At 41.7% G+C, this 51,889-nt stretch overlaps 1 protein-coding gene across 1 annotated transcript; it reads left to right on the plus strand.

Moving 5' to 3' along the window:
- Window positions 1-622: 622 nt before the first annotated feature.
- Window positions 623-25,358, plus strand: LOC149467193 (hyaluronidase Ccc Hy-1-like). Its single transcript, XM_089672148.1, has 4 exons — window positions 623-740; window positions 15,710-16,675; window positions 19,789-19,878; window positions 21,950-25,358. The coding sequence occupies exons 2-4, from the start codon at window positions 15,734-15,736 to the stop codon at window positions 22,379-22,381; spliced, it is 1,464 nt and encodes a 487-aa protein (XP_089528274.1). The 5' UTR covers window positions 623-740; window positions 15,710-15,733; the 3' UTR covers window positions 22,382-25,358.
- Window positions 25,359-51,889: the final 26,531 nt, after the last annotated feature.

Below are 51,889 nucleotides of genomic sequence, written 5' to 3' on the forward strand. Positions count from 1 at the left end.
GTGCAACATAAAAAGTTACTACTACCATCTTTTTATTTTGCAAGACCTCTGCATGCAGAAAACGTACAGTATAATATTCTGGGAGTTTTTAGAAAATTTAAAACCAAAAAATGCTGATTTTTAACATGTGTGAAAAAATTGCTCTAAAGGGGAACTGGTTAAAGAGGAAATAAGGGGAAAGACCAGCAAATGGTGACACAAGCAGAAGAAAAAAAATGTTCTATACATTTTTGTTATATACTGAAGACATCCCCTTAGTATAACATTGCTAGTTGTTCATGGAAAATAGAAATAACATGGTTTATATCCACCACAAACTACAAAAGCTGCTTACATTTCTGAAATGTGGATATTATTACTTTACATGCAACAAGACATAGGACAAGATGGTCTGGCATTCTAAACAGAATCTTCCAGCTACGTTTTTCTACAAAAAGCCTAATTTATTCATAGCTTTAATAACAATTATGGTCATTAAAACTGTGCACACCAAGAAAAGTGTAAATAGGGTTAGAAAGAATCACTTTTATCAATGGGTAAAGTCCAAGTGTTTAGCACAAGAAGAATGGAGCAGCAAACTTCTGTTAGTCACAGAATGTCTCTTTGAAATCTGATCTTCTCAAGTGGGCTTTTTTTCTACAGTTGGATTTCATTAAAGCACTCTCTTATGACAAGGCGTGAAGCACTGTAGGCTCAGAGAGCACAATTCCTGCCAACTCTTTCTTCATCCTTCGCTAAAGGTGAGTTTCTGAGATATAATCTGTTTAAAAATTGAGGGACATCTCACATCTATTTCTTCAATCTTTTGTTACCGTAGGCAGAAAATCTGGGATGCATGCAGTTTTTTAAGAGACTCTGGAACTATATACTGAGTTGAAAGTTTTTGAAAATCACACCAATAATAAAAACTCAATTCACAAAGCTTTACAACAGGGATAATGCTCTCTAATTTAGCCACTGTTATTTTAAAATCTAATTGGACTCAGCTGAAAATAATTGGTCATTTTGTTTAATAAATATACTTAGCCTAGTATATTCATTCTGTGAATTGAGCCTATAATGTTATACTGTTGATGAATGTTATACTGTTGATGTGCACGATTGTTGCTTTGTCTAATTAGCGAATTGCTGGGTTTCCAAATGCTATTTTGTAGACAACAGAATGGACTGACTTAATCAAAGTTTTTCTCTATGTTCAAAGTGTTTTGTTGCATGCACATTTTTTAAAATATTCTTTAATAACAATTTTACTCTGCCAGTGACTTTTTGTCTATATCATGTATTATGGTAAGTGTAGAAGTTGTACATTTTTCTTTCTAAGAATCCACTGTGTGTTTTTGTTGTTGCGATAGTTGGCAGTACATGTTGCAATACATAGGCAACTTCTTGGTCCCATTAGTGTTACCACTAATGACTTCAACATGGCCATAGCCTAAGGGGTCATTGTTTCTTGGAATTCTTACCTCTTGCTGTTAACAGCCATGTGTTATATATAAAGTGATCTTTTCCTTTTTAAATTATTGACGTGATAAAGCAAAATACAATTTAAAATTTAGAAATAAGGCATGGAAGGAATATCAACCTATTTTTAACAACATTCCTGAATTAAAATATATTTTCAGTAGATACTGACAGAGGTTCTTATTTATTGTATATTAGCCACTTGGACTATAGGATTTTGTTTAGTTTATGATGACATGAAGATTATATAGTGAGTTTATCAACATTTGTTTAATCAAATTCACTTTAATAATTACAGTGTAGTTCTAACAATTCATCATTAATTGCATTGCATTGGTTTAGTTAAAATCATTGGTTTTCATACCCCTCCTGCTTTTTTTTGTTAACTGGAGTGGCTTCAGTGTCCTTGGTGTGTATTAGCTTGATCAGAAAGTTAGATTACGATTCAGGATAAGATACAGGGGATTAGGGTGGAAAAAAAGCATGTAATAGGTATTCAAATGGATGTGGAATTTTCCATAGGTGAATTTTTTTTTTCATTCAACCAGTGGCCGTGCTATTGTATTCTGACACCAGGGAAACTTCCTCTCCATCAACGCTGATCTAGCAGCTAAAATATGACTGGGCAGTTGTACACAAGTCGATTGGTAGATCGACTTCTGTACAACCTCCTTGCCCGGACATGGATCGAAATACAGTGATCCCTGCTGAACCGGCTGAATTACATTCCATGTTTGGCCGGCTTAGTTATGTTATTGTATACACTGTCTTTTATTCTGTTTGGTAGCTTGCACTGTAAAAGAATAAAGTGTCAATGGTGATGCAGCAGTAAACATTTCTGCAATAGCTGTTTACAACATCAGATGCATTCTTTTAAGCTTGTTGTCTAGGGATTTGTGCATGCAAAGGCATTAAATAACCTGAAATATTCTCACTGACTCAAATAATTTTATATCACACTGTCATCTAGGTAGAACGATTTTTGCTGCATACTCTTTTATAATTAAAAATCTACATTTTAAATAATCTGTTTAACAGCTTTATAAACAAATGTAATTACAGTGACTTATATTACATGAATGACAGGTATCTTCAAGCTTGATGGAGATATTTATTTTAGTCATTTGTTAAGTGCTTGCTTGTAAACATTCTTTACCTAATACTTAAGATGTGCTTTAAGCCCTGGTTCACACCAGATCCAATTTTGAAATTGTGAGACTTCACTTGAAGTCGCAGGTTTTCAAAGTCGCATGTCAGTGTGACTTCAGGTGCGACTTGCCAGACATCTGTGTGACATCATGCACAGTTGTCAAGCAGAAATCGGCAAAAGTAGTGCAGGAACTACTTTTCAAATCAGTGCAAACCACTTAGAATGGCTCCAGTGCTGATCATAGAGTGCAACTTGTTGTGCGATTTTACAAACAAACAAAGGATTTCCCAGCAACACTTACCGGCTACCAAATACCAGCTACTTCCAAAATATTTTATATAACAAAGCACCTTAGCGCTTTACATTGAACATTTTTCATTGTGTATTTAACATAAATATTTTCGAAATGTTACAGTGGTGAAGGTGGCAATATCTGGACAGCAATTGGATGCGAGGCTGAGAGGACAGAGGTCAGAATCCAGTATTACACCTAGCACTCTGGAATGAAGGAAAGGACAGAGAGTTGTGCTACTGATCTCAGTATAAAAGTTGGAGAAAGGGGAACAAGGAAGGAGGAGAGGGAGGGTGTTGGAAATATTATGAGCTCAGTTTTGGAAAGATTGAGTGTTAGGATATGGTGTGAAATCCATACTAATGTCAGTTTGTAGGCAGGTGCAGTCTCTTTTCTCCACTGCAGGTGGCGCTCAAAGCAAAGCGGCATTGCAGGGGGAGAGGAAGTCAGGGGAAGGTACTCCTCTATTGTTTCCTGGATCACTGGAAAGTGATCAGGTTGGATGTCACTGTCCCATGTGACTCTGGTGGCCATCTTGGGTCAGGCAGAGTCTATTTAAGATTATACTACTACCAGAGGTGGACTGACCATTTAGCCACTCAGGCACTGCCTGAAGGCCCGGGATCAGTAGGGGGCTCAATGAGATGCCCCTGGTACCTTTCATAGGCTTTTTGGGTTGGTTTGAGTGTGGGCAAGGACACAGGGGCCCCATGATTTCCTATTGCCCGGGGGCCCCATGAGTTGTCAGTCTGCCCCTGACTACTACAATACTACTTTAAGACTATTTAAAGGATAGAGTGGGAGGTGAAGGAAGAACGTGAAACATGCTTGGTGGGGACTGAAGGAATATAGCTCCACCTTCTTTTCCTCCACTGGGTCTGGATGAATCCATTGAAGGATACCATGGGCAAGGGCAGAAGGAGAGGCATAGTCAGATATAGGGATACCCCCTATATAACCACTCCCATTCCCAGCAACCCACAGTTTTGTAATAAACAATGGAAAGATCATAACGAACAGAGTGGAGAGACCTCTGTCCTGTACTGTAAGTACAAGTAAGTACTTGTAAGTACGGCGAGTCAAAAATCCTACTTTTCTAACTGGACAGCACAGGACCCATGATCTTTAATCTCAGTCAGGAGACAAACAAAAACAGTCAAACTGAGGGGTGGACAAGAAAGCAAACACTTACAGGCCCACGTAACAACAGAAGGGCTTGACAGAACCCAGAGAGCAGCTTGAAACATGTTACTTCTGAAACTGGTAAAAAAAATTACAAACATGTGAACAGAAGATCAGATGGTAGTCTTACAACCCCGAGAAATGATTTCCTGATGCTGAAAAGCCCAACAGGCACTTAAAGATCTGGTAGAGTGCCCCATACAAGGGTTCACTGGTTGACCACGGCCCGAAACCTGTGCGGCAGCTTTTGGCTAATGTAACATGATGCACTACATATCAAGGTGAGCACCCATGCAGGATTCAGTAGCCAAAGCAACATTACAGGTCAGCCCTGCATCTTCTGCTAGGTGGCATTCAGGTACAGTTTTCCAAGGCTTAGTCCAGAAGTCCACAGTTTAGGAATGTTGGGCAACTAGGAAAAAGCTGAGAATTGCTGGGGGTGAGAAGGGTTTTATGGGGATGGCCTTCCAGCTTTTTTAGCAAGTGTCTAATTACCTGAGGTTAGCTGCCTAGAATCCATGGTTAAGACTAAAGATTCTGTATCCTGTTCTGTAAGAAAATGGGTCTTGCTCTTGCAATACCTGCACTTCCTCAAGGAATGATAATTTGTGCAGTTACTCAACACACTTGAAATGTGCTGCAGAATTTTGCACCAGTTGTGACACACAACAATTAAGGTGTACCAGAAAAGGAGTAGAGCTGTGCGTAACTGAGACATTACTTTAATGTATTGCTATTAAAAAAGTTATTATTGCTGGGATTCGTACTTTAGTGCAACAGCTAGATGATCACATTATCTGTTACACAGTGACCAATGAAAGTCCAAGTTGAAAGACCTAGCAATTTTAAAAATAAACCTATTTGTGTTATATATACAGTATTATGCTGGGAATTTACTAAAACTGGAGCAGCCAGAATCTGGAGAAGCTAGGGATGGCAACCAATTAGCTTCTATTTTTCATTTTTGTTAGAGATTTTGTATTTAGCCCTACAGAGCTGACAGTGCACACTCAACATATTGGTGTGGATGTCACTCCACTTCCTCAAACTCAATCTTTTAAAAACGGAGCTCATACTATTCCCTGCAGCCCGTGCCCCTCCCCTGACGTCTCCATCAAGATCAATAATACAACCATCAGCCCTCCCCTCATGCCAGGGTACTAGGTGTACTCCTAGACTCCCATTTGTCTTTTCAGCCCCAAATCCAATCACTGTCCAAATCTTGTAGACTTCACCTCCGCAACATCTCCAAGATACGCCCGTTCCTAACCTCGGAATCTACTAAGCAACTTATTCACTCCCTTGTTATCTCTCGCCTGGACTGTTGTAACTCCCTCCTCATTGGCCTACCTCATCGCAGGCTATCCCTTCTTCAGTCTATCATGAATGCTGCTGCCAGACTCATCCACCTTACTAACCATTTCATATCTGCCACCCCTCTCTGCCAATCCCTCCACTGGCTTCCCATTGCCCAACAAATAAAATTCAAAACATTAACAATAACATATAAAGCCATTTAAAACTCTGCCCCTAATTACCAAACTTGTCTCCAAATATCACCCAAACCATCCTCTCCGCTCCTCGCATGACCTCCTGCTCCCTAGCTCCCTTGTCTTCTCCTCCCATGCTCATCTCCAGGACTTCTCCAGAGCCACCCCCATCCTCTGGAACTCTCTACCCCAATCTATCAGACTATCGCCTACTTTGCCCACTTTTAAGCGATCTTTGAAAACCTATCTCTTCAGGGAAGCCTATCCTGCCTTCAGCTAATGACGGAATCTTCTATTCCCTCTACCAGTCCATCCCCCACAGTTAATACCTTTTATACCACCAGCCCCTCCCTCTTAGATTGTAAGCTCCAAGGAGCAGGGCCTTCCTAACCCTCTTGTATTGAACTGTATTGTTGCTGTATTGTCTCCCTTTATATTGTAAAGCGCTGAGCAAACTGTTGGGGCTATAAAACTCCTGTATAATAATAATGTGCATTTCTGCTTCACTGCAACAAGGAAGTGGGAAACTTTATTCAGAGAAAAGACATAGAGTTTACCATAGACACAGCTACAAACGTAACACTGCCATCTACTGGTTGAAGAATATATCTATACTGAATACTGATATATTTGTTGCACAAAATACATGAACACTGTAATCCAACAATTGTCAAAGCTTAACTGAGCAAGTTGAAAATAAAAGCTGATTGGCTGCCATGCACAGCTGCTCCAGATTCTGCCTGTTCCAGTTTTAATAAATTCACCACTATGAATTTTGGAGAAACAAGAATAGGTTTATTTTCTTAAGCCTCAAGCCTTTCAAATTCTGAAACTTTCACCTAATTAATGAAGTAATTAATTCTGCAAGCAAATTGATCAATATAGATATAAAACCATTATAGAATGCTGCAAGCAGAATAACAACTAAAAACATTAAAATATTTTGAAACAGCAAGTTTTCTATTATATATCACAATATATTCATTCTACGAAGGATTGAGAATAGGAATTCTCTTACTACCAACCAATGTATTAAACATCTGTGGTTCCCCTGCAGAGATGTATAATGTTCTTAACACTAAATGCTGGTCATTGGTAGGATACAGCTTTACAGTTCTTTCCTTTATTGTCTGCTCGCATATTTCCCCAGAAACACATCTGTAGGTCTCATTGACTGTTGTAAAGCAGAAAAAGTCTAAAATATGTACCACAAGAACATGAACTAACGCTAAAAAAAAACAACAGACATATCTAGCCCTTTTTTTTGAGAGGTTATGAGAAATGGCATTCCCCAAATAGGATACTGCACAAACAGGGCCGTAGATAATTTTTCTTCCGGGAAGTGGGGGATGGTTCAGCCCTCTCAAATCGCAATTGTGACACAAGATTTTGCCCCATAACTGCTGATCTGATCCAGCGGACAAGAGTAGAGTGAGGTGGGCAGGACTTACTCTGCACTACAGATTCTGGCTTGGCTATAGTATATTTATTTATTTCAGGAATCCTATATAGCACCATCAATTTATGCAGTGCTTTACATATATATTGTACATTCACATCAGTCCCTAACCCTCAAGGAGTGTACAATCTAAGGTCCCTAACTCACCTATGTACATATACATACTAGGGACAATTTAGACAGAAGCCAATTCACCTACCAGCATGTCTATGGAGTGTGGGAGGAAACTGGAGTACCCAGAGGAAACCCACAAAGGCACAGGGAGAACATGCAAACTCCAGGCAGTGGGGATTCAAACCTGCAACCCTAGTACTGCCAGACAGAAGTGCTAACCACCAAGCCACTGTGCTACCCAGTATATCACAGTCATTGCACAGTGCACATGGGCCAGCTGCAGTGCCAATCACTCCTTTTGTCAGTTTTATTTTACTGACTCTGGCGCTGTTCCTGAGCGGCATGGCAGCACTGACAGGGTTACCAACTCCTCAGAACATTTTTTACTGACAAAACATGAAAAATTTACTGATGGAGCATATTTTTCCCGACAACCTCAAATAGGCCAAAAACTCATATTTGCGAATGAAAACGATCAATATTTCAAACAGTGTGAACATGTTCAACATGGCACCTCATGGCAAAGAACTCTCTGAGGATCTAAAAAAGGAATTGTTGCTCTACATAAAGATGGCCTAAGCTATAAGAAGATTGCCAAAACCTTGAAACTGGGCTGCAGCACGGTGGCCAAGACCATACAGCGGTTTAACAGGACAGGTTCCACTCAGAACAGGCCTCGCCATGGTCGACCAAAGGAGTTGAGTGCACGTACTCAGCATCATATCCAGAGGTTATCTATGGGAAATAGATGTATGAGTGCTGCCAGCATTGCTGCAGAGGTTGAAGGGGTGGGGGGTCAGCCTGTCAGTACCATACGCCGCACACTGCATGAATGGGTTTGCATGGCTGTCGTACCAGAAGGAAGCCTCTTCTAAAGCTGATGCACAAGAAAGCCTGCAAACAGTTTGCTGAAGACAAGCAGACTAAGGACATGGATTACTGGAACCATGTCCTGTGGTCTGATGAGACCAAGATAAACTTATTTGGTTCAGATGGTGTCAAGCGTATGTGGTGGCAACCAGGTGAGGAGCACAAAGACAAGTGTGTCTTGCCTACAATCAAGCATGGTGGTGGGAGTGTCATGGTTTGGGGCTGCATGAGTGCTGTCGGCACTGGGGAGCAACAGTTCATTGAGGGAACCATGAATGCTAACATGAACTGTGACATACTGAAGCAGAGCATGATCCCCTCCCTTCGGAGACTGGGCCGCAGGGCAGTATTCCAACATAACAACCCCAAACACACCTCCAAGACGACCACTGTTTTGCTAAAGAAGCTGACAGTAAAAGTGATGGACTGGCCAAGCATGTGTCCAGACCTAAACCCTATTGAGCATCTGTGGGGCATCCTCAAATGGAAGGTGGAGCACCGCAAGGTCTCTGACATCAACCAGCTCCGTGATGTCATCATGGAGGAGTGGAAGAGGACTCCAGTGGCAACCGGTGATGCTCTGCTGAACTCTATGCCCAAGGGGGTTAAGGTAGTGCTGGAAAATAATGGTGGCCGCACAAAATATTGACACTTTGGGCCCAATTTGGACATTTTCACTTAGGGGTGTACTCACTTTTGTTGCCAGCAGTTTAGACATTAATTGCTGTGTGTTGAGTTATTTTGAGGGGACAGCAAATTTACACTGTTATACAAGCTGTACACTCACTACTTTATATTGTAGCAAAGTGTCATTTCATCAGTGTTGTCACATGACAAGATATAATAAAATATTTGCAAAAATGTGAGGGGTGTGCTCACTTCTGTGAGATACTATATATATATATATATATATATATATATATATATATATATGTATATATATGTATTTATATATACTGCATGTCGAAGTATGTGTTTTTATTACAAAACATATGAAAAATATTTTTAAAAATACATTTCAAATATACTGTTTGTCTTTAAAAATACAAATCTATATTTTTGGAATGCATTTACAAATATATGTAAAAATATATGTTAAAATTACTTTTTATATGTTGAAAAAAATCTGAAGAATATATTTAAAAAATATATTTTTTAAAAAATATATATTTTTAAAATATATTCTTCAGATTTTTTCAACATATAAAAAAGTCATTTTAACATATACTTTACTCAAATAGAGGGGATGAATCTCTCTAACAGAAGTACAGACAGCAATAGAAACCTGACAGGGGTTCTAATCCTTCTCTACTGTATCCGAAACTAGAAAATAAATGTTTTGCCTTTAGGTTATACTTTAAGGATTGTGGCTCATACTAAGTAATCTAATTATTATTAATCTCGCAGCTACAAATTACAGAAAGTGAGAGCATCCATTATACATCAAGCTGGATTTATGCCAGGTAAATCCACTTCATTAAACATCAGTAAAACTGTAGTCGGTGTATTGATAGGTCATGATAACAAATGAGACAGTGCCATGGAATTTTTAGACTGTCCTAAACAATTTAACTGTTATGTAGAATTTATGGTCACGTGGCTCAATTTAGATTTGGTGCAAAATTTCTTCTTTGAATCCAGACTGTCTATAACACTTCAATAGCTTCCATGTCAGTAGACTATGTTGTTTATCCTCTTTTGAAACTACACATGGGACTCTAAGATGTCCTTTATCCCCTATTATTAATTTGTTTGGCTGGTTATCAGGCTATAGAAAAAGTCTATGTGCTATGTGTAGCAAGCTAAAATTGGACTGCTGCTGTGTTAAAGAAGTGACATCTTTTACAAACTAGAACAATAAATCACAGCGCTATCCAATTGTTTCTTTGTATAAATACATAAAACTTAAACAAAGCTTAAATAAATATATGAATGTACATAAACTTTGTTTCAATAATAGATTGCTAAAATATCAAGTGCTATGTGCTCAAACAAAATGTCCTTGACGGATCAACTCCATCCACTTTGTGAACCTTCACCAAACACAAACTTAATATACATACAAAATGTCCAATCCTTTGTGAAAGGAATCAAGATCATTATTATACTGTAAGTGAAAAAATTATGCTCTGAGCTTCAATCGTGTATCTTGTGGATCCACCGCTTCCTCTTTATATCAACTTTAGTAGTGCAGATTGGTGCCCCCCTGCAGTGCCTCCCCACTAACCAGAAGGTTTTGACTCTTTACCGTACAGCTATAAGAGTCTCAACAGTTTTGTATTTTCCACATTATTCTAGGTCACAAGGAATGGTCCTCTCAGAGCTCCTTGCCGCTACTCCTGGCATCCCACCATTAATACGGCATGCTACCATCAGAGACTTCCTTGCTCAATATCAAGAACAGGGGAACCCCAACATAGCATTATACCATTTTCTCATGGAAACAAAGTACAACAGGAATAATTCTTACCTTATGTAGCGCTCACTCCCCCCCCCCCCCAAGGGCCACTTGAAATGCTTGTCCCAGTGTTTGCCCTGACCCTTATAAGCCTCATGACACCTCTTATACTCTGAGTTCAGACATATTTTAACAGTAGAGGATAATAATGCAAGAGACACAATTCTTCAGTAACAGTAACACAGTAATAAAATTAGTCCTGTTCAAAAGGATAGACCACAAGAATAGGATATACAACCCCAGTTAACACATAAAAAGAGAACACCGGTAAAATAGAAATTATTAATTAGCAACATTTACCAAATTATATAGTCATGAGTAGTAAGCTTCAACTATTAAACTGCAACAAAAGCAGTAAGAGGGGGAAGAAAAGGCTTGTTGACTTATTAGCTCCCTCTAGGCCTCCGGTGACACAACAGGGCAGGCAGATGTAGTGCTATCCTCTTGAGGGCTGCTGTGTTTCTAGGTTTCCCTAATATCTGCACAGCCAGGTAACATGCATTTTCTACACTAGCATCCACAGTCAGAGAATAGTCCATGAGCTTGGTTTTTGTTTTGTTTTATTAGGGGAAATAACATGGATAGGGTAATAGGGTTTATGGGATACCCAGCTTGACTGAATCAATACACGGGGACAACTTCCTTCCTATTTACAGAAACAGATCCTGGGCTGTTCTTTTCCTTGAAAGCAGTCAGCCATTGCAAATCAGTAGCAACAGCCCATTGTAGGCTAGGGGCTCGCAGCCCCTTTGAAATTTAGTTTAGCGTGTTGCAAACTACATCTACCCTGTAGAACTGCCCCCAGCTCCACAGCCTGCAGATACAACCAGCCCTCCTGGCTGCTCTGAAGATCTCCCAGGACAAGGATAAAGGATAAAGCACAGTGCTGTCCTTTGCGAGCTTGCTACATATGGCAGTCTCTCCCCATGTACTCACTCTGTCCTTCTTGCTCCCACTGCTCCCAGGCCTTGGTCCTGTTCATGCTGCAATGCTGAATGGACCCTTCTGAGCCAGCCCAAGAGCAGCCTGGAGGCCAGCCCCCCTTGACTTAGGAGACTCCTCTCAAGCCACCAACAGTCTCCTCAGCACCCCATCTTTCACCAGACTCCCCTGCCAGCCTGACTCTCCAATATTTATGTGTTAGTCTCACCCCTCTACCAGGGCCTCCAAACCTGGGATTTGTTAAACTCCTATAAATATGCAGATTAGGCCTCCACCCCTTCCACCCACTGGTTCCTGGAAGGTTCCATGGTCCTCCAAAACCAGGTGGAGGTGACAGAGTCCCAACCTGTTAAGCCATCCAGCCTGACTGCAGTAATCCAACCTAATTACAGACTCACACAGTTACCATAAGTCATACACAATAAATATGCCTACACTACCCTAGTAGCAGACTAGAGGGGGGTGCTACACAGACAATTATGTAAATGTATACCAGACAATGATAGACCGGACAGTGCCAGTCCAAATGCAGAGAAGCTTATGCGATCTTGGTGTGGTCAACGGTGTCACCGGTGTGCTGAACTAATGTGCAGAGTCTCGCAGTAGTAGGCCAACAGTCTGTCTCTGGACAGTGCCCCTGTGTTCAGCTCTGAATCCCGTGCTAAGACAGCAAGCCAGTCCCTTGCTGTAGAATATATCTCCTCTCCCAGCATCCCTCTCATTCGCCAGCTCTCTGATAGTTGAAGTTCAATCAGCACTCAGGAATACAGTATCAGGGCTCTGTCCACAGCAGAGGTACTCAGAGACCTGACATTCCTGCCAGTACCTTGCATGGCCACAGAAATGCACACTGGCACAAATCTATGCGCATTGGTGCACGGATGCGAGCCAGAACACGCATGTGCACTGGCGCATACTTATGCACGCGTTAGCTCAGTTTGGCACCAGATGGCCTTTATAAGGGAGCCCATCACTCCCTGAAATTGCTGGTTGATCTCTGGCTCCCCAGTACCTCTGTCCGTGTTCCCTTGCTACTCTGATCTGCTGTTATCTATTTGGCTTGTTCCTGGACCTGTCTTCTCTGCCTGACTCCTGATCTGACCCTGGGTTAGCTAATGTATATTCTCACCTGCTCTCCTGATCTGACCCTGGCTTAGCTAACGGATATTCTCAATTGCTCTCCTGTGTATGACCCTGGCTATCCTATTGACTACATCTGCTCTAATCTCCACCCGGCATCTGACCTTGGCTTTGAATCGACTACTCTGTGGTCCTCTGCTACTCTAAAGGACTGCGTACCTCTCAGGGGTGCCAACTGTCTGCTGACACCATTCCAGTGCATCAGCTGTGCTCCTTGGTGTACCTCTGACAAGCACTCCTACGGGAGACCCGTGCTACTTTGAGCCTGACTTCTTCTGTCCCATATCCAGGGGAGTCTGGAACTTAGCCACAAGGGAAGCCCTCTCTCCATTGGCCTCCAACACCAGGTACATGATATACAGTATGTATTGGCTATAGGACTACAGGTCCCAAGATCCTCAGTTGTCATAAAAACTGAATGCACTCTGCTAACAGGAAGTGATGTAGCAGTCCCAGTACTGAGCACTAGGGGAAAAAGGAATAATCATAGTCTCATTTGTAAATGTCCCTGAAGGGCATAATGATATAGTCGGCACCTGGCTACACAAACAACGAAAACAACCCCTGTACTGCCATTCTTACTTTAGCCCGGAGAGTGTGACATTACAGAAGAATTCCAGGTATGAATACAGTAGTTTATACCTAGTTACATTGGTCTAGCTTGGACCAAAGTAACTATGTATATGCCATATCTGGAAATCACTGAAGTAGACACCGCTACTCCAGTGATCTTCATATTCTTCCAGGCCCTGTGCTGAGCGGCTGCCATGCTGCATTCTGAACATAGAAGGTTGGCCACTCACCATGGATGCCACTTATAAAATGCTTTGCATTTCTGAATGAATACAAAGCTTTTTCTGATTGGACCAGGCGAAAAGCATGATGGCATCATCCTGCTTCTCCACTTTGTCCAATCAGAGTGGCAGATCCAAGCTGGACCAGCATAAATACAGTCAAGGCCAAAAATATTGGCACCCCTGCATGTCAGATAATGCACCACTTCACCCAGAAAATTATTGTAATTACAAACATTTAGGCATTCTCATGTTTATTTCTTTTGTTTGTATTGGTATGACACAAAAAAGTGGAGAAACGAAAAGCCAAATCTGACACATTCCATTCAAAACCCCAAAAGTGGATTGGAGAAAATTATTGGCATCCTCAATTTAATATTTACTAGCACTTCCCTTGGAAAACATACAGTATGTATGAAATATCCATATGTGGTATTCCTGGAGTTCCTTCCTTCGAACAGGTTATGCAGTGAAGAGGATTTACCTGACTCTATAACTCTTTGGGGGATTCTTCTGATTAAAGTGTATATATGCTCAAAATGTAAAATTATTTATTAATTTCCACATTGATTTTTTATTATTTCTAGCCTACTTCTGTTAGTGTGGATGATGTTTAAGTTTGTAAACTTATTTTCAAAAAATCCTCCACATTTACATACTTCAATTCTGTGGCACATATTCACAATGACCTGGGAATAGGTACTGCTGTGTCACACATTTCACAGGGCCTGCCTTTAGAAATACAAATGTGCTGAGAGGAGGAGTTTCAGGAGGCGGAGTCAGTAAAGAGATTTCTGCTTGCAGGCAGAAAGATGCCATGGGACAGGCATTTGCCTGGTGGGCCTGCCCTATCTGGATAGGAGGGGCAGTGGGGGCAGAATATAGAGGAACCAATCAGTCCATTTCCCTCCTGCCACTGCTGAATGCTCACTTCTCCTCCTCCTGCAGGCATTCAGTAGCTGCAGGAGAGAAATGGATCGGTTCCTCTATATGCCGCCCTGACGCCCCTCCTATCCATCTTCTTTTTGCTGCGCCCATGTCCTCTCTCCTGGTTCCCCTGTGCTCTCTCACGGCTCCCCTCCTTCCCTGCAGCGCTGCCGGGTTCCCCCGCTCCCCTCTCCCACCAGCCACTGCGGGGGATCTGTCAAGATAGATAGCAGGGAAGGGACTGATAAATATATCATTTACCGACCCTTTTCTTGTCTGAATGGACAGTCAGTGATTGGCACCGATCACTGACTTTGTCCATTCATAACTGAGGCATAGTAAACTGTGTTTACTATAATTTAGTTTATGAATGAATGGGAAGCTCTGTAAAAAGCTATTCCTGTCCATTAATTCTGTGCTGCCGAGGCTGCAGAGATGGAGATTGAGGGCTGTTTCCTCAATCTCCTTTCTCTGTCTCAAAGATAAGATGTCAAGGATCTGTTTAGACCCCTGATATGTTACCAAAACCCCCAACGAGGCTCCTAAAAAAATTGTAAACAATGATTAAAAAATAGAATTGTGAAAATAAATAAGCAAATAAAATAGAATGGTAAAAAATAATTAAAAAAATAAAATAAAAATAAAAAACTTCTGACACCAGTGGCAAAACTACCAAGGTTGCAAAAGTCACCCTTGTGACTGGGCCCTGGCGTCCGCCACAGGGCTCCAAGGGAAGGGCCCCCCGACTTGGGGCTGCTCAGTCTAAAATGCCCAGCCTATTTTTTGTCCCAGACTGGGCCTGCCATGGGATATATAGTCCTTAGAATTTGAAAGTAAAACAGGAATGAGCACAGGAGAAGCTCCAAAGCATGTATGGAATCCAGGAAGTTAATGACAGAGATGACCAGCAGAGAGGCAACAATTGCAACATCAAAGGAGAGTTTTTTTTAAATTTTCAAATAAGCTTATTATGGATTGTTAAAAATATCCAACTATTGCTTGTATTGGAATTACAATGCTGATGTTATCAAATGAAAGTGTATGATGTGACCATCATACAACTCCTTTAAACATCTTGTATATTTTTCAGGAGCCAACATGTTGTAAAGTATGGATAGTAAGTAAAGTAAAACTAAAGCCAAAACTTTTTTTTCTTTTTTTTAGATAAAGTGGAGAGGGATTAGAACATCTATCAGGTTTTTACTGCTTTCTGTGCCTCTCTCAATTTTAGTCCTCGTATAGGGAAATATAAATAAAAATGATGGAGAAATATGAATAAAAATTGGCTCCTGCGGTAAAAAGCAAACTAGTACATTTCTATATAACACAGGTATAACTAATTAAACAAAAGATAGTGTTTTTATTGGGGCACTTGTATTATATGGTCACATTTAATAAACTTATGTTTTTGTCATATCTTTCATTTTCAGGGAAAAATATCATTAAAGTTTGTGATGATGTCCTCCTGGATTTTCAGTTCCCAGTGGTTGGCATGGTATTTGGCTCTTTTCATCACCATTACTATTATTAATGGTCAGCGGCTGAAGCAAGCAAAAGCACCTATCTTGCCAAAGAAACCATTTATTGCTATCTGGAATGCACCAACGCAGCAATGTAAACTGAGGTATCAAATTGACCTGGATCTCAGTATCTTTGACATAGTTTCTAATCCAAATGAAACCTTGAGTGGTCAGAATGTCACAATATTTTACCATACTCATCTGGGATACTATCCATATGTCACTGATGATGGAATATCTGTTAATGGTGGGGTACCGCAAAATCAAAGCCTCAAGCAACACCTCAATAAAGCTAAAGAAGATATTGTCAAATTTGTACCAAATAAAGATTTCCAAGGCCTAGCAGTCATAGATTGGGAAAACTGGAGGCCCCTGTGGGATAGAAACTGGGACAAGAAACACATCTACAGATCTAAGTCAATTGAGCTGGTAAAGAAGCTTCATCCGGACTGGCCTAACGATTTACTACAGAAACAAGCCAAAGAAGAATTTACAGTTGCTGCAAAGGGTATTATGAGTGAGACTGTTCTTCTGGCTCAGGAACTAAGATCTAATGGCCTTTGGGGTTATTATCTCTTTCCAGATTGCTACAATCATGATTATAAGCGCCATCCTGATACCTATACAGGAAAATGTCCAGATATTGAAATAAAGCGCAATGATTACCTACAGTGGATGTGGAAATACAGCACTGCTCTTTTCCCTTCCATATATCTAGATAGTGACCTTGCATCAAAAAAAAATGCACAAAAATTTGTCCATAATCGTCTAAGAGAAGCAACACGCGTTGCTGCAATGTCAGGTAGACGCTATGAATTGCCAATTTATGCATATGCAAGACCTTTTTACTCATATACTCTTAATCCATTGTCAGAGGTAAGTAAACTAAATACAGAGTATGTACAGTATCTATCTATCTATCTATCTATCTATCTATCTATCTATCTATCTATCTATCTATCTATCTAGGGGTTAGGCAAAAAAATGGAAACACTACATAATTTGCAGGTTTGAATGTGACTATATGTTTTGCGATGAAAGTGGAAGTGGTGTAACATTCTTTTACTTCTGCTGTGTGATTAGACACCTACAATAGCTAACAGGTGGGCAGCCTCACTTTCATCATTCAGTGCGTGCGCTGCTAGTAATACAGAGTCATATCAGAGCTTACGGAGCTTTAAAAAGGGCAGATTGTTGGTGTCTGTTTAGCTGGTGCCTCTGTGACTGAAGTTGCCAATTTATTTGCTGTTCGCGAGGTATAGTATCAAAGGTTATGATGGCATATACAGTTTCTGAGAAAACGTCTGATAAGCCTTAGCGTGGTCGACATGGTCAACTGACCAAAAGAGACATTGCGCAGGATTGTGACCTGGAATAAGAAAGCAACTGCTGCAAATGTGACTACAGAGCTCAACTTCAAGGGAGTAAGGCTGTAATGGAGTGTGATCTGCACTCTGTTACATTCATTGGAGGACAGATGACATATGAGACATCAGGGGTCTTTTAGACTCCTGATGTTTCATTAAAGCCAACCTGTCGCCAAAATACATGACTTTTTGGCCTCTGTGAGGAAAAAATAGAAGAGCGTAAAAAAATAAAGTTACACCCAAGCACCTAAAATCTCCCCTCCAAAACTTTTTGAGCCCCCCACCCCACATACACAAATGTATAAGTGTAAATGCATGCGTCAGTGGCACCTACGTACCAAATTGTTGATTGTGCTACATTTTTAAACATGTATGCAAAAAAGGCAAAAACAGTTCTGGCAGCAAAAGGTTGAACCAAATGCGATTTCTCCTGCGCTCCGGGACCCAGGCCGGTGGTGAGTAGATTAAATCAAAACTCCAAAAAAGCAACCACCGGAGTATACAAGGTCGTGCAGCTCCAAACCAAGGCTGGGGAAGCCCGAACAGAACTGTGAAGTGAAACAACAAGAAGCGCACCAACCTTGTGCATTATCTCAGTAACCAAAATTTATTTAGTAAAAGAATGGTACTCACAAACAGCGAATAAAAACAGGCATGTAAGTCCTCCAAGGGACTTCAAAGGCAAGAGGCCAGCGCGAATCCCATCATGGGGGTAGGCACTCAGTACATCTGCCGCGTTTCGAAGGTCAATGCGCTCTGAGGAAGAAGGCATGAGGTAATGCACAAGGTTGGTGCGCTTCTTGTTGTTTCACTTCACAGCAAAAGGTTGAACGCATCCCTGTCGCTTCTCTAAAATAACCCAGACAATTGTAAGCTGTAACAGAAGATGATGAATACTTCTCCCATGAATGGCAAGTCCATTCTTTGCTCTCTTGTAGAGCTATCAGGACAACTGCTATTCAAAACCTTTTGGTGTATCAGTGTGTTCCTTGCAGGGTGCTATGGTTCCTCTCATTGGCTGCTGAGTCCTGGATTAACATAGATGGGGTTATTTACAGTTAAAGAAAACATAGAATCTTCTCGTCACATTTTACCAAGTGATGCAGCATGTGCACCACATATAATCTTAATCACTAAGGACACAATTTACAGTGGCCAAGCTTAGTGCCTTGTTTCTTGCAATGCTTTGACCACAGACTTATGCAGGAAGATTCTGTAATTTGCCAAAGTTCCTCAAACAGATAGCCAACGGGACAATGACAAATGACTGTGAGGTCACCTTAGTTGTGGCACATGGCATACATATTGTTAAAAAAAGAGCAGGTATTGCTGTTCACATCTATTAAAAAAATGTCAGAACATTCTATTTTACTAGCACTTTATTTCTGTAAAGTTTGAGTACAAGTAGCCTGACATACAGTATGCTCAGTTCTGACTTTGCTCTTACTCAACTGGCTTTACACTTGTTCTGGGTTATTGACTCCAAAAAGTATTGAAGACAAAGATAGAAATGCAATTTGTATATTTAAATATCGCTTATTTTACTCAGTTTTCTTTCTTTTCTGTTCCTCCACTTCCCCCTTTAAAACTCATCTTGATATATCTTCACCAATTAAGGTTACTCTTGTCTACAACCCCAATTTCAAAAAAGTTTGGACTTTTAAACTGAGTGCTGATAACAAGCTGGAAGGTCCCCCTCCTCTGTAGTTTGGAAAACGTGGTGCCCATGGTTGCCAAAATTTGTCTGACCACAAAACAGTTTTCCATTTTGCAACAGACCATTTTAAATGAACTTTGGCCCAGAGAAGACAGCTGTGTTTCTGTATCATGTTTAGATATAACTTCTTCTTTGCAAGAGCTTTACCCTTGCTTTTATTTTGTAATTTGCATTTTTTGAAGGCACAGGGTGAGCCCATGCATTGATGTCTAACACATAATCATGCCTGTTTAATGATAAAGCTCGTGGACATCCAATATTTAGGCACTGTCCTTTGCGCACAGAGATTTCTCCAGATTCTTAGAATCTTTTGATGATATTATATACTTTAGATGATATATTTAAAGTCATTGCAATTTTATGTTGAGGAACATTATTCTGAAATTGTTTGACAATTTTTAAATGCAGCTTTGTACAAATTGGTCAATTTCTACCCATCTTTACTTCTGAGACACCCTGGTTCTCTAACATGCTCTTTTTATACCAAGTTATGTTACTGACCTGTTGCCAATGAACCTAATTAGTTGTAAAATGTTCTTGCAGCTCTTCCTTGTTAGTACCACCTATTGTCAGGTTTTTGTTGCCCTGCCCCAACTTTTTGAGATGTTGCTGCCATCAGTTTCACAATTACCTTATTTTTTTCTTAAAATGGTACATTTTCTCAGTTTCAACATTTGATATGTTTTCTATTTTCTTTTGTGAATAAGATATGGGCTTATGAGATTTGCAAATCATTGCATTCCTTTTATGTAGATTTTACACAGCGTCCCAACTTTTTTGGAATTGGGGTTGTAAATCCAATGAATATCCTCATCATACAAACTCCTCAATGCAGACACAACAGTGGTATTTGCAAATAATAATATATTGAATTATAAAAATTTCCATCTTTTTTAAATTTTCAGATCGACTTAATCCACACAATTGGAGAAAGTGCAGCATTAGGAGTAGCTGGAATAGTGCTATGGGGAGGCAGTGATTATTCAAGCACACGGGTAAGATGTAAAGCTACTCTCAGTTTATTCCAAAGCAGGGTCTGACAAAACTGATGCCACTGTTAGTTTTTGTTGACTCTTTAGAGCAGGGGCACTGAATTAAAATCCACACGGATACGGTCAGTAAAATTTAATTCCAGTGGAGGTCCGAGTGTCATGTTGGTGCTATGACTCAGATCCTTCACATCATGGCCATCCGTGCTCATTACAGTTCGTCCCCCCATCCTCCCCTTTTACATCACAGACCACCCCATCATGTGCCCCCTAATCACCAACTACTCCATCACAGATCCCCTGCATCACAGACGCCCCCCCCCCAATAACAGATCGCCCCATCACAGTCCTCCTTGCATATTACAGAATCCTGTCCCTTTCATAACATCGCAGCACTCCCTTCTCCCCTACCATATTCACACATGACGGCAAGCACGGCAGGTCTGGACTTTTCACGATAAAGGCGGGTAAATGATTGCTTGGACCGTCCTTCTGCCTATCAGCCAGTCACTCACTTCCTAACATGAAAAGTCCAGACCTGCCGTGCTTCTTGTCTTGTGTGAATAAGGTAGGACAGTGTGGGGAGGGGGGAGGAAGGTGGGACTGCTGCGATGTTATGAAATGGATAATTCTGCTGTGCTTCAAATGTTGTGCCCTTCCTTGATGACAATAGGGCAGCGGCGGGCAAACGAGCTGGCGGCAGGAAGAGGACATTCAGGCAACTATTTTGTAAGGCTGTGGTCCAGAAAGGAATGTTTCTAGTTCTGGATCTGGGCCACCATTTAGTGATGCCTGCTTTAGAGGCTTGTCTGGCCCTCACTGCAGCTTTTCATAAATAAAACCATTGCAACGAAAGAGCAATATGATAAGTGTGGCCTACAGTTCCACAGGCTATTTGCCTTCTAAGCAGCAAGTGTTATCAATGCTGTGACTGCCACTGGGAATGGTCAAACTGCTGGAGTGATAATGCAGACTTAAAAAGCAGCAGTAAAAACTGGAAAAGCCCTAAAGTACATATCACTGGACTTATTCATTAGATCTGTAGCACTACCCCCTTAGGAGTCGCTAGAAGATTTGGGTCCCCCTATAGTCCTGTACAGCCAGGCAACACACATCTTCACACAGGCTTGCATCCAGAGTCAGAGATCAGTCACTGAGCTTCGGTTTTGTTGCTTTATTTAGAGGATTTGAACTGGGATAGGGTTGGGGGTATACGGGATGCCCAAGGAAACTAATGAACTGAGGACAACTTCCTGGAACTATTTACAAGCCTTCACTGCAGCGCAGGCTTTGTTGGAGAGCTAGCCAGCATCTCCATAATGTACCACCCCAGACCCTAGATGAAACCCTCTTCTTCACCCAGCATTCTGAAGGTGTCCCTGAACAGGGGATCTGGTGCCTTTTACTTTTAAAGTGGACAGTCCCAATAGACAGCAAATCTGGTGTTCCTTCCCCTATCCGCCCAGGGGGTGCAGGGGTACTCACTCAGATTATCTCCTGTACCACTGGTGGGTTGGTGGCTGCTACCAGACATTTTATCTGGACCGCTCCTTTCCTGCCATACAGGTGGTCCTTGCTCTAGGGGCCAGTGAAGTTCTGAGCTTTCGTCATTTCTAGCTCTGACCTACAGGTAGGCCCCAACCCATTGGGCCTCCTCGCAGCCTCACATCTTCCTCACTGGCTTCCACCCAAACTCTCCTGCAACTGAGCAGGCTCCAACACTTTTAAGAGTGCCTCAGCCCCTTGCCAAGCCTTCTGTTGGGGATTGGCTAGGATCCCTCAAGAGTGCAAGCCTGCCACTCCTCAGATCCACCCTTCCTCCAAAGCCCTAGAGCAGAGGGAAATTCCAGAGGGGCTGGCCTGCTGAGCCTCTCAGCTCCTGACCACAATTTGACCTTCCTGGCTTTTACACCCAGGCAGCTACTCAGCCTTCCTCTCTATTAATCAGGACTCTAGCTCCCCTTAGCTAACTAGGAGGGCGCTACAGATCTAATACCCAACTTTATCAAGCCCTGAAATATAAGACATGGAACATTATAGACAAAACCTAACATTGTATTGTATTTCTTTCCTTCAGGACAGCTGCAACAAAGTGAAGAACTACATTGATGGAGACTTTGGACACTATGTTGTCAATGTAACTTCTGCTGCTAAACTTTGCAGCAAGGTTTTATGTGGAAAAAAAGGGAGGTGTGTAAGAAAGAATCAGAATTCAGCAACATATTTGCATTTAAATCCAAGCAATTTTAAAATAAAATCCCATTTTAATGGTAAGGGGCATTATGTAACTGGCCACCATGGAAAAGAAGATGTCCAGTACATGAAGCATAAATTTGTGTGTCAGTGCTATGAAGGCTGGACTGGAATGTTCTGTGAAATACCAGACTCTGATGATTCAAAAACGAGGGCACGGAATTTCAATAATGGTGCAGCCATATTGTCCACATATTTTAACATTGTGCTTTTTCTTCTTTTTAACATCAGTATTTTAATAACAATGTATGTATAATTTATAATTGCAATGTTCCGAGAGAATACAGCAAAAATCTACATAATACAAGAAAAGATCGAAGGATAACATTGTCTTGTATGTTAATTGTGCATCACAAACACCCATTGAAAATCATTTGGAAAATAAATCCCAACATATGTGAAAATATAAGGATCAACCAATACTACTGAGCCAAGTAAATGTTAAACAGTTTGCTTACCGCGTGAATAAATGTGACAAGATCTTTATCACTATAAAGTAGAAAACATATACAATCAGTGCTGGAGGAGTGTTAGTTATAACCGATAAAAGTCCATAAAAGTGCAAAAGAATGAACGCAGTGCGGCATCCGCGGCAGCACCCTAAAGCTGGAACTCTGTGAGTATAAAAGGGAACAGAGGGGCGCCAGACTAAGTGCAGCATAAAAGTAATACGATTTATTAAAACACATACAATTGGCAACTCACTAGAGGGTAAAAGAGTCATGTCTATAAGTCATCCGGGTATCTCCCCTTCAGATTGCTGCTTCCAGGTAGTCAGGGTAGTCTCCATGTGACCGCGCTGTGGGGCTGGAGCATCCAAAAGCGGCCATGGTCCGCGACAGCCATCATGGAATGCAAGATTGCGTTGTACCGGACGTGACATCAACAAGGAGCATGATGACGTAGGAGTGGGTGGTAGCGCATTTCGAAGCGCCTGCTTCTTCTTCAGACCTGATTGGCCAGTGGGAATGGCCATATTTAACTGGCTCAAATGGGGCGGGACCAGTGGAGGGATGGAATTACAAAGGATGTGGCCATACTTAAAGGGTTGTTGTTTTCACACCATACAATAATGGAATGATATATATCAGGTAATATGCCATGAATATTTATGATTGGGGATATATAAGGATACATAAAAAATAAAGAAAAAAACAAAACAGTTGCATGTAACTATCTCTAGACATGAGCTTACACACCCATATACAGGGACCCCCACATATGGATACAATTACAAAATGTAAAGCAGAGTAGTATTTAAAACCCCTAAATAAGATGGGATCTAAAAACAAGTAAAAAATACAATTATAAAACGAATGATCTGCATGAAGTTAAAGCGGAGTTCCACTCACCTGTCAAAAAATAAAAGTCAGCAGCTACAAAAACTGTATAGTAATAGTAATAGTAATTATTATGTTTGGAGCTGATGCCTTTATATTCAAAACTAAGAGCCTAGGAAATGGGCAGGAGCACCCATTATTAGATTACATGGATATATGTATGTATGTACACACATGTAACGGGTTGTGTTCCCTTATTAATTATTTACCCACCCGGATAGGATGAAGGTGGGGGAACTTGGTATCTCAAAAACCTTAAAGTAAGTAAAACAAAAGTAAGACAAAAGGCCAACACTAAAATGAAATCATCAATACATATCTCTAAATAATATTATAGCTATATAATTATATGTGTGTATACCAGAAACCAAGATAAATAGTTACTGGAATGAACCAATGATTGGGACTCTTCCAAACCTTAAATGATGGTATGGATTTCAATTTCCTCATTGAGACCTTTCAGGGCCAGGGTATCCAGAGTGAAAATCCAATGTTTCCTGTCGTCAAAGTCATTGGAAACATTCAGCTTGAGAGAAACTATCTGGTATGGACTTGATAACCCATACTTTGAGATCCTGAGATCACTTTTGATGGTATTTGAAGAAATGGCATGGTACGCTGTGCTTGGTGACACCTTCTTCAACTAACCTACAATGCTCACCACGATGCTCGCCATTCCCTGATTAGGGCCAAATTGGGGAAATTTAGAAAGGATCTTGGTGATTATAATTTTGACAGAGTGTTTAGTTGGAAAATAGATTGGAATAGATCTCATATACCAGCACTCTTGTCTAGCACTCGGAGTTTCTCCTCAACTCCCCATTTAGTTGCCCCCAGACAATATCATAAAGTCATAATCCTTAATATTCAGAAGATCAACCCAAATGGGAAACCAAGAGACTGGAAAACACCTCTCACTAGGGTCCTCTAGAAAATTGACCCATAACAATTTGCGATCTGTTGACCCCAAGATTTCTTTGACCAAATGGGCCAATGGTCATTCCCCCAATAATAATAATAAAAACAATTACAATAATAACAATTATAACCAAGACAACTCCAACAAACATAATCCCAATGCTTTAGTCCCTCCACATAGTGCCACCACTGGCTCCATCGAGACACCCAATTACTTGACAGATACCAGTCATATTTATTCTTCACTATCCACCTCCATTGACCAGGCCTTGGTTCATGTATCTGCTACCCCTCCTTCCTTTAGAGCTAATTATGTAGACCTTTTTTAGCAAATATCCCCCGCACCAGCCCCAGCAAAATAAAACATGACGGAGAGGCAGGAGAGGGGGCAGATCCAAATATGCCCCATCCCAGAAGGAATTGGCCAACTATCTGTGTGTACTGCTGACTTTTCAATATAAGCTGGTCTCAGGGGGAGAGATCCCTGCATTAACACTGCTTGTGTTGATGCAGGGATCTGACAGGTTTTTTCTTTTTTTTGTTCAACCTGCTGGTAAAAAAACTGATTGTGTATACCCTGCTTTAGTTTCTAAAGGTCAAGAGCCAAAAGTGTAGAGCTGACTTGACAACCACAATACTAGCGAACAGTGGCTCTGTCGTTTCAAATTTTGATGATAGCTACACTTTGAAAACATGTTTTATAATTAGAGCTTTTTTTTTTTTTTTTTTAACAACAGCATAACAAACATTGAACAAATGTATAGCAATAACTATTAAAGTTGTGATACGTTGAGGGGAAGTGTCCATTTGTAAACATTGCTGCTTGCATATACAGATTGTGTATACACCTTTTTGTTACTTTGTTTAATGCAGTACAATCATATATATTTTTGATCTCTGTATTTATTGAACAGAAAAGGTACAGCAACTGCAATTTTACTTAATAAGGTTAAAAAATAAATACATTTTACAGAATATCATATTTGTGTTATTATATATTGTTGCCATGTGTCTTCATATTTCAGTCTATTCTGCTTGTGAGTGGATCTATATACAGTACACTTAGGGTTCTATTGATCATTGACATGGAAATCTGTGGAATATCTGCTGGGAATACAGCTGGCGCATACATGCCATCTATGTGGTAAGCATTGCACTCTTACAATAACTTTCCATAGCTACTTTATAGCCATACAAAAAAGGCATCAGCAGCATTTCTGAGGATAATTTCTCGTTTCCCAATTAACTATTTACATTTAACATATTTGCTTTGGCTATCTTTTTCTCTCTGTTTAAAATAAGAACCTGAGATCTGCTTGTGTGTTTGCACTAAGCCTGTGTTCACACTGATACAGTGCGGAATTCGCAGCGTTTTCTGTGCGAATTCTGCACCACATCAGAATCACACCCCGTTCATGCAAACCGCTGCAGGTGTGTACGTTAAGTTAGCAAAACCCCGAAATCGGTCCAGAAAACGAGGTGTGATGTGCAGAATCAGACTGAATAGGTGTGAATACCCATGCGATCCGATTCTAGTGTGGACCAAAAAAAGGGTCCTGCACCTTTTTGGTGCAGATGCGGTGCGATTTGAGCCATACATAATGTATGGCTCAACTCACACCGCATAGAATTAACGTGATTTACACAGGAATGTGGTGCGGTTCCTTTGCGAATCACATGCGATGTACCGCGATGCATTAGTGTGAACCTAGCTTAAATGCTTCATAGCTGATACCTTTTCCTATCTTGCTCAGGCCACAGTAATTCAATTATATACTGTATTTCTGTACCAAAATGAAAATGATGGACATTTTGGAAATTTTTGAGCTTTGTGAGATACAATTCTCCTTTTACTGTGATGTTGCATAAATGTTTAGCTGTTGTTACACATTATAAAATGGTACTGTAAATCATTTCTAAAGTGAAATACAGATGGACTTATTCCCCTTTATAATGCATAAGAACATCAGTGCCCTGTCCATATGAGAGGTTGTTGATCCTTTGGTTAAAGCCAATGGCTGCTGGGAGGCTACTTTCCATTGGCCCAAGGCTATATGGGACTATCCTACCAAACACTGGCTACTGTTGAGCTAAAGAGGAAGTTACAGAAAATAGTTTTCTAGTATCTAATGTAAGTTTCTTTTCCTGGCTCTCCTGCATGTCAGAATGCATATGTGTCAGCTCCGCCCGCTGACCCCATAGGACAACCATTCAGTAGTAAATAAAGGGCCCTAAAACACCCCTCCTCCTTTTGTTTCATAAACGAATTTGCGCTGGACACCAGGTAGGGAAAATATGTTGACATAAGGGAGAATTTTTTGTATCCTGGCTCACCCGATGGTAGCATACGTATAGGACCTGAGCAGCAATGTTAAAGGGGTATTAAACCCAAAAACAAAATTGTATTAAACTGAAGCTTATCAATTCTTAGATGTGGTAGCTGCATTAGATTTCTATATTAGATGTATATAAAATCATTGAACTTTTACTCTCTCATGATTATATATATTTCAATGATTTTATATATATATATATATATATATATATAGTGCAATGATTATCTATGAATTGGAAATTGTTCAATTGTAAAGTGGCAATCAGTGTTTGTCAGCATTCCCCCCTCTTAGCACACGTCCTCAAACCCTCCTCCAAGCAAAAACATTCCTCCCAATCCCCCCTCCTGCCCTCCTGGCTCAAATCCCCCAAACCCTCCTACTAGCACATATTTCCCCCATTCCTCCTTCTAGAAAATATCACCCCCAAAATCCCCATTACAGTTCCTAGGAAAGGTGGAGAGGAAAGAGCCAGGAGTTGGTGCACTGTGTTGTGTTCTCTGGGCTTTTCCTCCTGTCAGAACAGTACAGCACACCTCCTCCTGGCTCTTTCCTCTCCGCCACTTCTCCCCTCCCTGCTCAAGGCTTTCCTCTGGTTCCAGCTCTGAGTGCGGGCGGGGGAAGGAGCTCAGTGGAGAGAAGCCAATCAAGAACACCAGGGCACTTCCTTGATCCGGCCAGGTCTGTCTCTTCTTCCAGCAGCAGAAAGCCAGTGGGAGGGAGAGGGGAAGAAACTGGCTTTCAGCTGCTGAAGGGAGAGATACAAAGTGCATCGTTCTGCAGCTGCCCTCCCCCACCACTCGTTCCTCCTGCTGTCCAGGCCCCCAACAGGACTACCAGTGGTACCCCTCTGATGGCGGCCCTGCATGGATCAGTGCACCGCTGCTCACCAGGTCCCTTATTCCTGGGGGCTGTGCCGCTCCCCTAAAAATTGCTACCCTAGGCAAAAGGCTTGTTGGTGTTTACAATTGTTAGCTTATATTTATTTATGTAAAACCTTTATCCCAAATGGAAAAAAAAATTTGCTATACCTGCTTATAAAATCTGAGGCTATCTTGATTTCCTCTAACTCTTGGATGATTAGGCCTCTAAGTAGATCTGAGGCAAGGGCAGATTAGATGATAGTAGTCGACACTCACAGAGCCCTGGAGATTGCTGTAAGGGCCACCAAAGTCCTAGAGGCTTCCCCTGCCGAGGTGTAAATTATTTTAAGAATCGCACCTTTTGTCCATCAGATCTCAAAAGGTAATGGATTCTTCTAGCAGGAAGGTCACATACCTAGCCAGGCATTGCAGAGCTGTGTCCACATTGGGGGGTGAATCCCAGTTCTCTAAATCTGCTGAATGGAGGGTAAAGCTTAGTGAATCTGGTAGTCAGACTAGGACTCTTGTCGGTCTTAGCTCACTCCTCTTCTATCAGCTCTTTGATCTTATAGCTAAGACAGAACAATAGCATTGTCCTCTTTAGGCTTAAAAAAGTAATTCCTCATCTTCTGTTGATCATTGGAGACTGTGAATGGTTTTCTCCCCACAGTGTCTCTCTTCCTTTTTAAAGAAAATTCCATCTTAATGTCATCTTGCATAGATTCATTCAGTAAATAAAAAGGTTGGATGTCAGAATTTTTTGATTACCTATTCATGGACATTTCTTTGAAACAGCCCTCACAAAAAAGTTTGCACAGCAAGGCTGTATCTCTGCATGCCCAACAAGCACATTCTGCGGCTACCAGTACAGTCACTCTAGTGTGAATTGACCATCTCAGACTTACTCCACAAATAAGTATCCAACAGCACTGCATCAGAACCCCATAGCCACCTCTTTAGCTTTGGCTTTAAAAGAGAAAATCGATTCAAATGCTGCCCCTCAACCCATCCTGCCTACTGGAAGTGACATCAGTGGAAATGTTTCACTGTGGAACATAAGGTGGCCATCTTGGGAAATCCAGGAAGGGGAACAGAATAGAGGAAGATAGAGGAAATTCAGAAGGGGAAAAAATACACACCAACAAATCCTTGAACCTGCTCACAACTATTTAGTCCAGGCACTACAGAGCCTGGCACATGGGCATTCCCTATACAGTGAATTTACCACACCCAAGGGAATCATCCGCCCATAAGAGCATAACTCCAGTCAGGAAGGTAGGAGAACCTCACAATACGCTAGGACAGAAAATAAACACTGGTGGAGGGAGGCGCTGTGGGGCCTTTTTTTAAAAAATTATTACTACTAAGGGGTTGTCCTGTCAGGTCAGTGAGTGGCCCTGAACATCAACCATTTGTGTGTTTGCCGAACCCATGAACGGTAAGGGCGTTCGGCAGGATATTCACCCGCCGAGCGCCCCACAATGCATTGTGAGAGCCATGACTGGCCAAAGTCATGGTGACTATGGCCAATAGTGGCTCACAGCTAAGTCCACGCCAAAGACAGAGGGGAGAATACATTCCCCGAAAACATAAACAAAAAACAAACAAATAAATAAATAATAAAAAATTACATTAAAAAAACCCAGTGTGGATCCCCCTAATCCCTACAAGGCTCTTTAGGTCTGGTAGGAAGGTTAAGGGGGACCCCACAGTAAATTTTTCTGTCTAAAAGTGCATGGGGTTCCTCCTAAAAGCCACACCAGGCCCTTTAGGCCTGGTAGTACTTTTAAGGGAAGGCCCACCTCCCTAAAATTTTGAGGGAAGTGCGTGGGGTTCAGCCTAAAAACCATACCAGGCCCTTTAGGCCTGGTAGGACTTTTAAGGTGAGCCCCACCCCCAAAATGGGGGAAAAAAGCATGGAATCTCCCCTAAATTCCTACCAGACCCTTGATCCGAGCACAGGCCTGGAAGGGCGGGAAAGGATGGGGACGACCGAGTGGCCCCCCCTTCCCTGTGACTTACCAGGCCACGTGCCCTTGGCATTGGGACAGTGTCTCCATGCTGATGGGGACAAGGGCCTCTTCTCCACAACACTGGCCCGGTGGTTGTGGGGTCTGCGGGCAGGGGGGGTTATTAGCATCAGGGTACCCCTTTAAACAAGGGGGTACCCTGATGCTGCCCCTTCTTGTGAATGAATAAGAGGTACTTGTACCCCTACCCATTCACTAAAGAGTTAAAATTCCTTTACTTGAACCAAAAACAAAACAACAGTTTTTGTCCTTTAATTAAAAAATAGCCAAAAAAGCAAAAAAAAACATGGTTAACAAAAAACATGGTTCCATCCATGTAATCCATTGCGCATCACGGTGTCCAGCGTTGTCCCGATGATGGCGACTCACCAAAAAAAAAAAAAGGACGCCCGTTCTAAGGAATTATGTCTTATTATCTGGCATCCATTTTGTATAATGCCTCCATTACTAGACATGTGAACAGTTAGTTTCGATTTTGTAACTTCTCTCTCATTTTCTTAGACTAGTTTCATTTCTGTAAACAGAACTACCTTATATGGTTTCCCTCAACTATTTGCAGTTTCTGTTCTTCACGTAACTATATTGATAAGAATGGAATGTTTCATTGGTCATCCTGAGATTAACCTCCCTGGCGGTATGATTATTTCAGATTTTTGGTGCTGAAAGCGGTACCATTATTTTGCATGGAAATTTGGCATTTTATATTGTAGGCCTGTAATTCTTAGGAATAACTCACTGAAATCTGTCTGAACAAGAGTCTAGTAAACATCCCAGGTAGGATAAAACTTGAAACACAAAATCATAAATTATAATATAATAAATAATCATAAAAAATAATAATAATAATAATAAATTTAATTCAATAATATAATCAAACCCAAAACACTGAAATTTGAAATATAGCGCCAAGTTCGCACATCGCTGAGCAAAGTCGCAAAATCGTTTTCAGTGTCTGATGACGAATTTCCCCACGAATCATTATCACTCAATTCTGCAAGTAGTTCTAATTTACTATCGCTGTTCTCTAGCCGGTCTAAAACCGCTTTTGACCTAAAGGGACACTTTTTTCAGAGTAAAAATGCAGGCAGGGCACAGGACAAAGCACTAGGAACAAAATGTATGTGAAATGCTTTGGTACAGTAATGTTTTACTATGTGATTTTAGTGATTTTTGTGAATGTCACTTTTTGTCATTTTCAAATTTCCCGCCGTTCCGTCCCCCGTACATCCCGACGCTCGCAGGGGACGGAACCCAGATGACGGCATCCGCCGGATAACATTGTCGGGGACACTGCAGGAGGGACATCGCGGGAGCGCAGGACAAGGTAAGTGACCGAGGGATTGCGGAGCAGCGCCACATGGTAAGCCCGAGTGTAGCTCGGCGTTAGCACTTGTGGTACTGAAACTTTACCCCGAGCTACACTCAGGAATACCGCCAGGGAGGCTACGCAATGCCTACTGAGTTCTGTATAACTGTTCTTGTCATGCATTAAACTTTCAGAGATTTAGCTTGCACACTTTGGTGTCCGGAGCTTTATTTCTCCCAGGCCTGAGGGTGAAAATAACGAGGACAAGGGTTACAGACATAGGTTGAATCCTTATACCCGCCGACCCATCTGCACGCGCAGAGTACTAGCCGCCATATGACAGGTCTGACAGTTGCCGGTCACATGTAAACCATTGGGTGGAGCTTGCGGTGACATCGGGGGTAACGGTTACATCGATGGAACCAAAAAAATGTCTGTCCTGCTGCAGCAGGTCCTATACATTGTACAGATGTTCAACTACACAGGTAGTTTAAGGGGACCCTGCAGGTATGATATTTAAAGGAATTTTTCTTTATTTTCTTTTTACTTTAAGCAATGAAAAATAACTGCCCTTTTTTGAAATTTTTCTTCATTGATTCATGTCTCTCTGGGCAGTACTTGAGTCCCTTTACCCCTTTTATGGCCAATAACTTGTAGAGTGCCTTTTTAAAAAATTAATTACACAAATATTTTCTTTGGCACATTTGATTTTTTGCATGATAGTATTAGTGCTACTATAGCTGTACGCATTATATTTAGAGGACAATGACAGTTTTCTATTCTTCTTCTCTCAAGTCTACCGTTTACCATGAATCAGGGTATGGTAATGTGTTGAGTAAAGTTTTTAACAACTTAATTAAAATCATTACTTCTAAAAATGACAAGTAATTTATGTAGCTTTGTAGAACTAAGCTTTGTAACGCCTTAATTTTAAGTTCACAACTGGTAACAAACATTGTTTAATAACGTACACATGATTCATCGTAATTCCACTGTTTAATGAGCAAGTTACCATCATTATATAACAGGTACAGGTTAAAATTCAAAAGATGAGTAATGTTTTGTTTTGAAATAAAGTATATGTCAAAGATACAGCAAGGATATTCCTCAACTTGTCATTATTCTTATACTTTTGGTATATGTAACTATACATATATTATTGCTGTGGGATCCCTCTAGAAGCTGGAAATCTCTGTAGTGGACACCACTAGCACAGTGATCTCCACTAGCTTCTGGGTCCTATGCCGAGTGGCTACCCTGCTGCATTGTGAGCACAGGAGGTCACCTGCTCAGCATGGGAGCTATGCAGAGAAGGCATTGCATTTTCTCATTGAATGCAAATTATGCTCTAAATGGGAGAAGTGGAGAGCGTGATGTCACCACCCGAACTCCCCACCATCCAATCAGAGAATGTTTGCATTGATTGAGATAATGCAAAGCGATCTTTGAATGGAGCCTGTGCTGAGGGGCTAACCTGTGTCCAGAATGGAGCAGGGCAGCTGCTCGCCAAAGGGACCGATAAACTACTGGATATCTCTGTACTAGTGGTGTCTACTACAGGGATTTCCAGCTTCTAGAGGTATTGTATATGCATAGTTACATTGGTCCAAGCTGGATAAGCATGGATAAAAATATCCATTTCTGAAATTCTTCTTTAAAGGACCAGAGAGTTGGTAAAAAAACAGCAGCACAATATTTTTAAATGTGGTTTCATGTGCAACCCACGCAGTCTTTTCCAGGATTTACTTAGCAAGGCTTTGTAAGCAGAAACAGGACACTTTATGGTCATGCTGAAAATGGGTGTCCCAAAAAAATCCATTACAATAAACACACCTTGCACAGAGCAGCTGGCACATAGTTTGGGGCAGTGCGCATTCTGAAAAGCCTATGAATTATTAAGACAGGTCTTTGTGTTCTGTTACTAAAAGGTTCGATTGTTGAGTAAAAGATAACAATTTAGAAAAGGTTGGAAAAGCCCAAAGCAAAAGAACAGACATTTAACAGAAGCATTTAATGTGACCCCCCACACTGAGGTCCATTTACAAAGTACTAAAAAGTTGAAAGGAATTTCCTTCCACACTGCAGGAAACTTGTCAACTATCCCTTTCCACCACATTTACAAAAGTAGCTGGCCAACTGCAAACATGGTGAACTGGTGCTGATTTACTAAAGGACTAGAGTACAGTATATTTACTTTCCAAAGTTAATTTTCCTTTAGCTTGGAGAATTAGATAATGATACGTGAAAATTCACTTTGATAGGAATACCTAATCATGTGCAAAATGACTGGATAATTAAAATGTTACTAAACCCAGGACCCTGCATTTGCTATATCTCATCTCCCACAGTACACATGGCAGTGCAATTATTTTAGTAAATATAAACTGCTAAATACCTTTTCTCATCAGCATTTAGAGCAGTATTGTGACTTCTATCAGTGTCCAGCAGAGCACTGGTTAAAGCTTGTAGAAGGAGTTTTCTTTCTGCTCTAGGAGGATGCAAAGCTCCTGACCTCTGTATGGACAGTGCTGATTGGCCCTGTGCTGATCACATGCACTCTACCAAGAAAAAAATACCTCTAGCAATACACACTAAACTGAGCATTTGCAAAATGGCTATGGGTTCAGTCTGTCTTATCATGAGATAAGACGTGGACATTTGAAGAAGGGGAGGAACAGAGAAGACAGGATCAAACAGCCTTTTTACACAATGCAGATGATTAACCCCTTAGGTTCCACAGTGAGTATAACAAACATGCTTTACTGCATATACAGACTGATTTTACTGTTGTGGGTTTAGTAACACTTTAAAGTCAGCATAATTTCACCTCATTCAAAAAGCAAAGTGAATTTTCACTTTCCAAACTAAACTTTTACTAGGGGTGCACGGTCCATGTCAGTCACAGCCTGCGAGTGTGTAGTGAAGAACATAAGTCCGCTAATGGCAAAGAATGCCCAATCATGTACAAGTAAAAGGAAAAACAAGATTTTTGCAAGCACATGATTAAATGATTGAAATCAAAACAGCTTCACCGTATTCACTAATGTGGGATCTTAAAGTAGAACATAAATAACTAAACAGAATAAATAAACAAAACCAAAACCAAAAAAAATTGGGTGTTTTTATATCAGATTCTATATGGTTCATTAAAAACTGGTCTTTCAGTTTTCATTTAAAGCAGGAGTACCAGTGTGAATGAGGTCTTACTGTCTTAAAAGAAAATGATACAGATCAGTCAAACTAGCCCCTTCAAGACTCTACTCTCAAAACTGGCATCAATTCATGCGACAGCATCCACTTGGTGGATGTATGAACTCAGGACCAAGTGACTGCCTGAGAAACTGAAGCTTGATGGCAACCTCGTAGAGTGTGCTATAACCAAAAACGATGATGTTCTGTGCTGGATAGCATATGCTTCCATAGCTTGCCTGATCCAGCATGAAATAGTAGCAGTCAACCCTAAAAGGACCTTGAGTCAAGTCTCAGTTGAGTGACATCAGCAGTGACACAGCAATGTTGAGAATGAGAGAGCAGCTAGCTGAAGGGAAGCACAGGGATGGAATACAGAAGGATGGAGAATGCAGAACAACATGGCAGTTTCAACAGAGCATGGAACAATCGAACATTGTTTCTCAACCTACAGCTCATGGTACATTAGCATAATCAGTTACAGAAAGTAAAAAAAAAGAGACGAAAAAAACTGCCATACCTAAAGTATTTGACCTGGTTAGGGTTGAGGTTAGGGGAGGTTTTGTGTGGATGGTGATCCCAAAGCCCATTATTCCAGCTTTGGATGAACATATCCTATAACATAAAGTACCTAGAGACAGACAGAAGTGTTTTATGTATATATTTATAATGTCAGTACTCTCACTGTTATTTATAGTTTCATAGAACCTGAGGAAATGAGGACGGAGACACATAAAACCTGTTGTGACTCATTGTATTGCTTTGCCCTATAGGACTCCAATTAACAACTGGGATTCAAGTTATGTTGAATAAAGGGGAATGAATAATTATTTTACTGTGAAACATACAGTATGTGAAGGATTTCTATGTATTCATGCTATGCAATATATTGTGTGACATTTTTCAAATCAAAATTGGGTTATAGTTCAATGATTTTACAAAAAATAATTTAATTTTTCCAGTGGGCATAGTGCATATATTATTTGGCACTTGAAAAGTCCCATATTTGGGTGAAGCTGGTTTGGGCTATTTGTGATTTCAGGGATGTTGGTGCCTAACCAAACATTTTCAATATCAAATACGTACAAGCTTAGTACCTGATTATATTTAGTAATCTGAACGACTCCTCGTTTCTAATCTGCTTTATCATTTGATTTAATCGTAGCTCTGCTCACATGAAACCTATAATCCCAGAGTGGAACCTTACTGGTTGGACCTGTTTTATTGCATACGGTCCCCGCCCTGTAAAATTACAAGCAGTGCAAAGCAGCAGGTGAATATGCCTTCCATAATGTGACATCAGCTCAGACTGGTCCTCTGGCCCTGGTCCTCTGGCTCTTCCCTTTCACTGAATATTCGATATTTCATTTAGTGTGCATGTCTGGAGAGACGCTGAGGATGCCACTTTTTATGTAGCAGGCCATTACATGAAAAACATTGCCAGTGTCCCTACAGATGTGCATACCCTAATGGCTATTTAACCTGCACAATCTCACAATAGCAGATCTCTCCCCTCCATTTGAAAACACTGCGCCCAGGGCAGCTGCCCCATTCTGCCTCCCCACACCCCCTCATATCAGCCTTGGTCTTAAATTATCTTATCCATATGATGGATGGATGCCAGACAACACCACCAGTTTGGAGACTTTACATGTTACAGTAAAGGTTAGTAGGAATGTCACTTTGTGGGAGAGTGTTAGCAGTAGTATCCCACTAATATCCTTAAAAGGCAGGTTTTGCAATACAGGTTAAGGTCCTACAGCAACAGGATCCAGTCAGACTGGAGAGGCTATGTGAGTAATTGCCATAAATAAAGGTTAAGAGAAGAGGCATTAAAATAAGACCACCAGTGCTGACAATTGAGAGACAAAGCTGCTCCACTCCGTATTGAAGAAAATCTGTGAGGTGGGCAATAGAAAGAAACTAGAGCATACCCCTAGGGACTCACATTTTACAAAAAATCTTCCAAGTACCATTATAAACCTTATTAGATGTGGCCTTGAGACCCTTAAACGTGGTGTGGATGATCTCATCTGATAAATCTTTGCCCCTCAGCACCTTGCTTTCAAGAGCCAAGCAAGCAAAGCCAACAGCTGTAAATCAAGGTGGTAAAAGGGTCATTGAGACATCAAGTATTCTCAAAGTGGTAGACGCCAAAGAGTGTTCACTACCAGATGAATGATATCCATGTACCATGACCGGCAGGGCCAATCCGGAGCCATTAGGATCATATGAAACCTCTTGACTTCTATCTGGCGTAGTAGCCACAGCAAATGTTTTACCAGTGGGTACACATACACTATTTTGCCAAAGGTATTGGGACACCCCTCCAAATCATTGGATTCAGGTGTTCCAATCTTCTCTATGGCCACAGGTGTATAAAATCAAACACCTAGGTATACAGACTGCTTCTACAAACATTTGTGAAAGAATGGGTCACTCTCAGGAGCTCAGTGAATTCAAGTGTGGTACCATGATAGGTTGCCACATGTGCAATAAGTCCATACCTGAAATTTCCTTGCTACTAAATATTCCATGGTCAGCTGTTAGTGGTATTATAACAAAGTGGAAGCAACTGGGAACAACAGCAACTCAGCCATGTAAAATGACAGAGTGGGGTCAGCGCATGCTGAAGCGCACAGTGCGCAGAAGTCGCCAACTGTCTGCAGAGTCAATAGCTAAAGACCTCCAAACTTTGTGTGGCCTTCACAACAACAGTGCCTAGAGAGCTTCATGGAATGGGTTTCCATGGCTGAACAGTTGCATCCAAGCCTTATATCACCAAGTGCAATGCAAAGCGTTGTATGCAGTGGTGTAAAATACATCGTGACTGGACTCTAGAGCAGTGGAGATGAGTTCTCGGGAGTGGCGAATCACGTTTCTCTGTCTGGCAATCCGATGGACGTGTTTGCCGGTTTTCAGGAGAACGGTACTTGCCTGACTGCACTGTGCCAAGTGTAAAGTTTGGTGGAGGGAGGATTATGGTGTGGGGTTGTTTTTCAATGGTTGGCATGGCTGTTTAGTTTCAATGAAGCGAACTCTTAAAGTGTCAGCATACCAAGACATTTTGGACAATTTCATGCTCCCAACTTTGTGGCAACAGTTTGGGGATGGTCCCTTCCTGTTCCAACTGCTCCAATGCACAAAGCAAGGGCCATAAAGACATGAATGAGTGAGTTTGGGGTGGAGATCTGACCTCAACCTGATAGAACACCTTTGGGATGAATTAGGGTGGAGACTGTGAGCAGGCCTTCTCGTTCGACATCAGTGCCTGACCTTACAAGTGTGCTTCTGGAAGAATGGTCAAACATTTCCATAGACACACTCCTAAGCCTTGTGGACAGCCTTTCCAGAAGAGTTGAAGCTTTTATAGCGGCAAAGGGTGGGCCAACTCAATATTAAACCCCACGGACTAAGACTGGGATGCCATTAAAGTTCATGTGCATGTAAAGGCAGGCAATACGTTTGGCAATATAGTGTATATCAGATTGTAACAATCCCATGGAGCCACCAATGCTTCCACTGCATCTGCCCAAGAGTCCTTTGCCCTTGGTACAAATTTATCCTCCTTTCATCTGAGGTACATCAGAAGATTAGCATCTGCCATTCTCCATCATAAGCAGGTTTTTTGAAAGACTCAGGTGAAGGGCCCACTCTCCATGACAAAGATCTTTTCAACTGAGATAGCCCGCTTGCCAGTTTTCTACCCCTAGTATGTGTACTGCAGAAAGAGCCAGCGTGTGACTCTCTACCCATCTTAAGATATGAGACACTTCCAGTGCTGCTGTGCAAGAGTACACCAGTCATCAAATTTAAACCCTTGATTGCCAGGAGCACGCTCATGTACAATAAACCTCCATTGCTAGTATAGTGTCTGAACGGGTCAATATCTTTGATCAGGTCAGCACTATACCAGCGTTCACATTAGTAAAGCGTCCCCAAAAACGCAGCATTAGCGGGATCAGCCCCGGCACCTGCCAACACCTGCGTTTAGCCCCTACGCTTACCCCCCCTTCTCCCCCAGCAAGTGCAGTGCCAGTAGGTCACTGTTACTTGATACACTGCACACAAAACCGCAGTGTTCGCAGAATCAGGCCTGATCTCTGTTAGCACTTGTCGGTAAATTTTGATGACTCTCACATGCAGCAGAGTGCCAGTACTAGTGCCGCGCTACCTTTTGGTGAACTGTCGAGTACAAGCGGCCTAGTACATCTTGGTCTTTCACATACCTCCTTGATTTTTGGAGCTGTTTTTCACGGAATATCTGTATGCGTTGATTGTGGATCAAAGCAGTTTATATGCACAACAATTTATTGCCGCCAACCCAAATTCAAACTTTGCCAGACCATTCGCATGGAAACTCATTACGGTTTTCAAATTTACATTTTTTTTGGGCCTAACCCTCAACATGGGCATTACTAAAAGAAATGAATTGTGGTTGTATTGGTCTGCAGACCCGATTCATCATATGCCGTGTTCTCTGCTGCCATGGCCAGGCATAGATATGAGAGTATAATGTGTTTTATGCATTTCAGCAACAATACACTCTGTCATCCTCGGGGTAACCCTGAATTTGACCGGCTCCACAAAATTCAGCCCCTCGCAAATCACCTTAACCTAAAATTTGCAGATGTCTATACTCCCCAGCAAAACATCTGCGTTGATGAGTCCCTTATTAATTTTTCTGGCCGCCTTGCATTAAACAATTTCTCCCCTGCAAGCGTGCCAGATATGGGGTCAAGATGTAGAAGACCTGTGAGAGGACAACAGGCTATACCAGGGGCGGACTGACAACTCATGGGGCCCCCGGGCAATAGGGGATCATGGGGCCCCCGGGCAATAGGGGATCATGGGGCCCCCGTGTCCTTGCCCAAACTCAAAAAAGCCTATGAAAAAGGTACCAGGGGCATCTCATGGGGCCCCCTACTGACCCCGGGCCCTCGGGCAGTGCCCGAGTTTCCAAATGGTCAGTCCGCCCCTGGGCTATACTTATAGGTTTCGGATTTATGAGGGAAAAGATAGTCACGTGGAGCCCCCCCGGATGCCCAGACTACATGGGGAGCAGTGGCAAGATAGTTTGGGACTTGGTGTCATCATTTCTCCATATGGGGTACCACTTATACGTGGACAATTTTTATTCAAGCGTGCCACTATTTAGACATTTATTCAATCTTGGAACTGGCACTTGTGGCAAAGTGTGACCTAATGTGTGCCCACCATTAGAAGTGGGTGGATGCAGGGCGGTATATTCTAATGGTGGGCATACCACACACTTTTTCTGGCAGAGATTTCTTCTAATTTTTTCATTCAGTCCACTGGCTGCATACAAAAAAAAAAAGGACATAGTATATATGACCAGCGATGTACTGGTACATCACTGGATTTGAAGGGTTATACCAGGATGATGCCTACAGCTGCAGGCATCATCCTGGTGTTGTTTTTTTCAGCCGGTCATGTAAAAGCAATCCTAGTGGCTAATTAGCTGCAAGATTGCTTTTACAAGCAGTGGGAGATGATGTCCCCCCTCCTCCGCTGCCTTCCACGGCCTTCTCGGGCAGTCCCGTGCCATCAGGGGAACCTGAGAATGCAGCCGGTGTTTCTGCCAGCTGACCATAGAGCTGATTGGAGACCAGAATGGTGCCAATCATCTCTATAGTCTAAGAATTCGGAAGCTACAAGCATTTCATCACTTCAGTTTCGCAGGATATAAACAGCGCCATTTGTAAATTGGGAAAGCATCTGATCACACCGATTTTGGTTTGATTAGATAATGTAAGGGCAGAGGAGATATCTGTCAGGGCAGGAGCTGAGGAACGGACAGGCAGGCCTAATAACAATGTAACGCACTGGCTGGCAACAACCACCACCCACAGACCGAAGTCCCCCAGGGCGCGGAGTCTAAGTCCCAGGCTGCCCTTCACCAGGGCCCCTGATGGTGGGGATTGACTTGACGCAGCCAGGAACCAGGTCGCGGCCCCCGAGACACCTCAGTTGCGGTAATGGCCGCTGCCAATGGCGTGTAGCTAGTGGAAAAGACAATAGAGTAGTCGGGCAGGCCGGGTCGACAACAACGGGACAAAACGGTACAGGACAGCTGACGAGAATCACGGGTCACGGGCCGAGTTCGTTCAGCAATGGAGGGTCAGATCAAAGGAGAACACAAAGAATGGTCAGGTCACAAGCCGAGTCAGCTTCCAGGAGAGTCACGAGAGTCAGAACAGAGTTATAGCAACACAAAGACACAAGACACAAGTGCAAAGGGCATGTGCGGACCACAGGCTTAAATGTAATCAGCCACACCCCTCTGGAGAAGAAGGCATAAAAGATTCCCACCATGCTCTGCAGAAATCCAACATGGATGCCAGCACATGGAGAAACATAATCTCTGGGAAAAGGTAGGATCTTGACAATATCTAGAGTCTGATAGACCCCAGATTTCTCAAAAAAGAATATATGACAATGCCCATTGAAGTTATAGGGGTTATTTGCATTCCCTGTTATAGCATTAAAAGTGATAAAAAAAAAAAATGAAAAGGTACAATGTAAAAATAATAAAAAAAAATCAAAATAACTAAAAAAAAAAAACATTTGCCCCTCCCATGCGAGCACACCTGTGTGCACAAGCCTTGACCCTGTGCTGTTATGTAAACAGCGGTTGCACCATGCATGTGAGGTATTGCCGTGAACATCAGATCAAGGGCAGTAATTCTAACACTAGACCTCCTCTGTAAATCTAAAATGGTGGCTTTTAAAGCGCTGCCTATGGATATTAAAAATGTTTGCAGTTTGTCGCCATTGAACGGGGCATGCGCAGTTTTAAAGCATGTCATGTTTCGTATATATTTACTCGGCATACCATTATCTTTTATATTTTACCAAACAATTGGCCAATATATTGTGTTTTTGTGCATTAAAAGTAAAACAAGTGTATTTTTTTTTTTTTAAATTGCTTTTGAAAAATCGCTGCGCCAGTACTATGTGCCATAAAAAAATTGTAGTACCTACCATTTTATTCACTAGGGTGTCTGCTTTAAAAAAATATATAATGTTTTGGGGTTTAAATTAATTTCCTAGCAAAAAATACAGATTTTTTTCATGTGAACAAAAAGGATTGGTCTTCAGGTGGTTAGAAGAGTGAATGATGTGTGGCATAAACTTCTAATGCTGGGCATAAAATGCCCCCACCCCCCAAAATGACCCCTTTTTGGAAAGTAGTCACCCCAAACTATTTGCTGAGAGGAATGTTGAATCAATAGAAGAATTTATTTTTTTACCACAAGTTTTTGGAAAATGACAAAAAAAAATAAAAAATTACACAAAATTGTCATTGAAATAATTTATTGCTCACACAAGCCATATGTATATGTGGAATTACTCCCCAAAATACATTCTGCTACTTCTCCCGAGTATGGGGGTACCAGATATGAGAGACTTTTTGGCAGTCTAGCCAAGTACAGGACCCCAAAATCCAATAAGCACCTTCAGGCTTTTAAAGAGCTTTATTTCCTCATTACACTTCCTGACTACCTATCACAGTTTCGGAGGCCCTGGAATGCCAGAATAGCACCAAACCCCCCCAAATGACCCCTTTTTGGAAAGTAGACACCCAAAGAAATTTGATAAGAAGCATGGTAAGTATTTTGAAGATCTAATTTGTTGCCACAAGTTTTTGGAAAATGAAGAAAGAAAATAAAAACATATTTTTCTTTTCTTTTTTATATTTCAAAACCTTGTAAGAAAAAATGAGATCTGCAAAATACTTACCATGCCTCTTTTTAAATTCCTTGGAGTGTCTACTTTCCAAAAAGGGGTCATTTGGGGGGGGGGGTTTGGTGCTATCCTGGCATTTCAGGGCCTCCGAAACTGTGATAGGTAGTGGGGAAGTGAAATGAAGAAGTTACGCACCTTCAGGCTTTCAAAGTGGTCATTGGATTTCAGGCTCCTGTATGTGGCTAGGCTCCCAAAAAGTGTCACACGTGTGGTATCCTCATACTCGGTAGAAGTAGCAGAATGTATTTTGGGGTGTAATTCCACATATACCCATGGCTTGTGCAAGAAATAAATCATTTAAATGACAATTTTGTGTAAAAAAAAAAACAAAAAAAAAAAAAGTTTTTGTCATTTTCCAGAAACTTGTGGGAAAAAAATAAATCTTCCATGGACACAATAAGACAGCACTCATATATGGCACTGATAAGCGGAACTGCTTGGAACTGTTAGGCAGCACTGACAGGTGCCACTGATAGGGCTACACTGATAATCAGGGCACTGATGATCAGTGTCCTGATGATCAGTGCACATGTTACTTTTGAGGAATGTCACTTACCGCAGTCAGCGTGAGGAGAGGACTGCCAATAACCGGCATTTCCTATTTACATACAATCAGCTGTGATTGGATACAGCTGATCACATGATAGAGCCCATGTCATCGGCTCTTTACTGCGATAGGTGATCCGCTGTGTCCCTGGGACACAGCGCACCATCAATCGCCGTGTGCCCCCAGAACAATGGAACTGCCGCCTTCCCATCATTTCCTTATATGGTGGGCAGGAGGTGGTTAACAAAGGGGCCCCCAGATCCCGGCCCCCTGTGAATGAGTATGGGGTACATAGTACCCTTACCCATTTACTACAAAAATTGTAAAATGTGAATAAAACCACAAGTCCTTTATTAAAATAAAAGCCAAAAAAATGGTTCAATCTTTGTAATCCATTGTCAATTATGGCATCCAGCGTTGTCATGATGAAACTGACTTGCTGAAATAAAAAAGAAAACCCAATGCCCGCAGACCCGTCCACACCCGCCGAGTATTCTCCGCTGTCTGACATTTGCCAGTCAGATGTAAACATTTGGGAAGCACAACCGGTGACATCATTGCTAGCTCTGACCAATTGTGCTGTGACTGGCCAAAGCATTGCACCTGACCTGTGGTCAGGTGCACTGCTTTGGCCATTCACAATGCTTTTGGCCAAGCATAATACACTGCCAGAGCGCACTGCATTGTGGTTCGCAACTTTTGACTCGAACATCAAGCCCATCATTATAAATGAAATAGCAGCAGCCCTGCAGTTCACTGAGAGTAATGAGTTATCACAACATGTAGCAAGGCACCCTGGAACTGAAAGCAATCAGGAAGATCAGATATTGTCATGTGACAATTTCAGAACTTTGCTTATTGGCTGTCTGGAACATCAAAACGTATTTGCTATGAGAAAATCACAACTATTGTGCTGCCTGTTTGCTATGAGAAAACAAAATTATAAGATGTTACCAACGTAACTGTAGCGTTCACCCACAAAGGAGCCGTTGTTGCTCGGGTTCTCTGTTTCCTTTGCCCACGACTCTGCAAGTAGTACCATGCACGCTGACACACCTGGGCTGAAGGGGGAATATTTATTGCAAATATATATATATATATATATATATATATATATTACCCCAATAAAAGGAAACATAGATCTGTAACTGTTCAGCAAATATGTAAAACAATAGCAATTAAGGTATACAGTTGGTAACAAACAAGTTGCATAAAAAAATAGTCTTTAAACCAGGTGTGGACTGACAACTCATGGGGCCCCTGGGCAATAGGGGATCATGGGGCCCCTGTGAACTTGCCCAAACTCAACAAAGCCTATGAAAAAGGTACCAGGGGCATCTCATGGGGCCCCCTATTGACCCCAGGCCCTCGGGCAGTGCCCGAGTTTCCAAATGGTCAGTCCGCCCCTGCTTTAAACCCTATACTCTAGCCCTATGCCAAAGGAGTAATACTGCAATAATAGCATGGCAGTCTATTTTAAACACATTTCCCTGCTGGCCAGCATGTTGGGGCTTAAAACTCATGTTGGAGCACTCAGGAAAGTTCCTCCAAACCCTGGTGAAGGCACCCACACTGTGGAAGGGACCTCTCACCAAATCTTGTGATGGCAGCAGATGACCTCCAATCCAGTCTGAGACTGCAACATTCTCCCCGACAGCTAGGCAGCGGGCTCAGTCAGCATCAGTGATGTTCTCCTATACCCAGCGGTGTCCTCACCATCTCAGATGCGTTAAGCACTTTGCCAGCAACCAGTCTCTCTCCCTCCATTTCTCCCAGTGTCCACACCAGTTTCAACAGTCCACATCCTCTTCCTCTGTGTGGTGAGAAGACTTAACAGGATACACAAAGCTTTGTAACAACTGTCTGCAATTACAGCTATGCCTGTCCTTCTGTAAACACAAGAAATGAAACTGCAGCCACTCTTTTCTGCTAGCAAAGCAGACTGGGGCTACATAACTTATTTATGAAACATACAAATTACCTACAAAGCTTCATTAAAGGCTAAAGCTGACAGAGTTAAAATAGCATGCACAATAATCACAGTAAAAGAACGTAGGCTTACATGTGCAGTAACTCATGGCAACAATATTCATCTTTCTATAGTAAACTAAAACTGTTGTGGATTACCGAACTTGGTTATATTATTGTACATTGCACAATAAACCAATAAGAGTATCAATCCAGCTAACAAAATAGTGCAACCGTTACAACTGGCACAAAAGTGCACAAATCCAAGTTATGAATGATTCCACAGAACGCCAAAGCAACTGAAATAAAACTGAAGCCTCCCTGACCTAGGTATACACATATAGTGCAGGGATACCTATAATCATAAAAATAACACATCCCACCTCATTCTACCTATCATTTCTGAAGCACAGGCAGGCCACCTGCTTCTTGTAGTCCTTCCTGTTGTAAGTTGTAGTCTAGTTCTCCATGAATCTTAAAGGCAGCTGCCTCTCTCCCCTCCCCGAATGCTGCTGTTACTGCGAAGAAGCTGGTCCAATGTTGAAAAAGGCTGCTATGGCCATAGTCCTGCCAATGCCCGACAGATGGCTCAACAGGGAGGCTGCAGGCCTGGCTCTGGACTGCCCCTTCATGCTTGAGATTCATTGGCTTAGGGGACTTATTTATTTATTACAGGTACTTACCGTATATAGCGCCGTCAATTTACGCAGCGCTTTACATATATATTGTACAGTCACATCAGTCCCTAATCCTCAAGGGGTGTACAATCTAAGATCCCTAACTTACATTCATACATACACATACTAGGGCCAATTTATACAGGAACCAATTCACGTACCAGAATGTTTTTGGAGCGTGGGAGGAAACTGGAGTACCCGGAGGAAACCCATGCAGGCACAGGGAGAACATGCAAACTCCAGGCAGGTAGTGCCGTGGTTGGGCTTCAAACTGATGACCCTAGTACTGCCAGGCGGAAGTGCTAACCATTTTGCCACTGTGCTGCCCACTTAGTCCTAATGCCCAGAAAAATGTTATGGGCTGAAAAAGTAGGGACAGGTTTGCAAACCGAATCATTGTCTTCCTAAGCCTAGGCAAGAAGGTAGCCCTTCATCTGCTCTCCTCAGCAGTACATCACTATAGCAGTGATCCACTGCTACAAAGAGAAGCTGGACAGAGCTGTAATTGCTCTGCCTAAGCTTCCATACTGGAAGTGCTGTGAGGTCACTACACCCCTGAAGTAAACAAAACCCAGAACACTTGTGTTTACATTCTTTTCTACACTGTGCTTCTATGGGGCAATCTGTTGAAGGATAAGAAGCCAGACAGGATGCTAGGTACATTTAGATTTTGGCTCCTTCTGAAAACAAGGAAGCAGTGATTGTCTGGTATGGTCTGTTCAGAGTTACACAGTATGCAAGTTTGATTGCTCCCCCCACCTTTTGAGAGCATAGAAAGGGAAAATTCAAATAACCAGCCTGAATATTGATCAGGGCCTAGCCAATCCTTGGGGAGGTGTGCCCAGATTGTGGCAGAGAAACTGATAATTAGTCTGAAGCTCTGGAGAGAATGTCTTTCTCCAGGGAGGAGAGTTCCAAGCCTTGGAAGGCAATTGCTTTTGAGGCACCATGTGGACTGTGTTACTCTTCTGTGAGGTCTCAATGGTGGCCGAGCTGGGACCTGGAAATGATCTGGAACTGACTGCAGGACTTCACCTAAAGGATTTGGTCTAGAGAAGGACTGTCTCACTCACTGGGTTGTGTCTGTAGGAGGCTGGAAGGTGACAGCTGTCCTAGAGACTTTTGAGTAATGATCTCTGGTGACTGTGTGCCTTTGGGAAATAAGTGACAGATGTTGCTTGGACTTATACAGCTCTCATAAGGTCTGAGATACTGACATTCCCTCTACTCAGCAGTGTCCTGGACTTTGAGCTTAGAGAAGAGTGTCCTCCTGTACTGTACAGTGTTCCAGATATTGCACTAGGTACCAATAGCTGTGCAGTGATGCAGGGCAACCAGATGCCAAAAAAACTTGCCTTATGACCCCCAGCTGTAAGGCATAAGACCGTTCAATATTCCCAGCTGCTTAAGGAGAAGACAGCCAGTTCCTAACCATTTTGGAGTACCCCACGCCCTAATCCCCCTGTCCTGTTACAATTTCTAAAAGCAGTAAATCACAAAAAGACAACCTCTAGAATGGTCTGTTGCTTGGGTAGATGGTGGCCTCTGTACTCTTTGGGGGAGAACCAGCTAAAGTCAGCAGCCGCTGCGGGGGCTGCGCTACACAAGTATTGAGCTCAGGGCTTTTGACTTTCAAATCTGCCATCTTGTTTCAGGTCAATGATTAAGAAAGTTCTGAAAAAGAAGAAGGTCAATAATTGTAGCCCTTGTATTTCTTTCAGTATAGATTCCCTTTAACAGGTCTGGCAATCACTACCTACTTAGTGCTATCCTGCAACAGGCAGACAAGGACAGGGCAAGTATTATGACAACATTCAGCATCCAATGACATATGTAAAATGATTCTAAAATGACACTATTAGGTGTGTGGTAAAATGATGTAAGTCTTACATTAACCTTTTCTAAAGGTCAGCAAGGATAAAAACAAAGACATAAAAAACTGCAGTAAAATCTAAAATCATTATTAATAAAACATCAGATTGCTCAAAGGAAAGAACGAGTCATGAACAAGGATTACAAGAATCCCATGCAAGTCACTCAGCTGAGTCATATCACAAAAGACGACACATGTCACTTAATTTAATTTTTTATACAGCTACATAAGTGACTTAACTGACCAGTGAATTGTAAAATAGGAATTTCAGAATCATGCAATACCCATACATTACATACCTCTCTATAAGTTGAATGCATTGTATTGTGGGATGCAGTGGAAGGGGGTGTAAGACAGAAAACTAAAATATTGCTGAAAATAGTTTTTGCCTTATTGAGTGCATTCAGGTTCCGGATCTTCCATAGCACCGGCAACAGAAGCTAAGGCTGGACAGGTTGGTCTGTTAAAGGAAAAATAATACTTAAAAAAAAACAAAAAAACAGAATGACTGGCTACAACACCAGGTGAAAATAAAGAAAAAAAAAAATAAAAGAAGAAAACAAATTTAAATGACATATTTAACCACTTGTTCTCTGTAAGATTTACCTCCCTTTGCTGTTCGACACTGTGCTATTTCAACTGGTAATTGTGCAGTCGTGCAATGCTGTACCCAAACAAAATATATGTCCTTTTTTCACATAAATAGAGCTTTCTTTTGGTGGTATTTGATCACCTCTGCAGTTTTTACTTTTTGCACTATAAACAAAAAGACCAAACATTTTGAAAAAAACACGATATTTTTCACTTTTGGTTATAAAAAATATCCAATAAACTCAAATCTAGTCATAAATTTAGACCAAAATGTATTCTGCTACATGTCTTTGGTAAAGAAAAATCCTAATACATGTACATGTATAATTATTGGTTTGTATGAAAGTTATAGTGTCTAGAAATGATGGTATATATATATTGGACTTTACATAGCTTTTACTTTCTTTTTTTTTTTTTTGTAAATGCACAGGCAAATACAAAAGGGTAACAACATCACACAGTTGATGCAAGTTACATCCGAAATAACAGCATGAAGAAAAGGTTCACTAGGTTAATCATCATCAGTCCCAGTTTACAAAACACGTATGAACACAGTATTATAAAAGGCACAACTGTAGAAAGAAGGAAGCTTTTGGAAAGGGCCCATCGATGAGCATGGTAGGGATGCAGTATTCAAAGATTGAGTCTCTAGGACCCGAAAGACCATCTCACCATTTAATGTGTACTGGCTAAGGAAATGTGCAATAAGGAATTTTTGTGTTAGTTTAATTTGGGAAGTGAAAGCAAACAACAATAAAACGAGTAGGAAGAAAAGCAGAAGAGAGAAAAAAAAGAGGGGGGAGGGGGAAAGGGGGAAGGGTAAAAAGGAGAAGATGGGTAGGGGTGGGGCAGGGGTAGGAAGGGAGCTGTTGAGCACAGGGAGAGATAGTGGCAAAGGTTGTGTACGGCACAAAAGTAAGACAACCCATCGATACGGTATCAGGGGGCAAAGGTTTCAAATGTACTGAGCATATTCATTGGAGAAACAAAACTGATCCCAATAGAACCATCTGGTGTTCCTCACACTTTCCCCGTAGAGCAGAGGTCAAGAGTTCCATGCTCTCTATATCATTCACCCTGGTGAACCACTGAGAGATAGTGGGGGAGGGGGGTCTGTTGCTTCCGCATAGCCGGAATACAGGCTCTTGCCATGTTTAGTAGCTGTTTAAGTAGGGAACTGTGGTATTTTTTCTTAGACAGAGGAGTCAAATTTAGGAGGATTACCGCTGGGTCATCTAATAGGGAAATGTCTGTAAATTTGTGTACAAAATGCAGGACTTATTGCCATTATGGGCATAAAACTGGACACTCCCACATGTTTGAGAAGTGTACTCAGATGAGCCTTACATCTCCAGCATTGATCAGTTTCCTGAGAAAAAATTCTAGGTAGAATCGAAGGGGTCCTGTACCAACTAGTAACTATTTTATATGTTGTTTCCTGATACTTGCTGCACAATGAAGATGTATGTGCGAAGAAGAGGATCCGATCTTTTTGCTGATCAGAGAAAGTGTTTTGCAAGACCGATTCCCACTTTGTCTGGAACGGTGGATCTGTTCAAGCATGTAAGAATAAGAGGTATTGATAAGAAAGCGACAGCAATTTACTGATTGGTAGCCTCTGAAACAATTGTGGCTTGGGGAGGGAATGTAAAAAATGTGCTAATAGGAAAGGCTCGCCAGCTGTTAAGGACTTTGGGACCCGAGTGTGCAAAAACAAAGCCATCCGGTGCCTACCCCGTGGTTTGAAGGAAATAGGATGCACGTAAAGGTTTCTGGTGAGCATGATGAAGGAATGTGAGGTCCGTCAAAGCCAGGGCAAAGGATGGGTGACCTATGATTGGTGTCATTGGAGAAGGAAAGCTATTCAAAGAAGAAAGTTTGTATACCCTTCCCAGTTCTGTCAGCATGGCCTAAATTAAAGGGTGAAGGGGGAATTGTGTGGTAAATTGAATACCTGCCCAAGACACCACCTCCTGCAAAGTTCTGTTCTAGAGAGACTCAAAATTTACATAGGCTATGTCTACTCCAGTCTACCACTCGAGTCATGTGTACTGCTGTGTAATACAATGCCGGGTCTGGGAAACCCATTCCTCCCTCAGTTTGGGTCATAGCAAGAGTGATCTACTAAGATGCGGAGACCTCCTGTGCCAAACGAATTAGACAAAAATTGACCATAAAGTGCGAAAATACATCTGTGGTAATTTAATAAGTAGGGCCTGTAGGAGATTCAGTAATCTTGGCATTGCATTCATTTTGAGTACATTATATCGTCCAAACCAAGGCAAAGCCAGATGTTTCCACCTTGCCAAGTCCTGTTGTAAGGAAGTCAAAAACAGTTGGAAATTAAGCTTGTAGGTAGAGTTCAGGTTCGCCAGAATTTTCGTTCCGAGATATTGGATATACAGTTGTGTCCAAAATTATTCAACCCCCACTGAAATTGAGTGTTTTGGCCAGTTTGACATTGCTTTTGATCATTCAGTCATCTTGCTTACATTTACATTAAAGAGGCACTTGTAGGTCAGACAAATATAACATAACAGTTATAATGAAATAACCACAAATGTCTTTTCTGTGCTCACAGCATTATCAGTTTTATTCAACCCCCAAGTGACATTCAATCTTAGTACTTAGTACAGCATCCTTTTACAGTTATAACAGCTTTTAAACGTGAAGCATAGCTTGACACAAGTGTCTTGCAGCGATCTACGGGTATCTTCGCCCATTCTTCATGGGCAAAGGCCTCCAGTTCAGTCACATTCTTAGGCTTGCGCACTGCAACTGCTTTCTTTAAGTCCCACCAGAGGTTCTCAATCGGATTTAAGTCTGGTGACTGCGATGGCCACTCCAAAATGTTCCAGCCTTTCCTCTGCAACCATGCTCTAGTGGACTTGGAGGTATGCTTGGGATCATTGTCCTGTTGAAAGGTCCAACGTCTCCCAAGCCTCAGGTGTGTGACGGACTGCATCACGTTTCCATCCAATATCTCCTGGTACTGAAGAGAATTCATGGTACCTTGCACACGCTGAAGCTTCCCTGTACCTGCAGAAGCAAAACAGCCCCAAAGCATGATTGACCCTCCACCATGCTTCACAGTAGGCAAGGTGTTCTTTTCATCATAGGCCTTGTTCTTCCTCCTCCAAACATAGCGTTGATCCATGGGCCCAAACAGTTCTAATTTTGTTTCATCAGTCCACAGAACACTATCCCACAACTTTTGTGGTTTGTCCACATGGCTTTTGGCATACTGCAGTCGACTCTTCTTATTCTTTGGAGACAGCAAGGGGGTACGCCTGGGAGTTCTGGCACGGAGGCCTTCATTACGCAGTGTGCGTCTTATTGTCTGGGCTGAAACTTCTGTACCCACATCTGACAAATCTTTTCTCAGTTCCTCAGCAGTCACACGGGGACTTCTCTCCACTCTACGCTTCAGGTAGCGCACAGCAGTCGAAGTCAGCATCTTCTTTCTGCCACGACCAGGTAGCGTTTCAACAGTGCCCTTTGCCTTGAATTTGCGAATGATGCTTCCTAAGGTGTCTCTTGGTATGTTTAACATCTTTGCAATCTTCTTATAGCCATTGCCCTTCCTGTGAAGAGAAATCACCTCTTCTCTTGTCTTCCTGGACCATTCTCTTGCCTTCACCATGTTTGTAACCACACCAGTAAATGTCTAGAAGGAGCTGAGTATCACAGTCATTTTAAAGCTGCCTAATTGGTGCTTATTATGCTTGATTGCTGCTCGGTGACATCCACAGGTGTTTTCAATACCTGATGGAAAGCACCTGTATGAACCTCTGTTCTTCAGAGTGGTAGTCTTTAAGGGGTTGAATAATTGTGGCAATGAAGAAACCACATAAGAACCATTTACTACTGTATTACATAAACAATTGATGTCATTTTAGTTGCATTTGGGTAGTTACAACGTCCTTGTAGGATTTGATTCTGAATACAATTCCAAATGTACACTATAGTCCCTAAACCCCTTTACAGCATTGGGGGTTGAATAATTTTGGACACAACTGTAGTTCGTCGCCCATTTAAATGGAAAATGTTGCTGTAGTATAAAAAGAACAGAGTCAGGAAGTGATATATTTAGGGCTTCCGATTTTTGGAGGTTCACCTTGAAATTAGATTGGGAGCCATAAAGCTTAAGTTCATATAACAGGGAAGGCAAGGAGGTAAGCTGTTCCAAGATATAGAAGAGAAGATCGTCCGCATACGCCGTGACTCTATGATGGTATGTAGGCGCTGTTAGTCCTCTTATAGTCAGGTTGTTACGGATATGTTGGAGGAAAGGTTCTAAGCTGAGAACAAACAGAAGAGGTGATAATGGACAGCGTGATCGGAGAGCGCGATATGACC

Source organism: Staurois parvus, unplaced genomic scaffold (assembly GCF_062004578.1).
Source record: "Staurois parvus isolate SC_StPar_1 unplaced genomic scaffold, SC_StPar_1.0 ptg000120l, whole genome shotgun sequence".
Taxonomy (NCBI): Eukaryota; Metazoa; Chordata; class Amphibia; order Anura; family Ranidae; genus Staurois; species Staurois parvus.

What these genes read in the sequence shown, in the direction of transcription:
- LOC149467193 (XM_089672148.1), top strand. Translation starts at nt 15,734, where the DNA reads ATGATGTCCTCCTGGATTTTCAGTTCCCAGTGGTTGGCATGGTATTTG. An exon ending in CTCTTAATCCATTGTCAGAG is followed by an intron (nt 16,676 to 19,788) that starts GTAAGTAAACTA and finishes TTAAATTTTCAG; the next exon opens with ATCGACTTAATCCACACAAT. An exon ending in GTGATTATTCAAGCACACGG is followed by an intron (nt 19,879 to 21,949) that starts GTAAGATGTAAA and finishes TCTTTCCTTCAG; the next exon opens with GACAGCTGCAACAAAGTGAA.